Below are 71,155 nucleotides of genomic sequence, written 5' to 3'. Positions count from 1 at the left end.
TTGTCATGAAGTGATGGGACTGAATGCTATGATCTGTTTTTTGAATGTTGAATTTTAAGCCAGTTTTTTCACTCTCCTCTTTCACCTTCATAAAGAGGCTCTTTAGTGCCTGTTTGCTTTCTGCCATTAGAGTGATATCATCTGCTATCTGAGGTTGTTGCTATTTCTCCCAGCAACCTTGATTCCAGCTTGTGATTCATCTAGCCCTGCATTTTGCATGGTGTACTTTGCATATAAGTTCAATAAGCAGGGTGACAATATACAGCCTTGATGTACTCTTTTCCCAAATTTGAACCAGTCTGTTGTTCCGTGTCTGGTTCTAACTGTTGCTTTTTGACTGGCATACAGGTTTCTCAGGAGGCAGGTAGGGGTATAGTGCATAAATATATATATTTACAAATACTTACAAATTAGTATATTTAGTACATAAAAGCTTTAAATATGCTATCTGTAAGATCCATGTGCGGGTCAAGAAGCAACAGTTAGAACCCTGTGTGGAACAACTGATTGGTTCAAGACCGAGAAAGTAGTACGACAGGGCTGTCTGCTGTCACCCTGTATGTTTAACCTATACGCTGAGCACACCATGAGAAATGCTGGGCTGAATGAGTTATAAGATGGAATCAAGATAGGTGGGAGAAACATCAACAACCTCAGATATGTGGATGATTCCACTCTAATGGCAGAAAGCAAAGAGGAACTAAAGAGCCTCTTGATGAGGGTGAAGGAGAAGAGTGAAAGAGCCAGCTTAGGTCTAAATAGTAAAGCAACTAAGATCATGGCATCTGGCCCCATTACTGCATGGCAAATAGAAGGGGAAAAGGTGGAAGCAGTGACAGATTTCCACTTCTTGGACTCCAAAATCACTGTGGAAGGTGACTGCAACCATGAAATCAGAAGGCTTTGTTTCTTGGCAGGAAAGCGATGACAAACCTAGACAGTGTGTTGAAAAGCAGAGACATTACTCTGCTGACAAAGATCCATATAGTCAAGGCTATGGTCTTCCCAGTGGTTACGTATGGTTATAAGAGCTGGACTGTAAAGAAGGCTGAACGCCAAAGAATTGATGCCTTCAAACTGTGGTGCTGGAGAAGACTCCTGAAAGTTCCTTGGACAGCAAGGAGATTAAACCAGTCAATCTTAAGGGAGGTCAACCCTGAATATTCACTGGAAGGACTGATGGTGATGCTGAAGCTGAAGCTCCAGTATGTCGTTCATCTGATTTGAACAGACAACTCATTGGAAAAGTCCCTGTTGCTGGGAAAGATTGAGGGCAGAAGGATAAGAGGGTGTCAGAGGATAAGATGGCTGGACAGCATTACTGATGCAATAAACTTGAACTTGGGCAGACTCTGGGAGATGATGAGGGACAGGGAGGCCTGGCATGCTGCAGTCCAAGGGGTTGCAGAGAGTTGGACACGACTGGGTGACTAAACAACAGCAAAGGTCCATAACTAAAAATATAGAAAAAAATTCAAATGTTAGTAAAAGTGGTTTTCTTTAGGTAGATAAGACTATGGCAATTTTTTTCTCATGCTATTGCTTTTATTTCACAATTTAAAAAATGCTATTTTTCTTTGCATCCAGGAGTTCAAATTTTTAAATCTCTGAAATTGGGACACATCCTATAATTATAACTGGAAGTGTTTTTCTTCTTAATGGTACATAAAATGATGTGCTTAATCATTGATGGCATTTCTAGACTTGGTGAAACACAGTAAATAGAAAAAAAAATAAGAAAATTTGTTAAATCTGTATACCCCAGCTATCCTGTCTTTTCCACTTCACCACTTTGTTGAATCTTAAAGACACATTTAGCCCAAAATACATAATAATTGTGTGTGGTATTTGGGCTAACCAGTATTACCACACTAACTGGTATGGTATTTGGGTAACCAGTTTCCATTAAATTAACAAGAACGCAGAATCAGTAAGACTTGATTTCCTTTGCTCAGTGCACTAGCATCTGCAAAACAGACTGTGATGTGGACTAAAGGCTGGGGAGATGGAAGAGCACAGTTCTTATCTGTGACCATCTCACAGCAGGCGAGAAAGCAGAAGAGAGGGGACACAAGACCAGATCTATTGCTTCTGGGACATCAGATCTCGAGAGGCCAACTTGTGGAAAGAGAAAAAAGCCTCAGAGGTGGGCAGGATGAGAGCACAACCCCTGCTTGCCCTGTTCAGGTGGCTCTGCTATGGGCACCTTAAGTACTTCCTCTAAGAGAGTTAGGGACAGCCCCCTGTGGCCAAGGCCCACGGGTGTCACCTTCGTCTCTAGCACATTCCGGAGGCATTCAGAATATAAATGAGGATGAGATGATGACAAGTAGATACTGAAACAAAGGACTGGAAGGAGATGATGGTATATACCAGGAGGGAAGGGGGACACAGGCTAGGGAGTGCAGAGGTTGTCTCTGCAAAGTGTGATTGGAATTTTCTCCCTCCTCTTTTACTTCCTGGTGTGGTCAGACCTGCCAGACAGGTTCTGCACAGTCAAGAGGAAGAAGCAGAGGGTGGAGAGAGGAGAGGCACCCCAACTTTTGGTGATAACCAAAAGTTATCACACTGGGTGTGGCAACACAAACTTGAGTTCTAATCCTAGCTTTGCCCCTCATAACTGTTAAATCAGTCTTCTCTGGGCTTGTTTTCTTAGTGATCAAATGGAGCCAATCTTATTTTCCTCTGTGTTTGTCTTAATAAGGGTTGAACCAAGAAAAATCTTTATGCTAATGTTATAGATAAGAGTAGCCTTGTGGAGAGAATGAACTAAACTATGGTGGCTGGAGTCATGGCAGGACAGGCATTTAGGAAGTTTCTTTCCTTCTTTGTCCAAGTATTAGTTAAAAAGAGTGCAGCAGAAACTAACCAGTGGCAGCATCATGCTTCCAAAAAAAAATTGCAAGGAAAAGTATTGCAAGCAACAGTAGTAGTTGCTGGACTGGGTTCTAAGGGAAGGGGTAGAGAGATTCAATCAGTTACCAAGAAAGTTGGAGATAAATTTCTTCTCCCAGAATATGGAGGCACCAAAGTAGTTCTAGTCGACAAAGATTATTTTTCATTTAGACATGGTGACATTCTTTAAAAGTACATGCTAAGTCACGTCTGACTCTCTTCGACCCTTCGGACCGCAGTCCACCAGGTTCCTCTGTCCATAGGATTCTCCAGGAATTCTCCCTGACCCGGGGATTGAACCCATGTCTCTTGTGCCTACTGCATTGGTAGGTGGGTTCTTTATCACTAGTGCCACCTGGGAAGCCTGTAGACCGAAATAAATCACTATTGAAATGGCATCTGCCCATTCCACTGAAATATTTCATCATGTAAGTAACTTCCACGTCTCTCTTTTATAATAAACTAATGATATCACCCCGATGTGAAGAGCATCTCCAAGACCACCCCAGGTTCAATGACTTGTGTGGGGGCTCACAGGATTCAGCACATAGCTGTGCTCAAGGCTGTAATTTATTATTGCTGGAGGATCCAAGCCAGACAGCTAAGGGGAAAGGCACAGGGTGGAGGACCTGGAGGAGACCAGGTCCAGGCTTCTAAGAATCATCTCCTAGTGGAGTCACATAGGATGCACTTGGCTTCTCCAGTGACACGCAGTGACAGCACATGTGAAATGTTGTCCATCGGGGAAGCTCATTAGAGACGCAAGGCTTTTATTGAGGGCTGGTCACAGAGGCACTTCCTGCCCAACGCATACCAAAATTCCAGCCTCTCACAAGGAAAACAGGTGTTCAATGTGAACCCCACTTCGTGTATGAATAGTTCAGGCACAGTCACTCATCAATTCTGGGAATGGCAGGAGCAACCCCCAAGTCCGACTTCCCAGACAGCAGCCCGGGCCTAAGCTTCTCAGCAGACGTCTCTACGGATGGCGGTCTCTGGCCTGCTATGGCTGGTTTGCACAGCCTGCTTGTTCCTTGCTCCCCAGGAAAAGAGTAAGAAATCATTGGCATTGATACAGGTTTGGAAAATGCCCAAACCCTCCGAGCACGTGGATAAGGGACCCAGTGTTTCCCACAAATGTTCCAGTGCCCGCGTCCCTGTGCGCCAAGTGTGGCACTTCTTTTCATCTGTTTCAATAATTGGATTTAAGCAGAGATTAGGCACCGTGTCAGCCAAGAACTTCTTTGGCGGGGTGGGTGGCAGCTCTTTTGAGGGATTCCAGGCCTGCCTGGGGACTGGAAAGTCACCTCTGGAAGGGGGTTCAGTCAGCTACCCTGACACTGTCTTGATGGTTAACTGGCTTCCAGCCTATTCGAGGCTTCCAGAATATTGCCAAGAGGAGGTCGTTCTTCTTGTATTCTTCAAGGTTTCAGGATGCTTATATTGGAACCTATGCCCCAAGAAGTCCAGCTTTGGAGCTGTGTCGCATTAAAAGAAACAGTTCAGTAAGGAAAATGCAGTTAAAATGAATTCTGATCTTTATTTGCATTTTATGAAGAACATTAAAGACCATAGATTTATTGCCTACAGTGATAATGTCTTAAAATTAATTTCTGCTCATATTTTTTAAACATTTCACTTTATAATTTTTAATTAAAATTTTTTTTTGGTGCTGAAACCTGGGATAAACATTTTGTTTTAGATCAGTTTTCGGTTTACAGAAAAGTTGTACCGATAATACTGAGATTAATATATGTGTGCATGGCAGTGTGTGCGCACTCAGTCTTGCCTGACTCGTCAGGACATCATGGACGGACATAATGGACTGCAGCCTGCCAGGCTCCTCTGTCCCTGGGATTCTCCAGGCAAGAGTGCTGGAGTGGGTTGCCTTGCCCTCCTCCAGGGGATCTTCCTGACCCGGAGATTGAACCCAGGTCTCTTGCATTTACAGGTGGCTTCTTTTCCACTGAGCCACCGGGGAAGCCCCAGATTACTGTATATTCCTCGCCCAATTTCTCCTATTAATAACATCTTATATCACAATAGTAAACTTGTCATTAAAAAGGAACTAAAAAGGAACCAATGTTGATATATTAGTAACTGAAGTCCGTATTTAATTCAGATTTCCATAATTTTTACCGAATTCTTTTTGTTTCAGGTTTCTGGTGAGGATAACCTATTTGGTCAACATGTGTCCTTAGGGTCCTCTTGGCTCTACTTTCCATGATTTTGATCACCTTAACAGTTTTGAGGAGTGGTGGCCAGGTATTCTAGAAACTGCCCTTCGGTTAGGGCTTGTCTGATGTTTTTCTCATGATAAGACTGGGTTATGCATTTAGGGGGAGGAAGACCACAGAGGTCAAGTGCAGTTCTCATCACATCTTATGAAACCTTGCCCACCTGGCTGAGGTTGTGTTTGTTGTAAAGACACCCCCCACCCCCTTTTCTGTACTGTTCTCTTTGGATAGAAGTCACGATGCACAGCCCACGCCTAAAGAGTGGAGGGTTATGCTCCACTCTCTTGATGGCAAAGTATCTATATGAATTATGGAGAATTCTCCTTGGGAAATCTATTTACTCGCATCTATTTAGTTATTCAACCATGTATTTATATTGTCACTGACTCCCTCGTATTTTGGGAAACTATGTCTCTCATTCATCTGGCACAGGTTCTCATATCTCTTTCTACTCTTCCTTACAAATAACTTTTTGCATTATTTTCATTTTCTCTCTTCTTTCCTTTTCACTCCCATTAACCTGTTTTCCCACCCCCTAAATCTCCCTCTGTCTCTCATCTCATCCCTTTCCTTGAATCTCCTACCCAATTTCTCCAGTTGTCCTCCGGATTGGTCAATTGGTTACTCTGCATACCAAATAAAGTATCTGGAAAATAAAGTATAAATAAAATAAAATATCTAGAAAACAGGGGGAAGGGAAGCGGGGAATGCTCATTAGTCAACATCAGAATAGTTTAGCAGTCGAGGGGGCAGAAAGAGGCTATGAATATTTCAAGCACTGATTATTTTATCCATCTCGTATGCATATATGTGGAAATGTTTTCTAGAGAGCTTGTGTCAGGGGTGGTGCTGAGAACCATACATGTAGTATCTCACTCAACCTCACAACAACCTCATCATGCTTATTTCAGAGCTGATACGTCTAAGCCTCAGAGAAATTACCTGCTCAATGTCAAGTCAAATGGCAAAGCTGGGGTTTTAAGCCACAGTTGACTCCAAGTCTGATGTGCTCATAGGAAGAACTGAGATGTATTTATAATCCTGGTCCCCTAGGAAATGAAACATACTTCTACTTCTAAAAACACCAATGTGGAGTACATGTTCACAGTCTCAGAGAGTCTCAGCTCAGAGCTCTTTGGCTCTGTCTGAATTTGTAGGTACAACCTTAATCACAGTCTCGCTCTTTTCCTCCATTGAGCTGGTACCTCGGTTTTCACCTCCTGCAAAGCAGACTCCAGAGCGTTTTAGTCTTTTTTCTTCTGTGAGTTACTGTGGAGAAAACTGTTAAGGTCTCTGGAGTCGTTTTCTCTTGCTGTGTCACCGGTGACCACAAACAGCAGCTTAAAGCAATACCCACTGCTTAGCTCCCGGTTCTGTAGATTTGGGTGACAGCTCTCTGTTCAGGGACTTGATGGCCAGGCTGCCTTCCTTTCTGGAGGCTTCGGGGAAGAATTGGCTTCCAAGCTCATCTAAGTTGTTGACAGAATTCAGTTCCTCGCAGACTGAGGCCTCTGTTCACTGGAGGACTTTGGCCTGGGAGATGCTCTCAGCTTCTAGACCACCCTCCACCCCCGCCACAGTTTTTCTTCGTGTAGCTCCCTCCAGATACTCTATGCTTTGAATCTCTTCCCTCCTCTGCCTCTGACTTTGAGACCCAGATTTAAAGACCTCATGTGATTGGTTAGGCCCACCCAAATAATGTACCTGCCCCCCTTTTTCTTCGGCCACATCATGTAGCATGCAGAATATTTCACTGACCAGGGATCAAGTCTGGGCCCCCTGCAGTGGAAGCACGGAGTCCCTCCTATCCACTGGGCCACCAGGGAAGTCCCAATCTCCCCTTCTTAAAGTCAATTGTGACACATAATATAACCTAAAAAAAAGTGAAAACGTTAGTCGCTCAGTCTGACTCTTTACGAACCCATGGACTGTAGCCCACCAGGCTCCTTCATCCATGGGATTCTCCAGGCCAGAATACTGGAGTGGGTTGCCATTCCCTTCTCCAGGAGACCTTCCCCACCCAGGGATCAAACTGGGGTCTCTTATATTGCAGGCAGATTCCTTACCCTCTGAGTAACCAGGGGAGCACAGCAGTAATACCCCATCACAGTCACAGTCTCAGGCATTAAACAGGCTGTGCAAACCGTACCTTACAAGTCTGTCTACCACAGCCTCCATCCTTTCATTCATTCACACATCTCATATTTGTGGAATGCCTGCCCTGTGCCAGGCATAGCTCTAGGAGTTGGAGATACAATGGTGAACAAGACAAACTCACCTCTTAAAGCTTACTCTGTAGCGCAGTAAGACAGATAGTAACAAAGGTAACAAAGAAAACTCCCTGTTAGTGCCGACTGCTCTGCGGAGAATTAAAATGGGCTGGTCTTTAGGAAAGGGCCCTCTGTGGAGGGATTCTTTTAGCTGCTCCGTGAGAAGATAACACAATGAAAAGGTCCATGTGAAGATAATCTAACATCCACAAACCCAAGATAAAAGTCTACATGTTCCAGGGTTCCTTCTAATCATGTTTAACATGCTTCACAGAGAAGCCTTGTTTTAAACCACACCCAAAACCACTATGCACAGTGTCTCACTCATTCTGCTTTCTTGGCTGCAGTCGGTTTGTGTAGCTTTGAGCAAAATCTCCCAAGTTCCCCAGCAGTAGCTGGGCTCCATGGCATGCCAACCTTGGCCTGTGTGAGCATGTATTCCATGTCCTGTAAACAAGCCCGTTTCTCCCTTCAGTTTTCTTCTATAGGTGAGCAGAATATTTTTTAATTCTTTAAAAATTAATTAATTTAAAATTTTTGGCTGTGCTGGGTCTTTGTGGCTGTAAGGGCTTTTCTCTAGTCGTGGAGAGCGGGGGCTACTCTTCGTTTCTGCGTGTGGGTTTCTCACTGTGCTGGCTTCTCTTGTTGTGGAGCACGAGCTCGAGGGCACACAGGCTCTAGGTCATATGGGCTCCCAGGCTCCAGTGCACAGGCTTAATAGATGTGGAGCACGGACTTAGTTGCTCCTTGGCCTGTGGGATCTTCCTGGACCAGGGATCGAACTCGTGTCTCCAGCATTGACTGGCAGGCGAGTTCTTTACCACTGAGCCACCAGGGAAGCCCCAAGGCAAGGAGAATGTTAACTGAAGACTCCTGAGTGTAAGATGCATGTTTCCCAATCAATAATAATATATCACCAGGACATGTTTCTGCTAAAAAATATACTCGACTGAATCTGAAGTTCAAGTTCCTGCTTTAAATTTGCAGAAATTGAACTTTCAGGGAGGTGAGAACTGCCTGGCATAAGCGCAGGGCACTCCACATGTGCCCTGGGCACACCACTGTTTAAAAGCTTCCCAACCCCAGCTGGACATTTTCAAGGTGAGGAAGGCCAGGCTGTGAGGTTTTGGACCTAGTTTGTTATCATAAAGCATTGGTGCCACTGATTTGCTCTGAAACCCACACCAAACACTTTCTGGATGTGACCATGAGACAGGCACTGTTCAGATACAAAGATGAACAGTCCCAGTCACTACCTTCAAGGGACTTCCAGGGTGACACAGCAGAAATGTGCAGATGGGCAATTATAATATAGAAGGCTTGCTTTAACCAACTGTCATATATTCAAATGACTTTGACTTACTGAGTATTTACTCTGAGTGAGGTACTGTTACTGGTGCAACTGATACAGCAGTTGGACAAAACAGACATAAATCCCTGCCCTCATCAAGCTTATATTCTAGGAAATTCCCTGATGGTCCAGTGGTTAAGACTCCTTGCTCTCACTGCTGAAGGCCTGGAATTGATCCCTCGTCAGGGAACTAAAGTCCCACAGGCCACATGGAACAGTCAAACAAGCAAACAAACAAAAACCTTACCTTTTAGAGGGGCAGACAGTAAAGAAATAAACTCATAAAATATATCAGGGGTCAAATGGTAATACATAAATGTTATGGAGGACATGAAAGACTAGAAGGGTGCTAAGAAGTATAGAAAGAAGGGAGGTGATTATTGCTTTAAAGAGGTGAGAGAAGCCATCGCTGGAAAGGTGACATTGGCATGACGTAAGAGCGACGAGGGAAGAGAAGGGGCTGTGTTGGGTCTTGCAGGTCATTATAAGGACTGACTTTCACAGAGTGATCTGGGGGCCTCGAGAGGGTCTTGATTAGGAGACTGACACGATCACCTCACTTTTGTTTTGAAAAGGATCCCCCTCCTTGCTTTGTGGAGAAAAACAGGGAGGGGGCCAGATGGAAAGAGAAAGACAAGCCTGCTGGTTATCATACACTCCAGCTCAGAAGTGATGGTGACTCAGACCAAAATTGGAGAGCCGTGGAAGTGGTGTATGTGGGATTTGTTGATGGGCTGATTGGACATGGGGCTATGACAGAGAAAAGTGGAGTCAAGGATGTCTTTAATGTTTTTGTGGCTTAAGCAACCAGAAAAACAGGGTAATTATTCTCTGGGGGATGGTGAGAAGAAGAGCAGGATGGAGCCAGAGAGACCTGGCGTCTGGTTTGGGGAAGGCTGGTGTACATTGCGTGTCAGACATTTAATGGATGTTTCAAATAGACATCTGGGTGTGAGCTGGGCTTTCAGGAAAAGAGGTCAAGTACTGGTGATACAGTTTTGTAACTTGACAGCACAGATGTGATTTGTAAAGCTATGAGCTAGTATCTTGGGTGCCTTTGCTGTCAGCATCTTTGCTGCAAGCATTTTTGCTGCAAATTGGCCATAAGACAATTTTGCCATGAAGGATATAATAACCAGTTGACAGTTTGGGGTTTGACAGTTTGGTTTCAATGAGTTGAAATGCATTAGCTGGACTGACTGTCCAGTCAGTGACATTACTGATGTCTTTATCGAGCTACCAGGTGATGTCTCTCCTTTACTTTTTGTTCTTTTAGTTTTTTTGCCCCCCCCCCCTGACTGTTTTTATCTTTTATAGCAAAATTGCCTATGGCCAATTAGTTATGAGGCAAAAATATTCGGGGCAAAATTGCTTGCGACAAAGATGCTTACAGCAAAAGCATCTAGAACCATGAGCTAGAACCAAGAGATAAAGGCAGTTAGAGGAGGGACAAGGTCCAGGAACTGACCCCCGGGACTTTTCAACCTTAGAGGTCAGAGGGACACGGAACAGACAGAGAGGTGAGAAGTAAATCAGGAAAGGAGGATCCTGGAAGTCAAGTGGAGAAAGTCTTTCAGAGAGGATATGGCGGTCATTTCCGTATGTGAGAGGAGATGGAATCCAACGCATTGGTAGGTAAGGGCTGACCCTAGATAGGAGCACCGATGAATGGTAATAGGAGGGAAGGAGTCTGAGCACAGATGAAGGTGGGCAGCAGATGGCAGAGTGCCAAAGTCCTCTAACTTCTCTATTTTCTCTCAGCCATCGGTGGAGAGTAGAGAAAGGAGGGCCTGGAGGTTAGAGAGAGGAAAATGTATGAACTGATCATCTAGGAGAGTGAGTATGGCCAAGAGAAGTGCAGTAGGATGGGTGAGCAGCAGCATTGGCGCTCGTTGAGGCTTGTGGTCATGAATTTGAAGTGAGACTTCTCGACGTGGCTGTGCCTTCGTCTCCAATCATATGAGGCTGCAGGCAGGAGTAGGTGGAGGGTTGGATTGGCCAGGGTTTGGGGTAAAATAGAGAACTGAGCAGACAATAACTAAATGATGGAGTTCATCTTGGGCCTGGAGGAACTTCCATGGTGGGGGGGAAACTCTGTGCTCAATGCAGGGGGCCTGGGTTTGATCAGGGCACTGGATCCCACATGCTGCAACTAGGGATCCTGCATGCCGTGTCAAAGATTGAGGATCCCACGTGCTGTACCTGTAGCTGAGACCAGGTGCAGCCAAAATAAATTAATAAATAAGAAGGAAAAAGTTGGGTCTGGAGGAAACAGAGGACATGGGGGATGAAAGCACAGAAAAGAGGTACAATGGATGAATGGATTGCAAATAAATCCCAGTCAAGCAGCAAGGTTGTTCCAGTTGGGGTCTGATAGCATTAACCAAACAGCAGGGGCTGGTCAGAAAGTAATATGCTTGAAATCTAGATTTGGAAACTGAGATAGTTAGTGTGACAGGATCTGGATAGAGGTTAGCATACTATGGCCTTGCAGGTTAAATCTGGGCCTGCAGCCTGTTTTTATACAGCCTTGAGATAAGAATGGTTTTTCAAATTAAAAAAAGAAAAAAGACTATTATCCTTTTAGTAAGAACAGTTGCTCCAAGAATTGAAGGTATTTCATGGCCCACAAAACCTAAAATAATTACTACCTGGCCCTTTATAGAAATAGTGCTGACTCTTGGTCTAGACTCTAGGGTATCAACGGGTGTGTGAGTGGCTGAGGTCAGGTAGAGGACACAATGGTGAAGGCCAGGTGGCCAGGATATTGGCCAGGATCAATTACTTGGGTATAGAGCCCACCAATCATTACAATGGTGGTGTTGGAGAGAGTGACAGGGAACCAGAGCTAACAGCCAAGGGATGAGGGAGTATGACCTGGGATTGGTAGATGACTGAGGAGAAAGGACCAGAGCATGGAGGAATCACACATGGCCTAGACTGATGTGTGAGCATCCGAAGTGAGAATTTAAGGGAAGAGGGAGAGAGAGAAGGAGATACAGAAAGCGTGCTCTGGAATGGAGTTAGTGGGTTGAGCTAGTTGGTCATGGATCCACCTCCAGTCGCCAGTGGTTTGATGGAGAAATGCAGCCGTCCCTTGCCAGGGTTGCAGAAGCAGCAGGGTGCTCACGACTGGCCTGGGTGATGGAGCTAACGGTGACCTGAGCAAAGACCATGGCAAAGGGACAGTCCCGGCTGGCAGAAGAGGCTTTGCAGAGAAAGACTTTGGGTTGAGGCTTGAAGTATTAGCAGGAGTTAGGTAATGATGGTGGTGAGGGGAAAGGGATATATATTGCAGGAAAGCACGGTATCTTTGAACACTGACCTCAGAAAATCATGAATGATCTTGGGCACAGTTGGAGGTCTGGAATCAGTGTAATTAGGAGCTTTGGGTGAAGAATATTATTGTTTCTCCTTTAATATTTGTGTGTGAAGCTTAGGGATAGTGAACGCTCTGTGTAGATGGGTAGATGCTCTATGAGTGAAACATGACACACACTGGCCTTTAAACGTGTTACTGCCCCGTGAGTATTATAGGAAAATGCATTCTATGTGTTTACATAAGGATTTATTCATTTCTCTCTCCAGCATCTCTTGAGAGAATCTTGTCTGCCTGATGCTCTGCCAGGCATTGGGGATACAGTGGTGAACAACATGTATATGGTCCTTCCCCTCTCAGAGCTTACAGTCTGCAAGCAATTACACTGAAGTATGGTCAGCGCTAAGAGAGGATGTTATTGGTGCTCAGTGCCTTGGCATCTAAATTAATCTGGAAGCCAGGGAAGAATCCTGGCAGAAGTGACATTTAATGTGAAGGAGAAATAGGTTCTTGTTGCCAGAGTAAGGAATGGGTGGTGGTGAATTTCCAAGTGAAATGATGGCATGCACTGGGTTGGAGGTGGGAGAGGGCTGTTTCAGGCACTGATAGACATTGAGAGTGGTGAGAGATGGGTCTAGAGAGACCATGGTGGCCTGGGCTGGAGTGGATTCTCTGTCTCCACATGGCTTTTTTTTTTTTTTGGCTACCTGGTACATTTTATAGGATCTTGGTTCCCTGATCAGGGATTGAACCTGGGCCCTGGGCACTGAAAGCATGGTGTCCTAACCACTGGGTCGCCAGGGAATTCCCTCCATGGAGCTTCTGATGAGTGTTCAGAGTTTTCCTCTTTCTTGACTGCAAAGTCTGAGAAGGCAGGAATCAAATCTGTCCTGCTTAGCACTGCATACCTACCTATAGAGTGCCTACCTTTCAAGTCTGACACATAGTAATGATTTGTTGAATGAATGTATAAATGTGAACCTTGGTTTAACTCTGAAATTTATTATGTTCATCAGTACAAATATCTTCATTATAGCATTCTTGTAAACAATGAATGTGAAAGCATTTCAGTAAATTGTGAAGCATGATACTTGTTTTAAAGCTGTGAGGTATTATGTTGCAAATATGTATAATGTAGTACTTCAGTTGTACCCTTAACAACTTTTTTTTTGGAGAACCTTATTTACTCAAGTCAGAAAAATCCTACAAAACACTGTATTAGAGAAATTATCCAGTCATATACAGTATAAACTAGCTTGATTAGGGGGGAAAAAAACCTTCATCAGCCTGATTACTTCCTTTTGCCACTTCCTGAGTGGCTTTTTGCATTATTCAGTTTGCTTGTTTTCCACTAAGTGAGCATTAATCAACAGCAAGTAATTATGCTCTTCTCCAGGCCCAGAATAGATCCCATCTTGTCCTTTGTGTACTAGTCTATTTTCACTAGTGAATCATCATCTCTGTGAAAGGAGGCATCGTGCTTGTCTTTATCCCCAGCATCTAACGTTATGGCTGTTAGCTGGTACTGAAAGCCTGATAGTTGAGTTTAATAGGTAAAGTTATCCCGGAAATTGACACTATACCTTTACTCATTCAAAAACATGGTAACAGACTCTAAATACTTTTCAGGCACTTAAATCGTCCTTTGCTATTGCTGCTGCTACTTAGTTGCTTCAGTCATATTCGACTCTGTGTGACCCTATGGACTGAAGTCCACCAGGTCCATGGGATTCTCCAGGCAAGAGAACTGGAGTGGGTTGCCATGCCCCCCTCCAGGGAATCTTCCAGACCCAGGGATTGAACCAAGGTCTCCAGCATTGCAGGCAGATTCTTTACCACTGAGCCACCAGGGAAGCCCCATTTGGTGCTGACATATTACCAAATGCTTCAAATGCAGTCTTCCCTTGCTATCTACAAGGAATTGGTTCCAGTTCCCACCACATATCAAAATATGCAATACTCAAGTCTTATGGCATAGGACTTGCAGGTAACCCTATCACATCCTCCTATATAGTTCAAATAATCTCTAGATTACGTATAACTCTCAATGCAGTGTGAATGTTAAGTTGCTTCAGTCGTGTCTAACTCTTTTCAACTCTATGGACTGCAGCCCATCAGGCTCCTCTGTCCATGGGATTCTCCAGGCAAGAACACTGGAGTGGACTGCCATGCCCTCCTCCAGGGGACCTTCCCAACCCAGATATTGAACCCATGTCTCTTATGTCTACCTGCACTGGCAGGCAGATTCTTTACTAGCGCCACCTGGGAAAAAGCCCTAATGTGGTGTAAACCTATATAAATAGCTGCCAGTAACAAATTCAAATTAGGCTTTTTGAAATTTCTGGAATGTTTTTCCCAAATATTTTCTTTCTTTCTATCGGTTGCTCTCTCTTTTAAGGCATTTTATTTTTTTGGCCATGCCACGTGACATGTGGGATCTTAGTTCCCCAGCCAGCGACTGAATCTGGACTCTCAGCACTGAAAGTGCAGAGTTCTACCCACTGGACCTTCAAGCAATTCCCTTCTGAATATTTCTGATGCATGTCTGGTTGAATCTGAGGATGCAAAACTCCACAGCTGTGGGTGCAGAGGGTTGACTGTACTTTTAAAATAACTTCAAAGAGAAAAGGATGAAGATGTAGAAACATTGGATTTCATTTTACCTTCCAATTTTCTAGTATTTTGTTTCAGGTCTACCAAATAATGAGTAATAATCAATAATCATTTTACCATTTTCTTTGAGATTTGAAAATGGAAAGTTAAGAATGTTGGAAAGCTTTTTTGATACTTAGGCCAGGTTTCTTTTTTTTTATTCTGTTATGTACCTCTCTGCTCTACTGAAAAAGTTTTCTATATACAGCATTTCAAAGCTATATTTGCTTTATGTTTAGCTCTTTAATTTTGACTTAATTACTGAATACACAAATAAGTCTCTTGATCTCGTCCTATAAAACAGTTCCCATGGCTTTTTAATACTTACCGCTCAACTTTGCTCTTATTTTTTGAGGAGTAAGCTCAGGGTGATCTAATCATTTGGAGGAAGAACTCTGAAATGAATTTTAAAGTAAAAAATTTTTTTTTTAGAATTTGTGAATTATCTTTTGTCTATGTCTGCATTTCTCAAATACTCTTTCTAGTGATAAATAGAAAATCCTCTTTGCTGAGGCAGAAGGAATGAGGGGGAAATGCTTTTTGTGTGTATATACTATAGTTTTCTCATTCATTAATGTGGTACTCTCATTAATTTACACATCCCATCTATTATTGCGGTGGTGAGTTTAGCCACTAATTCCGTGTCCGACTCTTGTGAACCCATGGACTGTAGCCTGCCAGGTTCCTCTGTCCATGGGATTTCTCAGGCAATAATACTGGAATGATTTGCTATTCCCTTCTCCAGGTGGTCTTCTCCACCCAGGAATCAAATCCACATCTCCTGCATTACAGGTGGTCTCCTCTATTGTAGGCAGGTTCTTTACCACTCATTATTACAAAATGTGTAATAAATTTGTAACAATTTATTCCACTGCTGCTTTCTGAATTTTTCTTCTGAACTTATTTTAATTTTTTTAGTATATGTGCTGCCGAAGCGAGCACGAACTTAATTTCTTTGGCCAAGCTGCAGGGCATGCAGGATCTTCTGTTTCCCTGACCAGGGATGGAACCCATGCCCCGGCAGTGGAAGTGCATAGTCTTAACCATTGGACCACTGCCAGGCAAGTCCGAGAACTCATTTTGAGTAATTAGATTAAGTCTAAATGGCTTTCAAGTTCTAGGTATGATGTTTGAACATTAAAGTTGTTCATCAAAAATAGATCTGTAGCAAAGGGTCTATTACAGAATTTTTTCATTAACCTTTCACAAAACTTCTCTTAGGTTTGTATGCAGTATATACTTAACATCAAGGCGACGACACTCCCATGTATTTTCAAATATTTTGAGGGTCTGGTCTGCTGCATGTCTTTTCTCCCCATGCCAGACTGTCTCCAGTATATCCCAACCTTCAGGTCTTGGCTCAAAACGAGCCTTTTCTGAGGGCCAGGGCACTCTCTGTGTCACCAACTTTAGAATTTTACCTAGATGTGAAAAAAGCCTGCTTAGTTGTTTAGTTACTTATTGCAACTCTCCTCCCCATGCTAGTCATCATGTGACAGGTCTCCACTAGAGGTGGACATCCTTGGCCTAATGATATGTGCTCAATGCATTTGTGTTAAGTGAATAAATTTGGTATTTTAACTCAGCCAAGTCAGTATCCTTGCCTGGAGAATTCCAGGGAGAGAAGCCTGGGCCAAGAACTGACTCACTGGAAAATACCCTGATGCTGGGAAAGATTGAAGGCGGGAGAAGGGGATGACAGAAGATAAGAGGGTTGGACGGCACCGCCGACTCGATGAAGATGAGTTTGAGTAAGCTCCGGGGAGTTGGTGATGGACAGGGAGGCCTGGCGTGCTGCAGTCCATGGGGTCGCAAAGAGTCGGACACGACTGAGCTGACTGAACGAAACCGAACTGAGGCGAATGAGACTTGATTCTAATTTTGCAGGACTCCGCACAAATCATATTAGAGGAAGACAGCGCTTTCTCGCCAGGTAGTAGCTCTGACCCAAAATGCATCTTTCTCACCCCTATTCTCACTCGAGGAGCTAGGGGCCTGAGAACCTGGTCGCAAACGTACGTTTCGCAAGAGTGCGGAGGTGGAACCCGAGCGCCCGTCAGCCGAGCACAGCCGCCACGTCAGCCAGCGCGCGTGACGCCAACGCGCTTGCGCGCGGGGGGGGGGGGGCGGGGCGTGCCGGAGGACTGCCCCCTACATCCGGGACCTAAGCGGCGGCGGCGCCGCCGCGCAGGGGGGGTCACGTGGCTTCTTCCTTTCCGTCTTTGGCCGGCTGGGCGCGGGCGACTGCTGGCGAGGCGCGTGGAGCCTCGCGCTGGTTCCCCTTCGTCTCCTCTCCCGGTCCGGGACCCCGAGGATTCGCTGACGCCGGGTGAACTGAGCCTGCCGCCAAGATGCCGGCCTATTTCCAGAGGCCGGAAAATGCCCTCAAGCGCGCCAACGGTGAGGAGGGGATCGGAGCGCGCCGGACTGGGGCGGCCCGAGGCCTCGGAGGTCGAGGGGGCCCGGGCCTGGTGCGCGGTGTGCTACCGCCCGACTGTGGGTGCACGGGAGGCCCCTGCGGCCTGCCCGCCGCCGACCCAGCCTGGGTTTGGGTATGATATCCCTTCTCGCTCCAACCGACATGGGAGGTTGAACGGCGAGGGTGGGAGGCGCGGAGCCGGGAACCGTCTCTCTGCGGGGCTGGCCTTCCTCCCGCCGCCGCCTGGTGAGTCTCGGGGGGCAGGGTGGCGCGTCGCGGCTCCGGAGACAAGCCGACCCGGGCCCGAGCTCCCCTCTCTCTCCCCACCTCTGCTGGGCACCCCCTCACCCGAGACCACGGGGCCTTGTGCGCTTCGGCCCCGCGCCCCCAGCCGCCATCTGGGAGTGCCGGGAGGAGGAAATATGGCTCCCTCCCGGGGACAATGCACGCGAGAACCTCGGCTCCACCTCCCGCGGGCCGGGAGGCCTGGCAGGCCCACCTCCGGGCCCTCCTGCGGACGCCTCCGCGCCCCGGAATTCAGCGCCGTGCTTTGCCGGCTCAGGGTCCACTTCCCCCTCCGACCCCTCTTATCCGCTTCGGGGACTCTGACCCATTTAACTCGTTCCCTATTTTTTTTTTTCTTTTGGCATTGATTATTGGCAGCTGCGAAGCCTACTCCGAGTCACAAGGAAGTTGGGACAGAGTTAATACTATAAGAGAGACTTGAAGTTTCTCTCAAAGATTAGGAAAGTGAGGCCTAGGGAGACTGGTTTGCCCAAGGTCACTCTGGGAGTGAGTTGTTGAGCTAGAAGCCTAACGCCAAGGTCTCTGAACTTCCAGATCTATCGTGGTGTTCCCCCCCCCCCCCCACTGTTGCGCTGCTGCTTGCGATTATTTCCATATGTGTGTCTGAATCGGCGGCACTGTTGGGAAAACTTGTGTGTGTCCTGATCTGTTCAAGAGGCATTTATTACGTTGCCATTACAAGGGGTGCAAATGTATTCTCTGGTCTTTCAATAGATTCTTATTTAGGGTTTATAAGTGTTAGGGCGTCCATTGCTCTTTCATTTTCACGCTTCCTCAAGCCAAACGAGTTTTGGGTCTTACCCCGGTTGTGGATCGATGTACAGTGTCTGTTAACCCTTTTATACTTAGGAAGCTTACTTTGTTAGTTCGTTTGAAAATCCTTTTAGGAAAAAGTCAGTTTCAGTCAATGCGTACAGTTGGTACTACTGATGATCTCTCAGGGCCAGAGGGCTGTTTGTCGCACGCTTGTTGTTTTTACTGTAAATTAACAATTTCGGGGATAAGTAACCGTCTGTGGAATAGGATAATGCCACATTCTGTGGAATAGAGTAACTTCTAAAAAACAGTTGAAAGTACAACTTTGATCGAATCACTCACTCGGATCCTCCATGTTTGAACAGGCAGGAAGTTTACACATGCTGATTAATTTATAGGAAAGAAAATAAGATTGAGATGGAAATTTAACCCTACAAAATAAACTAGCAAATTTAGGGAAAGCATTATTTCTTAAATGTTGTGAAACTTAAGAGAATTATTATATATTGTGGTACACAAATGGCTTGGGTGAAATTACTACTGTAGATCTGTTTTATAGCCCTTTGAATGCTTTACCAACACATTTTTCCCCATGTTAATTGGCTGAAGCACTGTAATCTCCATGGCCTAAATACTACATGTTGGTGTGTTCAAGCCTTGTATCATTCACTCCTCCCTTTTGAATGTATATGAACTTAATATCTGAGTAATTTTAAAATTAGAAGGGATATGTGTTAACATTTAAAATCTTTTCTCACAATTTTTCTAAGGAAATTTGATTCATGAAGAGCAATTTGTGAAGATGTCAGAGATTAAAGTAGGCAAGATGACAAAGACATGGGGATAGGGACTTGAATTTGTTAGTGTAGTTTTTGTAAAAGGCCTTTTAAAAAGCTCTTAGATGAGTGCTGGTATGGTAGAGATACCTTCCCTTTCAAGTAGTATAATTTCTGTACTTTTCATCTTAGATCCTGTTTTAGTATCAAAGAGCAGAATGTGGATGGCATATGACACTGCTGACAAAATTTTATAAATAGGGTAATCAGAGCACATTTTATTTTTAATGGGAATAACCTCATTTATAACATTGGTAATATCAAATCACATTTAGACCCCATCCATTAGAGTATCTTAACAAGATGTGAGTAAATTTAGGTGTAGAATGGTTTGTCAGAGCAGTATTTTTGGAAGCAATTGGAAATAACAGCCTTTTAACTTACACTCTACAACCAGTGTCTTAAAAATAAAGTTGTTATTAAACCCACAAATTATGTAACATAGCTTATCTACTTGGTCTGTTACACAAATAAACTAGTAAAATTGAAGGGCTGACCTAAACTTTACTGTAGGTAGATACATAGATCACTCACTGTTTCTTTAAGAATGCCTACCCTCTTAGGAATAGTTTCTAATTCCAGATTTTATTTTTAAGACAATATCAATCTGGAAATGAACGTTTCTTTAAAGATTGCAATACAGCTTTTAGTGTGTGATAGTTTTCTCCAGCCTCAAAAACTTGTTTTTTCCCCCTAATTAGATGATTGGTTTGGAGTTTGAAAGTATTGAATTTGAATCTTAAATTTTGACTAGGTGTTGAGGAAATGAAAAGTACTTTCAGTTTTATCACTAAACAAGACTTACTTTTTTTTAAAGTGACGTTGTTACCACAGTCATTTAAAAATAAGAGATAGGGAATTATTTTTTGATAGTTTGTTATTTTGTCACCACATCATACTGGGACCAGCTCTTAAATTTAACTCTTGGTGCCTATTTTGCAAAATATTGGTAGTGTTTATATACAGTAGAATGGAATTTGAATCCTCAACGTAAGATTGGGAATTGGATATAAGAAGTTATTTTGGTGGGCTCCTGTGATATCCTTAATGTAAAGGATAAATGTAAAAACATTTATTCCCCAATTTTTGGCTGATAGAAGCTGTTTCTGTTAAATAGTTGTGAAAAAACACTAAAATATTGTTGAATTTTAAAATAACTGTGTGCATGCTCCAGGAAGATGATGAGTAGGTCATTGCCTTAAAACAGAAAAGGCTTACTCCAGCGAAGTATCTAGTTGTATTCAATGTTACATCTTTGATTGGGAGGGGTGTAATGTGAAAATGGTCTTGCTGTCATATTGGCAGATTTGATATTGAGATTATTGAAGTATTGAAGAGGGGTTTATATTAATTTGCGTGTGAGGAGTATGATTTGGTATAATATGGGATGATGTAGGATATTGTGTTAAAAGATACTTATTTCAGTGTGTTTTGTGATGTCTGCTGTATAAGGTTTTAAAAATACATTAGAGTTGAAATATTGTTTATAGTTTTCCTGGAGGAAGGAATGTTCAGAGGCAGCATTCCTGAAAGATACGATTGGAAGAAGAAATAAGAGTTACTCATTAAATCCATAGATCTAGTAAATCCTTCAGATAAGAGACATTTTGGTCTGTGTTTGCCGTAGCATAGTTATAGCTTAGATAATGCTATACATTGTTAGGTTAATGCCAAAAATAATTATTTGTCAAGGATTTTTTTAGAAAAATGAACAATGATTTTAAAAAACAGATGTGTTTTAAGTTTTTTAAAGCATAAACTAGTATTCTACCAAATTACTTGTCAAATTTTCAGTGGAGAAATTTTTGTGTGTGTGAAATTTGGCACGTACTGAGTTTTAAGTTGAACAAAACCAGAAAAGAGCCACCCATAGTCTGTTAAGTGTATTGAGAAAGTTAAAAAAGGAAAAAAAATAAATTTTAACTTTGGTCAGAAATGTGATGGAGGGGTCTTTGCTTTTGATTTTCAAAACAAGGAGTGTACCCAAAATCTGAGGTTGGAACAGATTTTGAAATGTTGCTACATACAGAATGCCATCAGGTTTAGGCAGTGAATTTTAAAGAGTATACATTTGTTTACTCTACATTCTAAAATTTTTTTCTCAATTAAAAAATAAACTTAATTTTGGAAGTTTGAGATTTACAGAATTATTGTAAAGATAGTACAGAGGGTCACAGCACACACAGATGCTCCTGTTAATAAATATCTTAGATCTGTGTTGTATGTTTGTTACGACTAATGAATCAATGTTGATATATTATTATTTAGGGAAGTCCATACGTTGTTCATATTTTCTCAGCTTTCTGTAATGTCCCCTGTGTATTCCAGGATCCCACCCAAGATACATTACATTTGGTTGTCTCCTTAGGCTCCTCTTGGTTGTGGCAGTTTTTTAGGTTTGTTGATGGCCTTGACAGTTTGAGGAGTATTGGTTGTCAGGTATTTTATCTCTTAGCTGGGGTTTGTTTCAGTTTGTTTCTCGTGTTTAGATTGGGATAAATAAGTGGAGAGATACTTTGTGCTCATGGATTGGAAGACAAATGCTGTTGTTAGTTCTTCCAAATTTGTTATATAGGTTCAATGAGATCCCAGTGAGCTGTTTTCTAGGTATCTACAAACAATTCTGAAGTTTGTATGAAAAGGCAAAAGGTGTTACATAGTCAGCTAGTATTGAAGAACAGAGTTGGAGTACCCCCACTACCTGACTTCCAAGATTTTCTGTCAGGCTACAGTGATCGAGACAGTGAGATATTGGCCACAGCGTAGGCAGGTCAGTAGAGAAATGATCAAAGTAGAGCCCCTAAATAGACCCACACAGTCAATTGATCTAAAAGGAATGTAGCCAATCTAATTTGTTCTTTCTACCTCAAGTCTTAATACAAGCTAGCAAAAATTACATCCGCCAGATCGTTGTGACTGAAGTTACACTTGCTTGTTCTGCCTTTTATAGGGGGAGATTGTTACTCTCATGACTTGAATTTCTGGAACTTTATAAAGTAACTTAGACGTAATTGGTGCAGAGGAATTGAGTGAAGTCTAGTTTTACCTATAGGGCATATTTGAGATGGTATCAGTTTTTCATTGTTTTACCTTGGCATAGTATTAGAAATCAAAAATAAATTGTGACCTCAAAAGAGATGGTAATAGGTTGGTAAATTAAAACAGCTGAGTTAAAAAGCAAGACTTAGGTTTTTATATAGCATACATAACTAATTTTAATTCTCCTGAATTAACTTTTCCAGAATTTCTTGAAGTTGGCAAAAAGCAACCTGCTTTGGACGTTCTTTATGATGTTATGAAAAGTAAGAAACATAGAACATGGCAAAAGATACACGAGCCGATTATGTTGAAATACTTGGAACTTTGTGTGGATCTCCGCAAGAGCCATTTGGCTAAAGAAGGCTTATATCAGTATAAGAACATTTGTCAACAGGTATGAACAGCTGGGGTTTATATTTTAGTAAGTGCTTTTAGTCATTTGAGGAGGCATTTACCTTTCAGATTTACCGTTTCATACCATGAAGTTTGCTTTTAAAATATTTTTTGGTTTGTTGGGAAACGAATTTTATTTATTTATTTATTGGCTAGGTGAACATCAAATCTCTAGAGGATGTTGTTAGGGCATATTTGAAATTGGCAGAGGAGAAAACGGAAGCTGCTAAAGAAGAGTCCCAGCAGATGGTCTTAGACATAGAAGATCTGGATAATATTCAAACTCCTGAGAGGTATGTGGGCTAAATTGCTAAATATATCTTTCATTGTTTTTCTTCACATGTGTCTCCATTGTCCCCATTTGAAGTAAATGTTTATTAGAAAGAATGCTTGTCTTTGGAATTTTAAATGTACAGTAACTTCAAGTCATATACTATTCAACGTTCATGAAAGTGAAAAATTACAACCATCCGATAGGGTGTATACTAGTTTAAATGGCTTTAATACAGATTGAGAATTCAAATACTTGGACTAAGTGATAGCTTTACAGTATGTTCAAAGTTGTAGGTAGGATTTGAACTATTTTATAATGATCATTGTTGGTTTTGGTTTTATAATCATATGGCAAAGTAGGAAACCATGTCTAAAATTGTTTTCAACGTTTTTAAATATTTTTGTAGTGTTCTCCTAAGTGCTGTAAGTGGTGAAGACACTCAGGATCGTACTGACAGATTACTTTTAACTCCATGGGTTAAATTCCTGTGGGAATCATACAGACAGTGTCTGGACCTTCTTCGAAACAATTCTAGAGTAGAGCGTCTCTACCATGATATTGCCCAACAAGGTAAAACAAGAACTGATTTGAAAAGTTGACTTAAGGATAGGTTTTGCAAAAGATTAACTGTTAAAGTTGACCTCCTTTTCTCTGTAGTACTTATTTTACATAGTTTTAATTCTTTCTTTAGATGATTGGCATTCATTTGAATATTAAATAAGAAATTTGTTTCATTAGTCAAGGTAATTCTTTGTTATCCGTCGATGTCTAAAGCACCTTTTAAAGTCATTTTGGAATTTTCTAAGTGACTGAAAAGATAAACTTTTCTGTTGCTTTCTGGCAGGCTTGATTCTATCAATTCTTTTGACGCTATAGCATACTCTTCAGCAAGCTACTTAACCATATGCTGGGTTTCTGAGGTCTTTTTGAGTTCCAGAGTGTTAATGAGTATAGAACTAAACCTTACTGAAGACTCAAGATCATCATAAAAAGTATCCAATAGTTAACACTCCATGCACTTTTAATCTGAAGAACTGTTTTAAGTTCGTTTTCCTAATCTTGTCTTTTTGCCTTACTGTTGCAGCTTATCTTCCTATCAGTGCAGCCTTTTAACTATATATGACATGAGTGGCTCTTGGCTTTTTCTTACTTTTAGCCTTAGGCACAAGCTTGTCACCATTCTTTTTAACATGGAATTTGTTTTTGTTTATTCAAAAGTTTTAAGTGATTATGTGACCAAGAATAACTTACTGTAAAGGAGTATTAGAATCTGTTTTGCTAGCATCTAACACAAGTAAACTAGGACCTTTTGATAACAGTTGAGATAAATATTAACTTGTAGTTAAACTGCATCCTTTTGTTTCAGGCCTATTGAAATAGAAATACTCTATTTTAAGGGATTGACAAAGGACATTGGAAGAAGTTATTTTAGTATTGCATGTATGATAGTAGAAAATTACGTGTTTTAATGATAGAGCAAGTATTTCATTTATACATCTCTGCACAATTGAAATTAGGTTACCATAAACCACCAATTTGTATTATTCAGTTTCAGTTAGTGCAGAAGCTTTGTTTTCTAGTAAATTAGGTAAGAGAGTTAATTATATTTCAGACCAGAATTTTTTTTGCTCTTTTAGGGTTTGAAGTGATAAGTGTTTGAAAGGTGAGTCCCTCTTAGACTTAAATAGCTTCCTTAGTTCTCAGAACCATTTCAGTCCTAGACCAGGACTGATGACTGTGTCTAAAAGGTGCTCAGGGCACATGAAGTGAGTTATGACTCTGATCATTTCTCAAGACTGATGGTGAGTTTGGGAAATCTTGTTAAGATAACTGACTTTAATACATGAAATAGAACCTATTTAAATACTAAGTTTATGGTGGAAAGTACCTAACGTATTTTACAATTATGCTTATAGCTTTCAAATTCTGCCTTCAATATACCCGGAAGGCTGAATTCCGTAAGTTGTGTGACAACTTGAGAATGCACTTGTCTCAGATTCAACGCCACCATAACCAAAGTACAGCAATCAACCTTAATAATCCAGAGAGCCAGTCTATGCATTTGGAAACCAGGCTTGTTCAGTTGGACAGTGCTATCAGCATGGAATTGTGGCAGGTATGTTGTGAACTATTTTGGCTTTTCTTTGTAGTAATAGTAACCCATATTACCTTTTTTTCCTCTTAATGAGTATCTGCATCTTGGTATCTCTTGGTTAATTTCAATAGCTAGGTAACAGATTTGAGGTTGTCTAATGGAGAAGTAAGAGTTTGGGACAAGAAATCTCAGTTATTTTGGTTCCAAATGCCTGTTGTCAATTCCAAGCCAAATCATGTAATCTTTTTCAGACCTCAGTGCTCAAATTGTGGTTCAATGCCTGGAGAGTATGCATTTACAAAATTTTGTAAATAATTTCATGGTAGTTTTCTGTCTGTTTACCCTGATTTAAAAAAAATCAGTTTGTCTTTCCATCTTATTTTAATAGTAATTTATTGTGCTTTATAGAAGTATTGATGGCAACAGTTTAGAAATTATAAAGACAAACTTGTCCTTTACCGCAGAGAGTTGGAGAAATGCAGCACCAGACTGTCCCCTAGATTTCTCAGTGCTGCCTAGACTTAGTAAGCCCGTACAGTGAATATCCTACATCAGAGATCTTGGAAGGGCTCATTTTGTTGTCAACATGGACTTTTTTACTCTAAGGATTCTGTAGACATTTTCTCATGAGTTATTTTTATATATTTGATTCCCCCACCAAATTTTATTGAAATTGCAGAGGAAGAAACTAAAAATTGGTAGTTTTCAGCCAATGAAAATGTGATTTCCTGCTTTCCCATATTTTCCTTTTATGCAGGTACACCCTTAAGATACCTGAACAAAAGAAAAAAAGTTTAATAGAAGACAAGTAAACATGCCTAGTATAGAAAAAATGAATAAGTTAAAGGAAGAGAATATTTATCCATTATCTTAACACTGAGAAGTAGCCTTTATATTGTGTTTTATGTCCTTCCAGATTCTTTAAAAATATATTCTGCCAAGTGGTATGATACTCTTTTAAAGACTTGGGTAGTCTAGGAAATTGTGTTTTCTGAGATATATCAGATAGTTAAATTATGAATAAAAAGAACCACACATGAAGGCATTTTATTTGCCATTTTTATTCTTAAGTGTAATGTATTTTCAGTTTCATAAAGAGATTTTTTTGTTTTTGTTTGTTTGTTTGGACTGTCATGACTATAATTTATACCACTAATTTTAGGAAGCATTCAAAGCTGTGGAAGATATTCATGGGCTATTCTCCTTATCTAAAAAACCGCCCAAGCCTCAGTTGATGGCAAATTACTATAACAAAGTCTCAACTGTATTTTGGAAATCTGGAAATGCTCTTTTTCATGCGTCTACACTCCATCGTCTTTACCATTTATCTAGAGAAATGAGAAAGAATCTTACACAAGAAGAGATGCAAAGGTAAGAGTCTTATTGTTGGATAGTATTGAAATATAAAAGAAATATCTTGTAAATGGCATGAGGTTAGATTAGGGTTTCTTGGCTGCACTGTTGACATTTAGGGCTGGTTATTTCTTTGTCAGGGGACTGTGTTTAGGATCTTTGGCAGCATCCCTGGTTTACCCACTGGTTGCCAGTTGCACCCCTTATAACTGTTAACTACCAAAAAACCTCAATGGTATTCTTGGGAAGTATTCTTTGGTAGCTGTCTTTTATCTGATAACCAACCCTCCAACTGAGAAAATGGAATATTAGGAAAGGCAGTGTTAAGGTATTAGCTTCCTTAACTGAGTGTAGGTATTCAGAATCTAGGAACAAATTAGACCCCCTCCCCCCAAAATGAATACTTTCGTCAAGTAACTTTTTCCCCCCAGCTATAAAACATTAACTCTGTAAATAATTGGCATGTGTATTTTTATGTAGATAGCCTGTAACCTAACAATCTAAAGACTTATTTTTTTAGCATTACATATATACTTTCAGTCATGTTTGGTTTTTATTAAACATTTTAGTTGGGTTTAGGCAACTCACATACCACTTCTTACTGGCAGACATGTTATTTTGGTCTCTAGTAGAAGTACATACACCAAATTGTTTTTCTTGGCTTGTAAGCAGTGCATGGAACCAACTAAGTTTTTTCTAGTGTATATGGCAACCCACTCCAGTCTTCTTGCCTAGAGAATCTTGGACTGAGGAACCTGGTGGGCTGCAGTCCATGGGGGTTGCAAAGAGTTGGGACACGACTGAGTGACTAAAAATTTGCGCTTCCATATATATGTATACATATATATGTGTATGTACATGTATATTTTGCCACACAGAGCATCATGTGGGATCTTAGTTCCCCAAGTAGGGAATCTGTGCCTCCTATTTTGGGAGCTCAGAGTCTTAACCACTGGGCCACCAGGAGAGTCCCTTAAAAAACTATTGAGGACAGTGTTCATTATGTCATTCACTATCTGTTATATAATCCTTGTCTATTGAAATAAGGAAAAAAACTTGATTTTATCAAGTTATTTCTATATTCTTCCGTTAGAAAATACTGTAAGAGTCCTGTCATAATCATTAGGCTATCTGGCTCTATGTACATTATTTCCCTTAATCCTCCCAACACCTTGTGACTTAGAAAATTCAGTATCTTGCCTGAGGTTCCAGTCTTGGAAATGGTGAAGCTGAGATTCTAATTGGGCTACAGAGCCTGCAATCCTTAGTGTCCTATGGTGCTTTAAATTCAACCTGAGTTTTGTGTTTTAAGGAAGCTAACACTTAACTTTTGCCCTCAACTCACATAATATGTTTTTGTGGTCCTTGTAACTGTAACTTTTCCCTCTTTTCTTAAGTGTCAATTTTTTTCTTAGTTTTAAAATCTTCCCTAATAGTTTTTATAAGGGAGTAGGGGTATATGCAGATGTGTCTGTGCTGCCATTTAACGCAGTCTTTTCTCTATAGCTAGAAAACACTGATAGTAGTAAGTGGCTGGGGAAAGTTCTGCTTCTCCAAGTGTTCATTTTAGGATAATCCATTTCTTTTTTAATTAATCCCATGCTTTGATGAATACTTACGAGGCCAGTTCATCGTGGTGGTATACATATTCTGTCACTGGCATATTTCACTAGATAATTAAAGAGAAGTGTCTTTCTGCTTATCAAGTGGCATTTGCAAATTTAACAGATTGTAACTTTGTTCTCCAGAATGTCTACCAGAGTCCTTTTGGCCACTCTTTCCATCCCTATTACCCCTGAGCGTACTGATATTGCTCGACTTCTGGATATGGACGGCATCATAGTTGAGAAACAGCGTCGCCTTGCAACTCTGCTAGGCCTGCAAGCCCCACCAACGCGAATTGGCCTTATTAACGATATGGTTGGTATAAGTTTTAGCACTCTTAACAGCTTTGGACAGAACGCTCTATGGCCAGGTTTTATAATTTATGATCACATGCTGGGAATTCTGATGCATGGACAAGTTTGAGAACCATTGGTGTAAGTCAGCCCTGTGTTGAGGTGAGATGTTTTGTCTTGAATGAGCTGGAGTTAAATTGGATGCAGCAGACAAGACTCAGACTAGCTTTGAGGAATAGCATGGGCCCCTTGATAAGGGAAGTATGACGGGCAAGAATGATCATGGCTTATTTCAAGGGCTGTAGGAAAAAATTAAGCTGATAGGTGTTAGAAATATGATGATGAGTCCAGGAAAGTGTGGAATTAGATTAGGCCCAGTTCTGGATAACTCAAGTGTTCCCAACTTTGTTTTCTTTAACTTTCATTGTATGTTACTAAGGCAGTGGTTCTTTCTTTTTTGGCAGTGGTTCTTAATTAGGGCTATGCACTGTAATTGTGTGTGAAGTACTTTTTAAAATGCAGATTTCTAGGTCTCACCCACTGCATATATTAAATTGATTTCAGAATATAGAGCCCAAGGTTTTGTATCTCACAGTGTTTTACATTGGACTCTTTAATTCAGTGGGAATTTATCATGTTAGTGTCTGTTACCTGCCAGGCAGGTGATAGTTAAATGGAATTTGTACTCCAGAGGAGTTTGGTTCACAGTAGTTTGACTTAGTGGTTACTGTGGTACCCCTCTAGCAAATTACTTCAGGGTAAGAGAAAAAAGAGGGACAGGTATTAGAGAATAGGCCTTATTCCTTCACTGGCAGAGTCAATCAGTTTGGATAAAAGTTAATACATTTTGTATATGGCAACAGTTTTCACTTGTAATAGTTCTCTGTTATAGTAGCAAGGCAAGTTCCCTTTGTGGTCAATTTTTAAAAAGAACTAACTTAACCTCTGAAATAGTATTTCTGTCTGAATGCCTTCATGTTTTATTCTGCTGCCATTTATAAAAACCGGCTTTGTGTGTTGGCATGTTTTTATGGGACTGAATTAGGATTAAATGTAATTAAATAAGAGCATTGTGTTTAGGAAGAGGTCTTAACTAGCAGATAAGTATTTAAAAATTTTTTTTGAATACTGAAGTGTGCCTGATTGAAAGTATTATCCATATCTCTTGAGCTCATGGAGCACACCTCGATGTTAAAGTTGATCAGTTATGATACTGATGCAGGAATCTGTTGGTGGGGTTAGGGTCAGTAGGCAGGACATCCACTTTTGGGTCCTCATTGGACCCATAAATAAGTGCCTATAAGAAGGCTTTTAGTTGGTGCCAGATGAATGGCTTAACTAGATGTCAGGAGGCATTTTATAAATTTTGAATTCACTGTATGTACAAGGTTGAGACCTGAGTATTAGGTTTATGTAGGTAAATTCATAATTACCTGGAGAATGATTCTAGTATCTCAGGAACAGACTCAAATTAATCAAGTTCATAAAAGATTGTTAAGCTTGGGAAGCAAGTATACTTAAGTAGATTATGATAGCCTGTCTCAGCACATTCCTTGTTTGGAGGAGGTGCTCAGTGGAAAATCCAGAATATTCATTTATTAAGTACAGTTGATTCATAATGTGTTAATTTTCACTGTATAGCAAAGTGGTTTGATTTTTATGTACATTCATTTTTATATTCTCTTCCATTATGGCTTGTCTTGGGATACTGAATATAGTTGTGCTATTCAGTAGGAAACCTTGTTTATCTATTCTGTATGTAACAGTTTGCATCTGCTAAACCCCAACATCCCAGTCCATCCCCCTGCAAGCCCAAGTCTGTTGGTCTGTTTCTGTTTCATAGATAGGTTCATTTGTGTCATAGTTTAGATTTCACATGAAAGTGATCATATGGTATTTTTTTCTCTTTCTGACTTCACTTGATATGATAATCTCTAGTTATATCTGTGTTGCAGCAGATGGTATTATTCCATTCTTTTTGTTAATGACTAAATAGTGTTCCACTGTGTATGTGTGTTCTTTATCAGTTCATCTGTTGATGAACATTTAGGGTGTTTCTGTGCCCTGGCTGTTGAGAATAGTGCTGCTATTCACAATAGTAGGGGTGCATGTATCTTTTTTGAATTATTTTTTTTGGATCTATGCTCAGGAGTAGGATTGCTCAGTCATGATAATTTTAATTTTCTGAGGAACCTCCATACTGCTTTCGTTAGTAGCTGCCCCAGTTTCCATTCCCATCAGCAGTGTAAGAGGGTTCCCTTTTCTCCATACCTTGTCCAGGATTTATTATTTATAGATTTTTTTTTTTGCTAATGGCCATAGAATAATTTCTTGATAGGTATATGACTGATGTCCCAAACCTGAGGGCAGGTTATACAAGCTACATCCTTATTGTGCAAGGAAGTTCTATTCACATACTAACTTTGATTAAATTGTAACATACATATTTAAAGTACATGTCCTAAGTATAATTGTGTAAATTCTCAAAAAGATTTTTCCATTCACCACTTTTTCCTGTTTCTCCCAAGAATAGCCACAGTCCTGATTTATAACACCACAGATTAATTTTGCCTGTTTGTGTATTTTATATGAAATTTAAATCTCACATAAATATATGAAATTCTTCTCATTGGTGAGATATATTTATGTATTGAATATAGTTGTTCTTTCTTTGACTGTTTTTTTGTGTATTATGTGAATCAGGGCCTGTTTTGTCCTGAGTTGGTTGTTTTTTTTTTTTTGTTTGAATTTGTGGCTTTCTGAGCAGGGTTGCTGTAATAACTTTTCTCTGATACAGCTATTTGTAAACTGGTGTTTACTTTTTATTGATAATAAACTGATTTGTGTTGGCCACATGAATGGTCTTGGTAAATATTTTGACTGTGTTGATGAGTTTTTATTTCCTTGTAAACTCCTGTGGGGTCTCCCTGTAGAGAGCTGCATAATTGGGGCAAGAGACTCAGCATAGTGGCCCTGGATTTCTCCTGGTAAGTTTAGAGGTGGTTGAAGCTAGATAAATACCAGTTATTTCCCAGCTCTCCAGTCTGATATTTTTATTTAATTTATAATCAATTCAGAATCCCAGTTACAAAATACCTTCAGCAGTTAATCCTTTTGTTTTGCTTACTGTAGGTCAGATTCAATGTGCTACAATATGTTGTCCCAGAAGTAAAAGACCTTTACAATTGGCTGGAAGTCGAATTTAACCCACTAAAACTCTGTGAGAGAGTCACAAAGGTAAGCTTTGGTTATATTACCATGTAGCCATCCCTGTTACAGTTTTATGTTGTAGTATTTTCTTTTTATTGGAATGTAATTGCTTTCCAGTGTGTTAGTTTTCTGATGTACAATGAAATAAAGTGGCCATATGCATGCATATGTCTTCCTCTTGTCTTGGGCTTCCCTTCATCCCTGGCCATCACAGAGCACCTGCTGAGCTTTCTGTGTAGTGGCTTCCCACTAGCTGTTTTCCACCTGGCAGTGTATACGTGTCAGTCAGAACCTCCCAGATAGTCCCATATTTGTTAACAGAAAAGTGTTATCCTATGTGTTTGAATTTGGTGCACATTTCATTGTCTTTTTTCTTTATGTCAGGAGAAAAGATATTTCTGATGTGCTAAATAAACCTTTGGAGGTAAATTAGCAGCATGGCTTAATTTAGCCATTGCTGTCAGTCACCTTCATACAAGAGTCAATAGCTTCCTGTTACATTTTGTATTTCTTTGCATTATGTGATGATTTGTCTGTGAAGAAAATGAAAAAGTATCACCAGTGTTTTAATATTTATTGTAGAGAAAATATAACTCTTTTAATGGGTTTTATAGGTTCTCAATTGGGTTAGGGAACAGCCTGAAAAGGAACCAGAGTTACAACAGTATGTTCCACAGCTGCAGAACAATACCATACTCCGGCTTCTCCAGCAGGTAAAGATGAAAAAATGGATGTGTTATGGAACAGCTGGGAATTTTCCATTGATTGTTTTGAACATAAAACTAAAAAATTTAGAAATAGCCCAGGAAAAAGCTTCCTCAAATTCTAAACCTCACCAAAAGTAGTTTTATGTGTTTGATTTGAAAAATCACTATTTTACATAGTTCATAACTGTTTTTGTCTCTTTTTGTTAACCATTGTCTTCATACATTTTTCCTTGTTAGACATGTACATCTTATTCCTTTTAATACCTATGTAGTTTTTCATTGTCTAGAAGTACCCTGGTTTATTTATTCAGACTATTGGTGGAAATTCTTTAGTTTTTTTGGCCATAATAAAAAGTTGAAATAGTGAACATTTTCCATACAGGTATCTTTACATACTTCTGTAACTTTTGTAGCTTCTAAGAAGTGGAATTAGCCATAGTCTACACATTTAAAACTTTTAGCAGATCCTCAGAGATTGAATTCATTGACCCTCCCACCAGTAGTGAAGAAAGCTTTTTTTCCTGCTAACACTAAGTATTATCAGTCTTTTAGTTTTTTTGGCAATCCTGTGGTATGGGGGATCTGTTTCCCGACCAGGGATGGAACCCATATGCCTTGCATTGGATGCATGGATTCTTAACCACTTGACCACCAGGGAAGTCCCAGTATTGTCAGCCTTTCAACTGTTGTAGTTTAACTTTGTACTTAAGTTTGAATATTATGGTTTACAGTATGACTTAAATGATCCTCTTGTGTCTTCCATTTGTTTCATTGGTGGTGGTGGAGAGCGTTTACTGTATGTTAACCTCCATGTTGGTGCACATGTCATTGACCTGCTTTCTCTCCTGTGTGTGAGCAGTGTTATTTCTTCTGTGCTATACAAATAATTGAAGGTTAATTAGCAGTATAACTAAATAGTAATACTGCCAGTCTCCTTCAGACAAAGTTTTATTAAATGTTCAGATGAATTAGGTAAGTAGCAGGTCTCTGTACAAATATGTGACCATTTAGGGATTTTTTGGTTTGTTTTTATGGAACTAGGATTTGAAAGGATTATGTGATGGTTTGAAATATAGCGTAATCTTTTCATTAGCCTTGGATTTTAATTCTAGCTCCAGCAGTGCATTGTTTACATACTCTGAGCTTCAGTTTCTTTTCTTTGAAAAATAGGCTAACTTTCTACTGTTCCATGAGACTCCACGTAACAATTGCTAAATAAATGATAGCTATTATTATTATTAACCTTGTGTTTCTTATGCAGGTGGCACAAATTTATCAGAGCATTGAGTTTTCTCGTTTGACTTCTCTGGTTCCTTTTGTTGATGCTTTCCAACTGGAACGGGCCATAGTAGATGCAGCCAGGCACTGTGACCTGCAGGTAGGCGCTCCCAGGGCACACCGAGGGGATGGCGAGCCTGCGGGGACTGAAACACACACAGTTTCTCTGAGTTTGGTAGAGTGGCACTGTTTCAAAGCTTTCATGAATGGAGGCTTCTAGCTTTGATATTCAGCATTGTTCAGTTGATCTTTTTTCTTAAATTCAGTTGAAATTTTAATCAAAGTTACTCATTTGTATAATGACTTTATATTTGCATGTAGATTTAACTATTTATAATACTCTTCAAATTTTCATAGGTTCGTATTGACCACACTTCTCGGACCCTTAGTTTTGGATCTGACTTGAATTATGCTACTAGAGAAGATGCTCCAATTGGTCCTCATCTGCAAAGCATGCCTTCAGAACAGATAAGAAACCAGCTGACCGCCATGTCCTCAGTCCTTGCGAAAGCACTCGAAGTGATTAAGCCAGCTCACATTCTGGTACGCCCCTGGGGGGGATGGACGGCAGGGTTATGGGGGCCCTTTAGGCCTTGCACAAGAAGGTCTGAAACGATGTCTCAGAGAAGGGATCTATTATAGATTTCGCCCTTAGTTCGTGTTTGACACTTTTGATATTTTGTTAAATACACAGATCATTGAGCTACCTTCTTTGGGTCAGAAAACGGGTAAGGTGATCATAGGAGTACTGTGATGAGTGATTACAGACCACAGGTGATGACCCTCCACATGGGGAGTACTGTGATCACGCTTTTCCTTTCTGTTTAAGTTGTTTGTGAGCTCTGTTAGTATTTTCTCCTTGGCTTGAACTCTATAGTATATGTGGTTCAGATAATAGTTGGCCTAGCAGATAAAGGTTCTTCAGCTATATCATTGCTGTTAAAGACTTTGAATAGTTGTAGCATCATAGTATTTGGTGCTAGAAACCAGTAGTTGAATAATGTCATCATCTCTTTTTAAATGCAAATACATGTTAGGAAAATACATTAGGAGAATGTAGCAATACTTTTGGTGTTGAATACTGTGGTATGTCACTTAAAATTATTTTTATTTTATTTATTTATTTTAATATTTTTAATGCATTTGTTTTTGAAGCAAGAGAAAGAAGAACAGCATCAGTTGGCTGTTACTGCGTATCTTAAAAATTCACGGAAAGAGCATCAGCGTATCCTGGCTCGCCGTCAGACAATTGAGGAAAGAAAAGAGCGGCTTGAGAGTCTGAATATTCAGCGTGAGAAAGAAGAACTGGAGCAGAGGGAAGCTGAACTCCAGAAAGTGCGGAAGGCTGAGGAAGAGAGGCTGAGACAGGAGGCAAAGGAGAGAGAGAAGGAGCGGATCTTACAGGAACATGAACAGATCAAGAAGAAAACTGTTCGTGAGCGTTTGGAGCAAATCAAGAAGACGGAACTGGGTGCCAAAGCATTCAAAGATATTGACATTGAAGTATGTAGCATATTAATGCATTAAAATTCTAGTTTTATTCAGGTCCCTTTGAAGCACAGTTCTTTACCATTTATTGGTTTACTTTGGGTTATTTGGTTATTTTGCTCAGTTTGATACAGCTATTAATGGTTAGTCTATGAAATAAGCATTTGATTTGGTGACTCCACAGTTTTTAGTCACTGTTGAAATGGAGTTTGGATACAGTAGAATACAGGAATAAGAAGTAGATGTTATGGTTACATTGTTTTTCCTCACAAGCAAATAAGCCTCTTTTAAAAACATTTTTCTGTTGCTTGAATTTACCCATTATAAGCATTTGCTCTTTTGAAATAATCTAGGATCCATTTCTGGAAAGAAGTGGTGCTCCATATTGACTGGTATGCACTTTTATACTCTTATTAATTGTGGTACATTTCTGTTACTTTTCAGGACCTTGAAGAATTGGATCCTGATTTCATCATGGCTAAACAGGTTGAACAGCTGGAGAAGGAAAAGAAGGAACTTCAGGAACGCCTAAAGAATCAAGAAAAGAAGGTAATGAAAGAACTGATGAACTTTAATGTGCCAAGTTAAAAGAATTTTTTTTAACAACATTTGGTTTCATGATTCTCAGATTGACTACTTTGAAAGAGCTAAGCGTTTGGAAGAAATCCCCTTGATAAAGAGTGCCTATGAAGAACAGAGAATTAAAGACATGGATCTGTGGGAACAACAAGAAGAAGAAAGAGTAAGGCTTTAATTTAATTGTAATATTTTTAGACTGTAAGCAAGCTATAATAAAGCCAGTAATGGGAACAGGGTTTCAAATTGATTTTTGTATTATTTTGCCAGAAATTGTGCTCTAATGGCTGTATACAAACAGGGCAATAGACATTTACAAAATAGGGATTAAAAAATAAAACTTGTAAAGTCCAAAGGATAGCTGAACTTTTATTTTTTTTTGAAAACTGCTTTATGGAGATACAATCCACGAATTTAAAGTGTGCAATTGACGTTTTTAGTGTATTTATGGAATTGGGCAACAATCTGATTTTAGAACATACGCGAAAGGAAACTTCATACCCATTTGCAGTCACTCCATTTTCTCTCCACTCCTTCAGCAGCCACTTAATTCCTTTCCGTCTCTAGACATGTCTGTTTTGGGTATTTCTTAGAGATGGAATCATATAGTCTGTGTGTGTGTGTGAGACTAAACAGCTCCTTCTGTAGTTTTATTTGCTTATATGTACTTAACAGTACAAAAGCAACATTTGCAAATGCTTATAGTGGCCAAATTTGTAGTAAAAATGAGTGACCTCATTTTGGTTAAAAAAAGTAACCACAGGCAGGAGACAACATACATCTGTGGTGGCTGCGTGCTCTTGGCTTCATTGGATTGTTGTCATTCTGGGCCTAGTATTAACCATCTTTTCCCGTTTTCTTAAAGTTGGAATTTGTGTGATAATTCTTTTAACATGAAATTAGAGAAAGTGCTACAGACCAGCTAAAAGCTTGAGAAGATTTGCTGCTTTTTTAAGTTAATTTATTGAAACAAAATTTTTAAAAGTTTTTTTTGCTTGTGCCTCATGGCATTTGGGATTTTAGTTTCCTGATCAGGGATCAAACCCACACTCCCTGGAGGGGCCAGAGAAGTCCCTCCAGTTGCTTTTTAAAGAAGAAAATATAGTAAATAATGAAGCCATGGAGTATTTGTTGTTTTGTTTTATCATACACATTTTAGTTTTTCCTCCTTAAATTTTGTGGTTGTCGTTGTTCAGTCCTGTCCAACTCTTTGTGACCCCACGAACTGCAGCCCTCCAGCCTTCTCTGTCTTTAACTATCTCCCAAGAGTTTGCTCAGACTTATGTTCATTGAGTCAGTGATGTTCTGGTACCGTGGGGTTAAAGCTGTTTCTTACAGATGCCCCAAGTCTTTTTTATTCATCTTCTGTTCCTCATTGTCGTCCAAGGGAGCTGTTGGTATGGCAGAATGGAGGGGGCAGAGGAGATGCTTACACTTCTTCAAGAATATCTGTCAGAAATTTGGGATAAATTCATAATCAGATAATGAGCACTTTGAAATTTAACTTTGTATCATGTGTTTGCAGATTACTACGATGCAGCTAGAACGGGAAAAGGCTCTAGAACATAAGAATAGGATGTCACGAATGCTTGAAGACAGAGATTTGTTTGTAATGCGGCTCAAGGCAGCACGACAGTCTGTTTATGAGGTGAATTTCCTGGTTTCAGGGAAACCTTTATTCATGAGCTTTTGCCTTAATGAATCTTCAGTGTGGTGGTACATTCTCTTGTCTTGAGCTAACATAATCATCATTCAAATAATACTTTATAATAGAGATATCTTGAATTATTTCCTAGACTTACGTAGCCATCACTATAAACGGATTTTTTCTGAAGGTGAAAATAGACTGCATTAAACTTGGTTTTGATATAAACTTTTGTTCTTTGATTCAGAAAGAGAAAAAAACTAGATCGAAAAGTTCTGCTCTTAGACTCTGATTTAATCATTTATTTTGTATAAATAAATCCACTGTGTATAGATAATACTGTCGATTCAAAGTTTTAACCATTTGAGAACTTGTCATTTGGAAATTTGATTTTTAGGTTTGTGGGTTGCTTTTTATGGTTCCACCAAAGTTAACAGTACTTTTGTAACTTACTGCCATCTTGTAGCCCTTGATAATTTGATTCCTTGCTTTTGGTGATCATTCAATTACAGGAAAAACTTAAACAGTTTGAAGAGCGATTAGCAGAAGAACGGCATAATCGCTTGGAAGAACGTAAAAGGCAGCGTAAAGAAGAACGAAGGATAACCTACTATAGAGAAAAAGAAGAGGAAGAGCAGAGGAGGGCAGAAGAAAAGATGCTAAAAGGTAACGTTTTAGACCGAGAATGGGGCTGTACGGCAAGGTTGATAACAGGTCTCCTCTGTACAGCCTTACTTAGGAAAGGAATGTGAAACCAAGGTGATTGGTTTCTTCACTGCAGCCAGCTAGTTCTCCGGTTCTGACAGCCTGACTTAGCTCTCTGCAGTGTGTTACCTGTGAGGGTGTTAATGATCTCTGCCGGCCTATTTCAACAATTTTAGCATCGTTCTATCACAAACTCTGCCCTCGTATTTTTTTATCATTGTAGTCTGTATAGTATTAACATTTATTGAGCAAAACGTGCCACGTTGAGGTCTCTAAAAGGATCCTTTTTGTGTCATTGCAGATGCTCAGGTGTTGGGGAGGGATTCTAATATATTCTTTAATTGTGTTGAGTGGGATAATACTTGTTTTCTTGAATATTTTCTGATATTCAAGTTTAGCTGATAGTAAACTATTTTAAAATTCTTAAAAATAGTTCTCTTCTACACTGCGCTGCCTCTAATAGCAGAAAAGCAGATGTGCGGCACTGGTGGAAATGCGCGGGTGGGAGGCATGCGTTTTAACCTGGTGTGTTCTGCAGAGCGAGAAGAGCGGGAGCGGGCTGAGCGCGCGAAGCGTGAGGAGGAGCTTCGGGAATATCAGGAGCGGGTCAAGAAGTTAGAAGAAGTTGAAAGAAAAAAACGTCAGAGGGAGTTGGAAATTGAAGAAAGGGAGCGTCGAAGAGAGGAGGAGAGGAGACTTGGTGATGACTCACTTTCGAGAAAGGTAAGTATGGCCGTCAGTGTTCTGTGCTGTGTGGGTATCAGCGAGGTCTCTGCATGACAGAGCTGTCCGTGTGTGTGTCAGTGTCTGGGCATGGTGTTCTGAATTACATCGTTCAGATTTAAGTCTGGTATTGCTTATCTTTCCAAAGAGGGTTCCTAAGGAGGATGGGGAGGGGATTAGACTTGTCTTAGCAAGCTGGGATTTTATAGGCTTTAGAGTACTTGTCAGTAAGAACTAATCCCATGAAATTAAGTATTTGATGAAAAGTAACACAGTCATATGGAAGAGGGGCTGTTCGGTTCCTTGAAAGGAGTTGCTGTGATGTGAGGGTCCTCAAAGATAAATTTGGGGGACCAGCCAGTATTCGACATCCCTTGTTAGAAATGCAGTCTCAGGCTCAAAGCCAAATCTTTTGAATCAGAATCTGCATTTTAACAAGATTACCAGGTGCTTCAAATGCTGGTCTAAGTATTTTTAATTTCCATTCATGTCCAAAATGACCAGTGCTTCTGACTTTATCTTGTATAAAGAGGGTGTCCAATACCTTCTCCTGGCAGTAGCTTTGTTACCTGCTTAAACCACATTGCTTCAAACCCACCCCTTCTTTCTGTCCCTCTGCTCCTGCTTTATTTAAATGAGCTGGTTTCTTTTGCCCGTATCACCTGCAGGCCTCACCCGTGGTTGCGATCCTTCCCCAGCCTCAGACCTCTTGTCTTTACTGTGGCTTGCTTGGTGTTTCACGACACGTGCTCAATCGTTGCCACTGCTCTGGGTCTCAGACCTGCCTTTGGGTCGTGCTCATTGCTTACAGCCCAGCTGAGCACAGCTGAGCAGTCAGGGCCTTTTATGCTTACTGCTGTTTTATTAGCTTCATCAGTCATTGTTTTCTTAGCACTTACACTCTAGCTATTCTGAGCTAGTGTTGTCTTCTGTTGTGTCTGTGACATCTGCCTGCATGCTCTTTGTTTTTCCTGCAATGTGTCCATGCTCTCCTTTAAATGAAATACTGCTATTTTTTAAGGTTAAGGATAAGTAGCTGGAGGGTTTCTTGCCTGCCATGTCTCTGATCCTTTATCCGTGCCACACCTGTATCAAATGCTTCCCTTTATTGGAGGATCTGCTCCTAGTTATGTAGCCTTCAATTTGTTTTATAATGTATGAATGGATTTTTAGTTTTGTTAGTCTTTTTGGTAATTATTATGAGTGTTCTTTTCCTGTTGGGCACAGAGTGTTGTGTTAAAGTGTGTGTGTGTGAGAGTGTAAAATAAGTGTTAACTGTTTGATTTGCTACATCCTGTTAATTTAGTTCATCTGAAGCAGATGAGGTAGACCACCCATGGATATGGGTTTCAAAGGTTTTTATCAGTTGTTGCAGTTGTGTGTTAATCCTTTGTTGTTGTTTCTGTTTTGTTACCTTCCCCTTCCCTTTCAGTTGGAGAGTGTTCAGTTCTTTCTGTTCATGTTTAACATGGCAGCTAACTATGGTAACTAGTGCTTGTGGCTTTATTCCTGATGTTTGTTTTGGCCTTTATGCTTTTCTCTGGTCTTCTACCATCCATTCTTTTCAGAGTCTAAACTTACACTCTGTAGATTTTGAGAACTCTTCCCTTTCTTCAGAACAAATAAAATGTACAAAACAAACAAAACAACCACTGCTGTGCTTAGTCGCATCTGACTCTTCGTGACCCCACAGATTGCAGCCCGCCAGGCTCCTCTGTCCATGGGGATTCTCCAGGCAAGAATACTGGAGTGGGTTGCCATGTCATCCTCCATGCCCTCCCAACCCAGGGGTTGAACCCAGGTCTCCTGAGTTGCAGGTGGATTCTTTACTGACGGAGCCACCAGAGGAGCCCAGAGATGATGAGGCTTAGGGCCTCTTTACCTCCTGCGGTAGCGCCTGTGCTGGTCATGCAGTTGCGTCTGACTCTGCAGCCCCGTGGACTGCATATAGCTGGCCAGGCTCCTCTGTTCCTGGAGTTCTCCAGGCACGAATACTGGAGTGAAGAGCCATTCCCTTCTCCAGGGCATCTTCCCAACCCAGGGGTCGAACCCTAGTCTCCTCAATTGCAGGCAGATTCTTTACCATCTGAGCCACATCTATTTAAAGGCTTTACTTAAATTTATTGCCTCCAGTGCATTTAAACAATGTTTTCTATTTAGAAATTGCTTAGCAGTTTTACAACTGCATTGGCAATGTGATTTAGTTTAAAATATGTTTACACTGTATCTTTTCCCCTTTGCATATAGTTTTTTGTTTTGTATATTCTATATTTTATTTTTGTGTATGCCTCAGAAGAGGTTTGTTTTTCTGTCCCAGTTGCATGCTGTTCACTGGTTTGGCCAGTTCAGCATCACCCTCCTCCAGAAGCTGAGAGGCCTGTCTGTGCTCACTGTCCTGGTACTCAGTGGGGAGAGGAGGGTGCTTGACAACAGTCTTGGTCTTTTTACTTCAGTAGCTATTCTGCTCTATTCATAGGAAGCTTTGAGAAAAGAAGTTCTAATGTTTCACCAAGTCTTTGTTTAGTTGCCTAAGCTTAGGTCTTTGCTGTTCACCCTTTCTGGCATGTGTGCCCCATCAGTCAGGATTCAGTTTACTTAGAGCATATTAAATTGTCTTAACTCAGGGAGATTTTTTCTCCTTTTCTCTTCTTCTGGCTTTTCAAAGTCCTATTCTTGATCTCTTTTAATGTTTCATTTATTCTTTTCATCTCTCTGTGCTGTAGCAACTAGCTCTGAGTTTCTATCAGTGGTGTTGCTAATGTGGTGACTCTGACTTTGCTCAATGTAGGACTCTCGTTGGGGAGATAGAGATACAGAAGGCACTTGGAGAAAAGGACCCGAAACAGATTCTGAGTGGAGAAGAGGCCCTCCAGAGAAGTGAGTAGAATTACGGAGAAGAGACTAATCATAGGTCCTGTTTGTATCTTATTAGTATTTTTCTAATTTGGCATATTTTGTGGCGGTGGGGAAAAAAGGGAGTCATGAAGAATTGTATGAATATCTATTACTGAGATGTTTTGCATGGTTTACTTCAATGCTGCTGTAATTACTGACATAGAATAGATATCTTGGAAATTATGTGCTTTAGGTTTTTCTTTTATTTTTAATTTCCTAAACTAATGGTATTGTGGTTAGAGTATAGTGAATGGTTTCATAGTATTTTTCTTGTCGTTTTGAAAGCTGTAGTGATAGATTTAAAAATTGCTCAGGCATTCCTCATAAGGTGCAGATACCTTTTAGAGGCAGTTGTCTGCTTACTCGTTTATTTGTTGACATAAAATTTTGGGTTTTATGGGGTTGTTTTTATTGGAACATACTCTTGTAGGACTAAGATTAGTGACTTTATACTTTGGAAGTGAGTAAAATCATTCCCAAAGAGATCACGTACGTACTTAAGAAAGTATACTCTTAAAGGTATTTGGCTTATTACTCTGTAGGGAGTGGAGACGTGGAGAAGGGCGGGACGAAGAGAGACCTCACAGAAGAGATGAAGACCGACCAAGGCGTCTGGGGGATGATGAAGAGAGAGAGTCCTCTCTTAGACCAGACGATGATCGTATTCCCCGACGTGGCATGGATGATGACAGAGGCCCACGACGTGGTCCTGATGAAGATCGGTTCTCTCGCAGGGGGGCGGATGATGACCGGCCTTCGTGGCGTAGTGCAGATGATGACAGGCCCCCCAGACGAATTGGCGATGAAGACAGGGGTAGCTGGCGTCATGCGGATGATGACAGACCACCTAGACGAGGACTGGATGAGGACAGAGGAAGCTGGCGCACGGCCGATGAGGACAGAGGACCCAGGCGCGGGCTGGATGAGGACCGGGGGCCACGCCGAGGAGGTGCGGACGATGAGCGTTCGTCCTGGCGAAATGCTGACGACGATCGTCCCAGGCGGGGCATGGATGATGACCGGGGTCCCAGGAGGGGCTTGGATGATGATCGAGGACCTTGGCGGAATACCGACGATGATAGATTTTCCAGGCGAGGTGCAGATGACGACAGATTTTCCAGGCGCGGTGCAGATGATGACAGGGGGCCTTGGAGAAACATGGATGACGATCGGCTCTCAAGGCGGGCCGATGACGATCGGATTCCCAGAAGGGGTGATGATTCACGACCTGGCCCCTGGAGACCATTTGTCAAACCAGGTAAAATTGTGGTATTCAAAAAACCAAATTGGATGCTTTATATGTGTTTACAAATGCTACCTAAAATTTTACACCAGCTAATCCCCACTATTCTGTAGAGAATAGCCCGTAATTCCAAAGAAAAAACTCAGGTCTCATGGACAAATTACAGTTTGTTAAATAAGAAGTGTTCCTGCTATTTCAGGGCTTTTTTGAGGTTCTTCTTTCTGTGTTTTTCCCAAAGTATCGGTGTTCTTCAGGTTCCTTCCTGGACTGGACTGCTTGTAGAAGTAATGAAAAATAAAAATATTCTTATTAATCATTTGTCTGTACTCTTGTCATCCATGACATTATGTTCATGAGAGGAGCCCATTTCCTTTCTTGGTCTTGGGCCTGGTTCATCCTTTTTTTTTTTTTTTTTCATTGCAGCACTGTTTTTTTTTTTTTTTTTTTTTCATTTTCATTAGTTGGAGGCTAATTACTTTACAATATATAGTGGTTTTTGTCAAACATTGACATGAATCAGCCATGGATTTACATGTATTCCCCATCCCGATCCCCCCTCCCACCTCCCTCTCTACCCGATCCCTCTGGGTCTTCCGAGCACTTGTCTCATGCATCCAACCTGGGCTGGTGATCTGTTTCACCATAGATAATATTGGTTCATCCTTTCATCCTTTTTTTTTTTTTTAAATTTATTTAGCTGTGGTGAGACTTGGTTGCAGAGCGCAGGATCTTAGGTTGTGGCATGTGAGGTCTAGTTCCCTGACCAAGGATTGAACCCAGGCCTCCTTCACTGGGAGCATGGAGATTTTATAGCCACTGGACTACCAGGGAAATATCCCCCCTTCATAATTTTTTTTATTCTCAAGTAATTGTGTACAGGTCTATGCCTTCATTACTGTCTTGCCCAGATGACTTTTCCCCATACCTTCAGACCTGTGTTTCCTACTTTTATGTAGCACCTGGTCACTGACACTTCAGACTCAACCTATGAAAACAGAATCCTGCACCCCCCCCCAAAAAAAAAAAAGATATACACACATGTTCCTTTTCAAGGGCATCACTGTCCATCTAATTGTATAAGATGGGCATTCTCCTTTACTCTGCTCTTTCATCCTTCTTGTATCTTTTCAATGACCAACGTCTTTTCAGTGATTTGTTTTAAAAGCAGTTTGAGCACCTGCGTGCCCCTTACCATGAGTGGTTTCTGTTGCACACTTGTGTTTCTTCTCACTTCATTCCATTGTGAAACTTTGTGACTTTTTGGGTTAGCTTAACTTTGCTGTGCTTTATGTAACATGGGGATAATAGCATAGTAGATTCTCATTAATTCATGATAATTACATTTTTATAGAGTCAGTGAATACTGAACCATTGCTACTAAGGGAAATACTAGCTCAGGTTCCTGATTTTTCCTGAACCCTCTGGTCACTTTACCTCATTTAATGTATGTTATTGATTCATTAGCATTGAACTCCCTGGCCAACAGCACTGTCACTCATTCATGGAAGAAGCTTGTCTAACACCCATATTTTCTCCCTAAGTCACGTCCATTGCCTTTTTGTCTTTGGGAGAATGCTGGGGGTAGAGTTGATAGTGCACTTAAAAACTGAAGTCACTAACAAAAAGCACGAAAAAAGTGGAAATGTGGCACTAACTAGGCCATTCAAAGGCTACTTGTTTAAAGTAGGAGAGCTGCAGCCAGAAGACAGCATTGCCTTGTTTGAGCTCAGCTGAGAACAGGCCCGTCAGGCGGCTCAAATATTTCACAACTGGGTACGTGCCTGAGAGTGACTTGTGAAAGTGCTGGAGTGCTAATTTTGGAATTACAGATTTTTAGCAGGTAGCAAATTAGCAGGTATGGAATAATCTACTTATCTCAGAGCTGTGGATAGGATTGAAAGAGCTAATAATAGACAGATGGTTTCGACTAGTGCTGTAGTACACTGGAATATAAATGTTCGTGATGATAATTGTTGGCCTTGCAGCTATAAGAGATTTTCATCAAAATAATCTGCTTCATTTCCTTTTGTGTGTGTGCCTGTGCATTTGTGTGCACACATTTTTCCTAGATTTGGACATCCCATGGCTAAGTGAGATATTGAGCAGGGCCAAAGGCTTTGTCCTTACTTCATGACCTTACGGTGCTAAGTGGTAGGGGGCAGGATTGTGAAAGCAAAGAGTCTTTTTAGTTAGGTTTTGAAAATGTTGAAAGATATAAGTGTACTCATAATTGGGGCTCTATCTCTCAGATCTAGATCCTACCCCTCACCCTTGAACCTCTCTGCTTAAATGAGTTGTCTTCACTGTCAGAACAGGTTTACAGATTTTTATACCTGAAATCTCTGCATGTGGAATATAAAGTTCCTATATGTTATACGTTAGAAAAACAGTAATAGGTAGTCAGAAATAGGAGTTGGTTCTGTGAAATGAGGTAAATGCATTTAGTTTTTTAAATTGGGTTAGTGTGTCTTATTAGCCATTACAGTGGTGATGGATTAACATCAAGATTCATGGTTGCCAATCTGTTTCTTGAGTGGAAATTTTCATTTTGTTTTTTAAAAACCTAGGTGGATGGAGAGAGAAAGAAAAAGCCAGAGAAGAGAGTTGGGGTCCACCTCGTGACTCGAGACCATCAGAAGACCGTGAATGGGAGAGGGAAAAAGAGAGAGACCGAGATAATCAAGATAGAGATGAGAACGACAGGGACCCGGAGAGAGAAAGAGACAGAGAGAGAGAGAGAGACCGAGACCGAGATGGTGATCGAGAGGACCGCTTCAGACGGCCAAGGTTCGATACTCTAGTTAAGACTGTCTGTGGCCTTATGGTTAAAATTCCTTTAATGTTGTCCTATGCATTCCCAGCGTTTTGAAAAACATGCTCCCCCTTCTCATATATTTATCTAGTAGAATCGGATTTTAAAAATTTTAGGGGTCATCTAACTGAACCAGATTCCTCCTCTCAAAGAGGGGACAGGCAGGCTGGTGCTGTGTGTAGGTTGTGTGGCTCCTATGGTGGTGGAACCAGTCCAGGTTCTTCACTGTCCGTTAGTTTTCCCCTGTGGTTGAGGTCCATTTGTTGCTTTTAAATTATTAAAAAGTCCCTTTGCTTTTACTAGTTTTAAGAGTTTTGGCTTGCTTCATCTGGTCAAAGTGGCTTTGTACTAATCTAATCTAGATCAGCACAGTTCAGTACAGTTTCCTGCAAGGATGAAAGTGTCCTGTAGATGTAATATCCACATGGTAACCAGCTGTCATGTTTGACTGTTGAGTGTTTGGAATGGGTAATGACTATTCTGTTGGACAGTGCAGAGCCAGATGTTCTCATTTGACTTCATGCCTGAAGCATCAGTTGGAGGTCAACTCATGAGTTTAAAGTTTATTCCTGTTATTTGCTGACCTGGGTATTATATATCCCCTTACATTTACCCCTGTTGTCTAACAGCAGAACTTAACATGTCATTTGAATTGGCTTGCAGGGATGAAGGTGGCTGGAGAAGAGGACCAGCTGAGGAATCTTCAAGCTGGAGAGATGCAGGTCGTCGTGACGATAGGGACCGCGATGACCGGCGTCGTGAGAGAGATGATCGTCGTGATCTAAGGGACAGACGAGATGACAGGGACCGAAGAGGACCGCCTCTCAGATCAGAGCGCGAGGAAGGTAGAGATGTTTTCTGTGTGACTGCTGAACACCGGGGAGCCATAGTTGATGAGGGGATTTACTGTCTAACTTGTGTGAACACCAAAAATAAGATGGCCAAGTAGATCATTTATTCCCTTTAAAGTTCATGGTTTTCACAAACTTACTGGAGAAGGAAATGGCAACCCACTCCAGTACTGTCGCCTGGAAAATTCCATGGAATGAGGAGCCTGGTAGGCTACAGTCCATGGGGTTGCAAAAAGTCGGACACGACTGAGCAACTTCACTTTGACTTTCTTTTTTTTTTTAAATGACCATGGCACTTTTGCCTCAAAAGCTTTGACTATTTGGTTTTACATTGAGGGTATTTCTTCTTTTATAGTATAATGAAATACATTTCACTTATTTGCTGTTAAGTCTTCAACAGGAGCCAAAAATCCTGTAAAAAATTTTTATCCAGCCAGATTTTTGTCACCTTATCCTAAATTTTTTAAAAATTAGTACACTTCCCAGGCCAGTGATGTCTTGCTTGCAAGTTGGTATTTTAAGTCTATTTTAAAGGTTTTTCAGAAATTGTATCAAAATGATTAAAATGTATTTAGTTTTTTTTTTTAATGAAGATTCTTTATCATCTTCAGTAGTGGATTTCTGAGTAATTTGAGGCAATCCTTTTGCTTCAGTTCTATTCAATCTGAGCTGATAGAATACAGTACGAATTTATTCTCTCTCCTTTTCTTTTAATTAAAGTAAGTTCTTGGAGACGTGCTGATGACAGGAAGGATGACCGGGCAGAAGAGAGGGATGCCCCTCGTCGTGTTCCTCCTGCAGCTCTTTCGAGAGATCGAGACCGAGAAAGGGAAGGTGAGAAAGAGAAGACCTCCTGGAGAGCTGAGAAAGATAGGGAATCTCTTCGTCGTACTAAAAATGAGACTGATGAAGATGGATGGACCACAGTACGACGCTAAGACTCGAGATAATGGATTCAAACTCACGTCTCTGCATAGGTTTGATCACATTCAAGGATTATTATACTTGTGCTTCAACCAATCTAAATTGGATTCTTTAATGTCTCACCATAACACAAAAAGCATGAACTTGTATTAATCCTATATAATAGATTGATCAGGCACCGCATCCACAGACGGTTGGAAAACCACACCATGTTTTTGAATTTAAGGTGTTGCATTATTTCATCAATCATTTGTTTACAAAAAAAGAAAAACTAAAAATAAATTTAAAATGAGAATTCTTCAGGTATTGAGTAACACCTATATCTTGGTATAGAACTGATCTTTTTTCTTTTGATTTTGAAATACCTGGTATTAATTTGGAATGAAGTAAGGTTCTGTTATAGAGAATGTATTTGAAGTCTCTAAAACAGGGAGCTGAAACAGTTCTCACACCATTGAGACATACCTCTAGGTATTTTGAGGTATTTACTATTTACTAAATTCAGAAGGTTTTTAGGTTTACTCTTAAGTGCAGTAAACATTACACATATTGGATACAGTGGTTTTTGGTAGATTTTACTTGAAAGAAGGTGAGTATAAACCAACTTGCAGTCATTATTATAATGACGAGAATACTCCTGGAGTGTGAATCCAAAACAGATACAGCTTTTAAATTTTAAAGCATTTGGTAAACTGTGGCTGAGTTTTTTCTGTTGCCAATAGCAAACTGCTTTTCCATTTATGGAGAATTCATGCCTTTCAAGCATTTTAAATATGACAATATTTATAAATGTGTGGTTTGGAGGAATTGTTTAAATTCTTTTTCCTAATTTCCTTTCTCTTCAGAATAGATTCTTTCAATAAGTAATTTGTAGTAATGACTGTGTTGACTTCAATTTTGGAGTGTAGTAGCTATGTTAAAGATTAACTATTTGGTCTTATTGAAGCCAACACAGAACTTGCTGCTGTGTTTTTTCTTCAATGATAAATAAAACACTTACAGAATTTGTTTCAGTGTTGATTTGTGGTTAGTGTTTATAATGTTTAGCTTGCATATTCAGTGAGTTTATTTCACTTGAGGTTTTACCAGTGGTATTAACTTTCTCACTGTTGAGTATCAAAGAAAATAACCTAAATATAACAAAGAGCAAATGTGCTGAGGATGGTCCCACTGAAGTGTCCTCCTCTGCTACTGGATGAACGTCTTAGTTTCCCTGTAAAGTTGTCCTCTCTGTGTGGGGTGAGCGTGTGTGTGATGTACATCTTGAGTTTTCCCCTGAAATTAAAAGCATAATTGATTTTACAGAATGTTAATTGCAAATTTATAGTGGCTCTAGGCACTTAGATTCTTTCTGGTGTTGAGTAGTGGTGAGAATTACTCTTGGTGCAGTCATGAAGCCAGAAGAGGGAGTATTGGTGCTTTTTAAAAAAAAAAACAAACTTTACCAAATATAGCCTTTCCTTTTCAATGTTAATGATAGAAATCACTTTAAAAAACATTTTTCTTAATTTATATTTCAAACAAGTGAAAGTTTTGTGAGAAGAGGGCCTTTTGTAACAAGTGAAAACTTGGGACAGTAACCTGCTCTGTCCCAAGTACTAGAGCCGGACATACCTGGCAGTCACATACAGGCCCCAACAGACATTGATTTGAGCTGATTTGTTTAGATGGTGGTCTGATGGTTAGGTTTCCAGGCTAGTCTGCAAATCACCCTTCCAACCCAGAACCTTTCCCAGATGTACTGTTCTCCCAAGTTCAGAGCACAGGGTAAGGGCAGAGGAGTGCAGCTGCTTGTGATCCTGCTCAGGGCCTCACAGTCTTACCCCTCCCTCAGTGTTGATTTACAGGTGTCTTCCACGTACCCAGTGGCTTCTGCATTTTTAGACCGGATATCATTAATATCAGTATGGGTGGATCTGAGGGTGGAGACAGCGGCCGAGAAACGGTTCGACATACCAGTAGTTGTCCAAAGTGGCTACTAGGGGGAGGTTGGCATCTATATATGTGTGACATGATTCGGCTGTACACCGATTTAAAATTTTGTAAGTCTTAAAATATACTGGAAATTAATGGAAGGAATGTTCATGTTGTAGCTAGAATAGAAAATTAGGACTAACACATTTTTCTTTGAAGTACATGTGCATTTGTGGTATGATTTTAAAATATAAGGCAGTCTGTGGCTGGTAAAGCTCTTTTGAGGATTCCATACATCTTTTCCCCAAAATATGCAGTCTTATGAAAATAAGTAATTTTGTCAGTATTTTGTATACTTTCTAGACTTCAGAAAATTGGGTTTCCTTTTATCTTAAATTTAGCTTTTCAAGTACTTAAAACATGTTTCAGATTGAGAGTTGCTTTTAAATGTGTTAGAGCCTGTTCAGTAAACTTTTCATAAGAGATTTCTAGAAAACTACTGACATTCTCCATTATGCTTTAAAATACTAGAAGCTAAAGTTAGCTGGAAAACGGGCAAATGGCAGGGGGTGGGGGGGGTGTGGTGCTGCTGGTACAGTAAGTCACCTGCCTAGTCCTTTCTGCCTGGAGAATGCACCCATCTGTTAATAGTGACTCTTGAAAAGGTAGAACTAAAGCAGTGGCAAGAGGTGACAGGAATTCATGTGACCTGAAAACCCAGAAAGCTAGAAAACTATTTTAAATTGGTTTGTTTTCTAGCAAAACTGAAGAGAAGTTAATGCATGCTTTTGAGTTTAGGTATATTCATGTCTGAAGTTATCTAATTTGGAGCTAGACTAACAGGATTTTTTCTTGACCAAGAAATGAATGATTTGCCTGTGTGCCCCCCTCTTCTCCCACCCTTTGACCAAAAAAGCTCATAGCTATCTCAGTTATTATGGCAGCTTCTTAGATTTTCAAAGAAGTGTTCAAATCAAGCAAATTTGCTGTGGAGGGAGTTAGTTGTTTAATATGAAGGCAGTCTAATTTTTAATAACCTAGCTAAGCTCTCCTGGGACCTCTAAAGACTTAAGTCTTCCTGTTATTTTTCAGATAGTGATTTTGAACAGGTAGATGACTTAATGTTAATTCATTTCCATTTTTACCTTGTGTGTCTGTTCTGATGGTAGATACGGTGTGGTATTCACTATGGTGGACTTGAAAATGAAGACGGGAGGTTAAAGTCGAAGTCAAGCACCTTTGCCCAAGGATTAGATTTAATCTCACTGATGAAAATAACTGGTGGGATTCCAGGAGGGTTGTCTTCCAATGAGAATGGGAACACAATAGAGGGAGGCTGTGTTTCTTGTCTTACCCCCCTTACCCCCAGTCAGTTCCTTTAATTGGTGCTTATACTGGTTGAGAACTTCTATGATGGTTTAAATCTGACATAGTCCAGAGTGGAACCTTCCTCTGAACACCAGTTGTTCCATTAACCTTCCGGAGCTCAAAGGATTCCATCTTACATTTAGTCTGAGAGGCAACAGCTGGAATGAGATTGCCACTCTTTACAGACCCTGAAATCAGCAATTCAGAGTGAATTAATACTGCACCCTTTTGATCTTAAGTATGACATATTTTTGAAGAACTGAATAGGAAGGGGCATAAAGAAAAAGCCAAGTAGTAGAGTTAAAGGCAAGGTTAATGAATTCATATACTGTTACTGTATAAATACACAATTTTTTTAAACAGCACCATTTAAGTGTATACACAATATGATTATAACTTGGCACTATTTTTAAAGGGGGAAAACGGTAGTTGCTCACTCAGTAATAAAAAGATCTGGTACATGAGCTGTATTCTACCTACCTACAAATTGTACATTTTATACATCTCCAGCTAGGACAAAAACAAGCCACAAGGAGGGAACACCCACCCAAACTAACACTGTAAAGTATACCAACTCTTCACTTAATGATGCTACCAGGCAGGGCTTCACCTGGAATTATAACTGGGTAAGGACAACAGAAATATTACTTGTTCCAAACAATAAAATAGTCATTTTGCTGACACTCCATAAAATCGCCTGTTTTAAGTTCAGTTGAGAGGCTTTTAAAAAAATATTCTAGACCTAGTAAAGTGCCTCCATTCATAAAATTAAACATCCAAGATTAGATTGAGACAATTTCATACTGATGCGCATCTAAAATAGGTCGACGTATAAATAAACCACAGCGCCTCTAAGTTGCCACATTTCAGTTAGTGGAATACCCAGCCTTCACCGTCTGGATGTGCACAAACTAGAAACATAATCAAGATTTTAAAGTCTAGTCTCAACCGCTCTTCGACAGGAAAATAGTACCGTCGGCTTCCTCTGGAAAAACCAAGACGAGCTCCACGCTCCCCGGCAGCGAAGGGAGAGATGGTGCGCAGACCAAACACGAGAGTGGGCGGGCGGCTACCCTGGTGGCATCAGGTGGCAGCAGCAGACCGGGGTCCGGGCCCTTAACGCAGCTTCTTGCCGGGCAGGCCGTCCCGGGCGCTGCGCGGCGGCGGCGGCACTTTGGAAAGCGGGCAGTACTTGATGGTGTGCGCGTTGTCGCCGCTGGCACCGCACAGGGGGCACGTGTACCTGCGCAGCACGGGGCACAGCACCCGCCCGTCGGGTCCCTTAAGGATGTGGGTGGTGTAGAGCGCCACCGCCTCCTTGTTGTTCCGGCAAAACACGCACACCTGCAGCTCGGGCTTGAGCAGCCGGGCGGCGGCCGCCCCGGAGGCGGCGTGCAGCCTGGGCTCGGCCGCCCACGCCGGGGCCCGCTCCTCTCGCGGCGCCGGTTCGGCGGTGGTGGCGGCGGCGGCGGCGGGTGCACAGCCCAGAAGCACGGCGGCGGCGCGACCGGCAAATGGGCTCAGCTCAGCGAAACGCTCCTCCAGGAGCCCGGCCTCGGCAGGGTCCGCACAGAGCTCCAGCGCGCGCAGCTCCAGCGCGCCCCCCAGGTAGCGGCTGCGGGATCCCGGATCGTCGCTGTCGTCGTCGTCGTCGTCCTCGTCGTAGTCGGGAGGCCCCAGAGCGGGCCCCAGCGCCCCGGGCCCGGCCCCCGCGTGGGGGGAGCAGCACGACGAGGAGGAAGAAGAGGGCGGGGAGCCGTCGCCGCCGCCGTCCCCGCCGCGGGCGCAGCCGAAGCGCGGCTCGCTGTCCACCGCCTTGGTGATGAGCGTGGCGAGTCCCAGATAGTCGTTCCACGAGCTGAAGGGCTGCGGGTGCGCCGGGCCCTGGGTGCTCACGTAGCGGGAGCTGGGCACGAGCGCCATGGGCGGGGGGGCGCGGCCGCGGCGGGGCGAGCGGGGCGCCCAAGGGAAAGCCTCCATGGGCGGGTTGCGGGCCGCGCGCGCCGCCTCCCCGCCGCCGGCGCGGGCCGGACGGAAGAGAAGAGCCGAGCCTGCCCGCCGGCCTGCCTCGGGGTGGGGCTGCCTCGCCGCCTTTTATCGGGCCCCGCTCCTCCCCGCCCCGCGGCCTCTCCGCCGCGGCCCTGCCCCCTGCTCTCCCCCGCCCGGGCCACCTCGCCCGCGCCCGGGACGGAGGCGGAGCGGAGGCGGACGCGCGGGGGGCGGGCGGGCAGGCAGTGAGCGCGCGCTGCTCCGGCCCGCGAGGATCCTGCACCCCACGCGCTGCGCCCGCCTCGCCAGCTGCGGGGCAGCTTTCATTCTGGGAGGGGGCGGACAGGCGCCGCCTCGGGCCGCTGCGCTAATTGGCTGCTGACCAGAGCCCCCTGCGCCATGGGCGCCGCTCCAGACGCTGATTGGTGAATCCGGGGGAGGGGGCGTGCCCTACCGCGCAGCTAGGAGGGGAAGGGGATGTAGGGGAGGGGCGGATGCTGGGGCACGCCTTCGCCTGAGCTCTGTTCCCCGGGTTTGGAACAGGTGACCAGTCCTGGATCTCTCTCGGCTTGGGGGTGAAACCCACCTCCCAAGCTTTTAGTACCCTGAGCCAGTCTTCTGCCTTCTGAGAAACCCCTTCTTTCCTCTCTCCTTCTTATCAGCATCAGCAAGGAAAGATGGGGAGGCAAGACTTGGTGCGAGCTAACGGTGCAGTTTTTAAGTGGGAGCCGCCCAGCAATCAAGTAACTTCCTTTTGCACAGCGTTCTGGAGAGCTTTCAACTGGGTGGAATCCTCGCACAAACCTCAGAGAGCTTCAGAGAGGTTTTGGTTCTTACCTCGTAAGTAGTGGAAGGACACATAACTTTCCCACAGCAGCACTGTAGCGCCTCCCAACAGGTGTTCCGAGACCAGCTGGTGGCCAATAGCTGGTGACAGACAGGTAGGGGTGAGGGCCTTAGGAGAGTGATCAGTGTGTGTGTGTTTCTAAGTGTGTGTAGCTCTTCACTCCTCCTGCCCCTGGGGTGGGGGGGACCGTATTGAAATATGAGGTGTTTGTGCAATTGAAATAACAAAGCGTATTCAGAGGCCACTTCAGCGCCACCATTTAATACTTTGAAATGAATACAGTACTTTTGTAAAAACGGTGGAAAATAAATCCGAAGACTTTAGGCGGCTACGAGATGGCCATACCCTTCCCAGGAGAAGGAGCAACACGGTTTTTTAAAATATGAAAAGTAGGAAAAGGATTAGGTAGGAGGCGGGTTCCTGTAGGGTGCTGAGGGGCGGGGACAATGCCTTCTCGTCTAAGCTGGCAGGCAGGGTTGGCTTCATTGGGCGGGGCAGGGTTTTCCTTCCTCTCTCTGGAGGAGCTCTGTCTGTTGAAACAAGGGCTGGGAGACTGGTGTTGCAGCTGTCATTAGTGGGTGGGTCTGGATATGTCCCAGCAGGTTTAGAGTGGTCCCGGAGGGATGCCCAGAACCTAGTGCTGGCTCGGGTTAACAGTAGAATGAAGGAGTCCGAATGTTTGCAATGAAGGGGATCTTTGAGATCATTCCATCCGATCTTACTTTACAGATGAAGAAAATGAGACCCAGAGAAGAGAAGGCTTCTTTAGATCATACAGTGAATTTGTCACTGCCAGAGTGAGGACTCAGGCCTCTTCATGACTGGCTTGATGGCCTTTCCTCTACACCGTGAATTTGGAATCTATTTCAAACTTTGAGTCTGTCTGTCCGTGCATCAGCAGAAATCTAAGTGTAGCATACAGGGGTATGGAGGAAGAGAAGTGAGATGGGGCCTTGTGCCGTTGGCATGGGCCCCTGCCCTCAGGCGTGATCCAGGGGCCACGCAGCAGGGACAGGCAAGGTCTTGAGGCAGTAACGTGATGCCTGTCCTGGCCACCTGTCTACATGCTGGGGTGGAAAGTATGTTTTTCAGCCTCTTCCTCACCTCCTACTCCCTGACGGTTGATTTAAGTCCTCAAACCAGGCAGTGATATTCAGCACTTGCCAAGCCAATTCCTTTTCCAAGTTTGTGTTGGCACTCAAGTTGAAAAGCTATTCCTTTATTTCCTCTTGTCTCCCACCAAAAATAAATATAAGGGCCTGGCGTGGGGCTCCTGCAGAAGCGTGGTGGGTTTGCTGACACTGAACTCGGAGTTCTTACCGCGAGAACGCTGGCCCCCAGAGTGGTATGAAGAGTATTATTCTATAAATGGAAAATTCCACTCTGTTCTTGCAGCCCTGCAGCCTGTGTACGTTCAAGGTATGTGGACTTTTCAAGCTCTGAAGACTGCGAGCTACTATTCCTAGAAAAACCTCTGCGAGCAAAGTTTAAAGCCACTAGCGGCTGGGGCCAGCTCCCTTTGGTCAGACCAGAGAGAATGGCAACTAGGAGAGGCTTTCTTTCCTTTCTCATGTGGATTTTTTAGCCCTTGTGAATTTGCAGGGAAATAAACGCTTTTAGTGAACATGAATGGGAACAAGTGCCTCAATCAATCGGGAGCTGCGGCCTGGGTGGGTGGATGGGTGGTGGTAATTGTGAGGCAGATGTCCTGGGGAGAGCTGGAGGGCTGCGTCCTTGGGCCCTGCCTCAGTGCTCTTACCCCAGGCTACTCACCTCATCTGCTGTCAGCCTTGCCCATAGTAGGTGTTTTGCCCTGAAAGAGTGTCTGGAAGTGAAGGTCAGGGGCATGAAGGCTTCTTTTTTTTTTTGGCAGGGGAGGAGTTACATGCTGCACCTCAGTATACTGTCAGTGACCCCAGAGAGGCTAGAGTGCATGCCTGCCCCAGCTCTTGGCTCAATCAGCAATTACTTCTGTCACCAAGTGCAGACCTCAGATGAGCTCTCTAGCACTCTGTGAGGTTCTTTAGCTGACTTCTGAGATATGCTCAGTACCTCTGTTGGATGAAGTCTGACTGCCTTTGGTTCCCCTTCCAGAAGGCCAGACTGAAACAGACAGAAAAGCCCGCGTGTGAAAGTTTCCTAGAGGGACACCTTCAGGTGGTTGGGGCAGGAAGACAGAGCAGGAGAGGCCTCATCTCAGAGGTTAGACAGTGTTTCTTCCGTTTCTCCTGGGCCGGGGCCTGCGTGCCACAGGCGGGGTAGGGGTGAGCAGTGAGACGCTTGGGCTCCGGGTGTCTACCTCTCCACGTGGCCCCCAGCCCCCATCCTGGGCCGTTGCCTTTGCTGGCAGCAGAACTGAGCCAGGAGAGGCAACGCGCAGACCTCGGCGGCTTGAGGCGCTTCAGAAACATGAGGTCAGCCCCAGGGAATGAGGCAGCTTGGCGGGGGTCCAGCGGCTACAGAGATGCTGTTTGTCAGGCTCTGGGTTCCCAAGGCCCGCCTGCCAAGCTCCTGTGAGGGGCAGGAAGTGCTCTGACGGCCCCAACCCCCACATGGCCCTGGGGCCTGGAGGTGCATTTGGGCGCATTTGGCTCACTTCTGTTAATGGTCTTGACATTGTCCGCGTCATGCCTCTGGCCAAGCTCAGAGTGCCCTTTGGGGCTTAGGGTCAGCCACAGTGTGGTGAGAGGCCCCGTGGTGACATGGCAGGAACTGGCTGGGCCAGTGATTGTGTTTTTACCTTGGTACTTCTGTAGTCTTCAGTGGCCTTGGATGAGGGACTTTACCACTCTGGGCTCCAGTTCCGATCCTCTGTCAATGAAGGGGCTCTATGTAGAGGGAAGGCCACGCTCTCCTTCCTGCTTTCTTACTTTTATGAAGTCTCTCTCCTGACCTGGTGAGGTGAGCTGTGATAGGTGTAAGCCAGCAGAAACAGCCCCTGTTCCTTGATATTTTTAGGAGAGGGCTGGTAACCCACATCTGGGTCCTGAAATGTAAGGGGGGTGTTACATTTAGGGTATTAGGGAGGCTCTGGAAGAGTTTGCTCCTTTCTTCAGAAAAGTACAAAACAAAACCAGTAACCTCACCTTCTTCCAGTCACTGGCAGGTTGAAAATCTGAGGCAGCCCAGAGGTGACCAAGCTAAGTCTTCGGGACAAAAAGCTGGTATACTGATGACTGCCTGGAAAAGTTATTTAGAAAAATGAAGCCTCGGTGACATTTCTGTTGCTGTCCTGTGACTTGTTACACAAGATACTTAAGCATCTTTATTGTTTCAGCCACGGCAAGTCAGGTATTGCTTGCAGCTGAGTTCAGTCTAATTGAGATGTGCTGTGCTCAGACGTGTCCGACTCTCTGTGACTCCATGGTCTGAAGCCCACCAAGCTCTTCTGTCCATGGGATTTCCCAGACCTGAACACTGCAGTGGGTAGCCATTTCCTCTTCCAGGGGATCTTCCTGACCCAGGGATCAAACCTGCATCTCTTGCGTTGGCAGAGCAGATTCTTTACCACTAGCACCACCTGGGAAGCCCAACTGAGATATAGTAATATAAAAAAAAGCATTGGCAATTCTGTCAAGAAGGTGAGACACCCCATTCTGGCCAGATGGAGGTGACAACCATGTCAGCATTGTGTGTGTGTATACGTGCACGGGAAACGGAGGAAATCCAGAGGACTGAGAACAGGAGCTTTGTGGGGCTCTTCTCTTACCCAGCCTGCCTTGCGCTGAAGCCTCCCAGCTGATGTTAGTATTGATAACACCATGACCATCAGACCAGGTGCTTCGTAGCATTGTCTCGGTACCTCCTATATAACTGCTGCACGAGGGCCAGCTGGGATTGCCCTTGTGTTATCCATGAGTGGAGGCTGAGCTCACATGTAAACCCGTGTCCCTCTCCAAAGCTGGGCTGTGCTTCCTTGGGTTCACCTGGTCATCCTCTGGCCCTGGGGCTTCTGGGTACAGCTGGGGGAGGCTGGCCAGGAGCCAGGCGGGGGCTGAGAGAGGCAGAAGGGGACATTCAAGGCCAAACTGGGTCCATCTATCATGTCAGAGATTGTTCCCCAACAAAATCAATTTCGTTCAAAAGCAGTGTGGACTTTTCTATATTATTCTATAGTGGGTACTTTAGTACAGCCAGTAGTCCTTTCTGTTTGTAACACGCCCTCCACCTCCCGGCCAGTATGGTTCCAATTTTGTTTAAAGCAAGTTATGCCTGGAAGCTGAGGGCCTGAAGGGCAGATGTCCCTGGGCTGATGGTGCTGATAATAACAGCAATAACAACAGATGGCACATCCAGAGCCCTCACAGGCTCATAGTTTTTTTTTTTTTTTTTTTTGCCACGCCACGCAGCAGGCAGGATTCCCCAACCAGGGATCGAAACTATGCTCCCTGCACTGGGAACTCGGAGTCTGAACAACTGGACCACCAGGGAAGTCCCAAGCTCGTAGTTTCTTAAACTCTTCCAACAGTCCTATAATCATACCCTTTTCACAGAAAGGAAAACAAGGTTTGGGGAGGCTTAAAAAGTGTGCCCAGGGCTTCCCTGGTGCCTTGATGGTAAAGAATCCGCCTGCCAATTCAGGAGACATGGGTTTGATCCCAGGTCTGGGAAGATCCCACATGCCGTGGAGCAGCTAAGCCCTTGCACCTCAACTGTTGAGCCTGTGCTCTAAAGCCCTGGAGCCGCAATTACTGAAGCTTCGTGTCCTCTGGAGCCTGTGCTCTACAACAAGAGAAACCACTCCAATGAGAAGCCTGTGCATGGCAACCAGAGAAAGTTCGCACACAGCAACAAAGATCCAGCACAGCCCCCTCCTTCCCCACCCCCGCAAAAAGTGTGTCCAGCATCTCCCGGTGGGTAGTGGGTGGCTTTCTCCAAGGCCTGATCTGGGAGATACCCTACTTCCTCGACCATCTCCTGGCCTGTGGATACTGAGTAAGAATTCCCCACTTCCTGTTTTCCTACCTCCTCACCTTCTTTCTAACTGGGACCGTCAGCTCTCTTTGCTCATCTTCAGTCCCTGCTGTCTGCAAGGGGAGAGGCGCAAAGACTGGGGCCCCAAGTGGAAGAGTTAGACATAAAATGGTATACTATGAGGGTAAGGTTGTTCCCCAATGGGCCTGAGGGATGGAGTGGGGGCAGACGAGGTCAGGGAAGGGGATGAGACCCAGCAGGGCTGCTCTGTATGGTTCTGCAGGTTGTGCACTGTGCAAGGGCTTCCCATCTCAGGTAGTGTCTTGTGCTTCCTAGACGTGGTTGTATTGATACATGTATGAGTGCATCTATGATAGTTTTCTGGTACATTGGGAGTAAAGTCTTTTTCTAATGAAATCAGTATATGATGACAATATTCTGACAGAGGAAAAGCCCTGTGGAAGAAATGCCTTTTCCTAATTTGCCCAAAGCTTTCACTCTGACCAGAAGTGTGAAATGCTAAGATTCTTGAAAGCAGGCCTTCAGTTTGCCATTAGCTATGTGCCTGTGGGCCTTGTTTAAGCTTCAGGTAGAAGTGTCTAATTGAGCTGATCAGGTGGGTGCTGGGTGCAGTTCTGCCCTAGTAGTGGGGGTGGATCAGAAACTCCATTGGGGTTAGCATTTTTAAGATTTCTCATTTTAGACGTCTTCTCTCCATCATACCTGCCTTACGCTAGCATTTTTCCAGCTGTCTCGAGTTCCCTAGGTCTTCTTGTGCCCTGACAGTGTCTGCCCTTGATGATGAGGTGGCAGTTGTGCCTGTCCTGGGGCTTCTATGGCTTAGGAACCAGAAGGCAGGATGGTGGTCCAGGCTGGTACAAACTGAGTGCCTTTAAGCAAGTGATTGCCCCTTGCTGGGCCTCAGTTTTCTCTCATTTAAAACAATGAGGTGGCCAAGACTTCCCTGCGGGTCCAGTAGTTAAGACTCCGCAGTTCCAATGCAGGGGGTTCAATCTTTGGTCAGGCAACTAAAATGCTACATGCCATGTGGTGTGGCTAAGAAAACAAACAAACCCTAAATACACCCCAGAAAACAAGCCAACAAAAAACTGGGTACAAATTCTACCTCAATAAAGTTGTTAAAACCAAAACCTAGGGACAGGATATAAACTCAAGATTTAAAAAAAGAAAACAAAAACAAAATTAGGTGGCCTAAGTGATTTCTTAGCCTTTTCCAGCTCTCAGATTTATTTGTTCACCATCAAGGCCTTGGGCTGAATGTGAATAAGACAGACATACTTCTGAGCTCATAGAGCTCATGCTCTGATGGGGTGTAGACAGACAGACAGATGATGATAACTTTGGAAGAAGGCATAATAGTTTCCTATTGCAGCTGTAACAAATGATCACCAACACAGTGGCTTAAAACAGTACAAACTTGTTTTCTTACCATTCTGGCGGTGAGACATCTGAAATGGATCTCAGGGCTAAAGTCAAGTTGTCTGCAGGGCTGTGTTCTTTTCTGGAGAATCTAGGGGAGAAACTGTTGCCTTTTCCAGTTTCTTGAGGCTGCCTGCATCCCTTTGGCTGTCGCCCCTTTCCTTCTTTAAAGCCACCAACAGCAGATTAAATCCCTTCCATGCTGCTGTTGCTCTTTTTTTTTTTTTTTTTTTTTCTGCCTTCCTCTTCCACTTCTCAGGACCCTTGTGATTACATTGGGCCCACGTGATAATCCAGGATCATCTCCCTATTTGAAAAGTTATGACCAACCTAGACAGCATATTAAAAAGCAGAGACATTACTTTGCCAACAAAGGTCTATCTAGTCAAGGCTATGGCTTTTCCAGTAGTCGTGTATGGATGTGAGAGTTGGACTATAAAGAAAGCTGAGTGTTGAAGAATTGATGCTTTTGAACTGTGGTGTTGGAGAAGACTCTTGAGAGTCCCTTGGACTGCAAGGAGATCCAGCCAGTCCATCCTAAAAGAAATCAGTCCTGAATATTCATTGGAAGGACTGATGCTGAAGCTGAAACTCCAATACTTTGGCCACCTGATGTGAAGAGTTGACTCATTGGAAAAGACCCTGATGCTGGGAAAGAGTGAAGGCAGGAGGAGAAGGGGACGGCAGAGGATGAGATGGCTGGGTTGTATCACGGACTCAATGGACATGAGTTTGAGTAAACTCTGGGAGTTGGTGATGGACAGGGAGGCCTGGTGTGCTGCAGTCCATGTGGTCACAAAGAGTCGGACACAACTGAGAGACTGAACTGAACTGAACCGAATTAGCAATCTAAACTAATCTAATGATGATCTAATTAGATCTAAACTCGATCTAATTAGTAATCTTAATTCCACATGGAACCTTAATTCCTTTTGTCATGGAAAGTAGCATAGTCCTTCGGGTCTGAGAATTAGGATGTGGGCATTTTTGGTGAGGGGCATTATTCTGCCTCCCACATGAGGAGTACAGATGACTCTGGGACACCTTGGCAAGGGGCATCCAACCAACACACATGGGTCCCAGGACCTTTGCGTGTCCAGAAGTCAACTGGGCTGGTGAACTGAGGTTTCCTTTGCCAGTCAGGACCTGACAGGGTACAGGGGACGCTATGGGGTGGAGGAGCCTTGTGTGTGTGTGTGCATGCGTGTGCGTGTGTCCCTCAGGCAGATGGGAAATAATTGCTGAGGGTCTGAGTTGCAAGAAGGGATGGTGAGCAAAGGAAGTGGCATATTAAAATCATTAAAAATAATGATTATGATGATGTTATTTAATTTGTGGTCAAAATAAACAGCCAATTTCAATAAAAATACCAAGCCACAGCAGCATGTGCATCACGGGGCAGTGACTGGAGGAAAGCACTCTAAAATCCTGTGCTCTGATTCCAACACCCAGGAGAGTAGAGATACTAACTCTAACAATTTTCACTTATGGAAAATTTTAAGCATCACAAAAGTAAAGGTCCCAGTGTAAAGAATCCTAACTGACCTCTCCCTTAATCCACGACGACTCTTACTTTATCTGTTGCCCCCACACCTGTTTTTCACATCATTCCCACACTGTGGATCAGTTTGAAGTTATGAACATTGATAATAATTTTGATAGGTTAAGTATGTGTGTTAAAATCTGTTGAGCACCACTGTTAAAGGAAAGTAGGGGCTATATATAGTAGATGTAAAGAAGTGGAGTAAAGGAAAAATAAATATTACAAAAGAAAGCATGATCAAGGTGAAAGTCATGAAAATGGTAGAAGAAATTAGAGACTAACACAACATTGCAATTATCCTCTAATTAAAAATAAATTTTAAAAATAATGATAGAAGATAATTTGAAAAGATTGATACAGAAAAGTGAAGGAATGAATGAAATAGAAAACAAAAATATGACAGATGACCCACAGAACCAAAAACCTTGTTCTTAATAAAAAACAAAATTAACTTATTTGGCAGGGTTTATTTCTTCAAAAAAGACATGACACAAAGTGAAAAATTTTGTGACTAGCTGCTTCTTAAATTTGAAAATGTATAGGAAATAGAAAAATTGCTGAAAGCAAAAACTCAAGAAGAATTTAAAAACCACAGTAGTCCTCTAACATTGTATAAACTGAACCAGAGTTACAAGTATCATAATAGGGACTTCTCTGGCAATTCAATGGTTAAAACTCCAAACTTCCATTTGAGGGGGCCCCAGTTCAATCTGTGGTGGGGGAAGTCCTGTATGCCTCCTGCTCTGGCCACCTAAAAAAATTGTCACAAAGAAAATACCAGATCCAGATGACTTTAAAGAAAAGTTCTATCATTCAAGGAACAAATAATTTCAATCCTATGCAAACTGTTCTAGATGTTAGCTAAAGAAAAACCATTTTCTAATTAATTTTATAAGACTAGTATAGCCTGATATAAAAATAACAAGTATAAGAAGGGAAAATTACAAGCTAAGCTCAGTTGTATAGATACATGCAAAAATCTGAAAATATCAGCAAATCAAATTTAGCAATGAAGGGGAAAACAAAAGATAATTTATCAGTTCTAATGCAGATGGACCTGTAGAGTGAAATATTGGTTTAACAAAGAAGTCAGTTAATGTAATTCACCATATTAACATAGTAAAAGAGCAAAAAAAAAAAGATCTCAATAAAAAGCAATTTGATAAAATTCACATAGAGTGATGATAAAAATTTTTGTAAAATTAGAAAAAGATTTCCTTAACTGATAAAGCATGTCTATAAAACCCTATAGTGAACATTATAATTAACACTTCTATTCAATATTTTACTGGAGGTATCAGAGGTCGTAGCTAGTGCAGGTTGGCAAGAAAAGTAGAATTATAAGGATCAGGAAGGAACAAACAAAACTGCCATTATTTACAGGTCACATTTTCTTTGTAGAAAATATAAGAGAAGCTTGCTAGTCTGGTAAGATCCCATATGGCCCGGGGAAACTGGTAAGCCTACGCTCTGCAAAAAGAGAAGCCCCCACAATGAGAAGCCCACATACTGCAACTAGAGGAAGACTGTGAATCCATGAAGACCCAGTGCAGTCAAAAAACTGAAAAATTATATTTGGAGAATTTAGCATATCTTTTCCAGAATCAAGCAAACAAAAATAATCGGAGGTACGGACAATCTGAACCATACAAATAACATACTTGAGCATTAGCTATCTATAGAGCATTATACTCAACAGAGAACACATTCTTTACCCGTGGGACAGTTATCAAAACAGACCAATTACTGACCATGTAGGAAGCCTCAGTAAATTCCCAGGGATCATATCATATTTCTGCCATGTTGTAACAAATACAAATTCTAAAAAAAACCTGTACATTTGGAAATGTAATAATGTATTATATTTAAAATTTACAATGAACTTTTAGAAGAAATAACAGAGTTTAGTAAATTTCCTGAATACAAAATCAATGTATACTGGGAAGATCCCCTGTAGAAAGGAATGGCAACCCACTCCAGTATTCTCCCCTGGAGAATTCCATGAACAGAGGAGTCTGAGAGCCTTCAGTCCATGGGTCACAAAGTGTCGGATATGACCAACCAATTAACACTTTTCTTGCATTTCAATACACCAACAGAAACAAAGTGCTTGCTGTTGGTATATTGCCAACAACATAAATGATAAAATGTCACTTGAGCTAGCACTAAGAAATCTCCCTACAAAGGAAAATACCAGATCCAGATGACTTTATAGATAAGTTCTCCTATTTGAGGAAAAATAATTCTAATAATAAAATATGTACATGATCTCTATGGAAACAATTGTAAATTTTATTTGAAAGACATTAAAGGAAACCTAAATAGGAGAGATATACTGTTTGTGTATCAGAAAACTCACTATTGTAAAGTTGTTAGTTCTTCCAAATTCATCTATAGATTCAATGCACATCCAATCAAAATCCTAACTTTGTATGTGTGCACATGCGTGTCAAACTTCACAAGATGACTTTAAAACTTGTGTGGAAAAGCAAAGATCAAGAAAGATAATGCACTCTTGACGGAGAAAAGGGCTGGATGAGTAGGAGTAGGAGCTTGCATGACCAAAGATCAAAATGATTAAAGATTTAGTTATTCAGACGATGTGCTACTGAGACAGCTGTAGCCTGAGTAGCTTAAAACCAGAATCACACATATAAAGAAACTTGTGGGACTTCCTGATGGTCCAGTGTCTAAGACTCTGCATTCCCAATGCAGGGCGCCTGGGTGAAAAAAAGGAAAGATCCCATGTGCCACAACTGAGACCTACTACAGCCAAATTAAAAAAAAATTAACAAATAAATAGAAATGTAGGAAAAAAAAAGAACATGAACAAATGATTCATAGTTGACATAGTGATTTTTAAATATATAAGAAAAAGTTTCAGTTCCACTGACAACCGAGGAAAAGCAAATTAAAACAGGAGACTATTTTTATCTATCAAACGATTTTTAAAAATCCTTCAGGTTTTCAATAATTTGAAATGTTTTTTTTCCTGTACTTATCATTTTGGACAACGATTGGCAGTATCTGTTAAGAGCCTCAAAATGTTCATACCCATTAGACTGATGATTTGACTTCTAGGAATCTATTCTAAGGAAATAACCCAGCAGTCAGAAACTCAAGCCAAAATGTTTACTGCAGGGTTGTTTGTAATAATAACAGAATGAAAAACAACTTAATGGTCAAATAAAAGGGAACAGTTAAATAATGGTGCATTTATGTAATGAATTATATAATGAATTATGATAAAGTCAATGAAAGTTGGATATTCTATTCATTTTTAATGACATAGGAGAATGCTCATGATGTAATTTGTAACCATAGTATTATTCTGGAATATTAAGAGTGGTTCTCCCTGGGCTGTGGGGTTATCGAAGTTTCCCCACCCTTCCTTTTTTTTCCAGTGTAGTGTCAAGAGCTCTGCTTTAGAGCGAAACAGACTTTCTATGTCAAAGCCAGCAATGGCCAGTTGAGTCTCTCTGATACTGACTCTCCTGCCTCCCTTCCACTTTTCAGGACCCCTGTGATTATGCTGGGCCCACCAGGGTGATCCAGGCTACTCTATTTTAAGATCCAAGGATCAGCAATCTTATTTCCATTTCCAGCTTCAGTTCCCCTTTGCCACCTATTGTGCTTGTGCTCAGCTGTGGCTGAGTCTTCGTGGCCCCGTGGACTGCAGCCTGCCAGGCTTCTCTGTTCATGGGATTCCCCAGGCAAGAATGCTGGAGTGGGTTATCATTTCCTCCTCGTCCACAGGTCTGGGGGGTCATCTTCTGCCCGCCACAGTAGCCACATGACCTTGGGCACGCAATTCCCTTAAACCTCAATTTCTTCATCTGTAACAGGGCTTCTTCACTTCAGCACCACTGACAATTTTGGATGGATAATTCCTTTGCTGGAATCCTACTTTGCAGGATGTTCAGCAGCAGCCCTGGCCTCTATCCATTAGATGCCAGTAGCAACCGCCCCTTTCCCTACAACCTGACAAGCAAAAACATCTCCAGACTTTGCCACACGTCTCTCGGGGGCAAAATCTCCCCTGGTTGAAAACTGATCTATAAAACAGGCATAGGGGCTTCCCTGGTGGTCTAGTGGTTAAGAATTTGCCTGTCAATGCAGTAGGGAAGATTCCACACTCTATGTAGTAGCTAAGCCCGTGGGCCTCAACTTCTGAAGCCCATGTGCCTACAGCCTGTGCTCTACAAGAGAGGTGACCAGTGAGAAGCCTGTGCACATCAACGAAGAGCCAGTGCGGCCATAAGTAAATAAATAAAGCTTTGAGCAAAACAAAACAAGAGAACTGGTGTAGTTCTTACCTCGTGGTATGGTTGTAAGGATCAGACAAAATGATGTGTGCATAAGCTTTAGCATAGTGGCTGCTGTGTAGAGAAGTTCCCCTTTCTCTCCATTTCCCTCTCCTCCCCACTCTGCTGCTGCAGGTAGTTATGTATCTATGTTTTACTTTTCTGAATGCAGTGTGTGTGTGTGTGTGTGTGTGTGTGCTGTCATCAGTTGTGTCTGACTCTTGCTGACTCCCTGGACTGTAGCCTGCCAGGCTCTGCTGTCCATGGAATTTTTCAGACAAGAATACAGGAGTAATAAAAATAAATGGAAAAAAAAAAAAAAAGAATACAGGAGTAGGTTGCCATTTCCTACTCCAGGCACTCACTTTACTCTTATGCTAATTAAAACAAGTTATCAGAAATTCTTAGCCGTTGTGCAGTAGGCTTGAAAATTAAATACCCTCCAAGGCAAAGGTACATTTTCAATGAAAACATTACAAATAAATTTAGATTATTCAAATAGTGGGTAAATTCCAACTATGAAAAATTCAAATGGTATACACAAAGCTAATATTTTCTTTCATTTTCCCAACCCCACCCTCCATCATTATCTTCCCAGAGGTGTTCCCTGCCTATAAGTGCCATGAGGATGGGGATTTCACTTGTACTGTTCATCATTTTACCTCCAGCGGTTGAAGTAGAGCCAGGCACACAACAGATAGTCAGTTCAGGTTTGTTGAATGAATGAATGAGTTTAGTGTGTAGCATTTCAGCTCTTTGAAAAAAAATTGCTATATAAATCTTACTGGTGGTTATTATTATATTCTAGCTCAACAGTTTATTAGCCCTATGATCAAATTACCTAACCACACAGAAATTTAATAATTTCATTGCCTGAAAGTGGTTAGTACTCCTACTGCATGGGGTTGTTGTAAGATATCCGAAGTGTTTGACTATACATTTAAATAGACACAAAAACACACACACATATTCTTTTAAATTTAATGTATCTGAGATCCTATGTATTGTTATGCAATTTAAAACAAGTTAAAAAATTTATTTGGCTGTGCTGAGTCTTAGTTGTGGCACACAATCTTTTGTTGTGGCATGTGGGATCTAGTTCCCTGACCAGGGATTGAACCCAGGCCTTCCAACCTTGTATTGGGAGCTCAGAGTTTTAGCCACTGGACCACTAAGGAAGTCTCTTGTTCTGCAATTTGCTTTTTCATTTAATATGTCAGAGGAGCTTTCCAGGTCAGTATATATAGAGCTGCTTCATTCTTCTCAGCTGCTCTAAAGATGAACCATGGTTTATTTCAGGGATGGTGTCAAACTCCCAGCCCTCCTCCTCCTGGTGTCTGGCAGGTGCTCACTGAACAAATATCTCTTGCTGAATCACCGCCTGGGCAAAGTGCTCCTCAAGCTGGAGGAGCCTGTTGATATTTTAGTTTTCATCAACTGTGCAAATCTTTGAATCTTTTTGGTTTGAATGCGTCAGAGTCTGGTCTGGAAATCTACCCGAGATTATTTTTAGCCTGTTTGGCCAGGGGATCAGCTGCTCTATGGAGATGCTCACTCAGGGCCAGGGGTCAGCTTGCACGTACTACCTCCAGCAGGCAGTCACAAGCGCTTGAAGATACTCCTGGGCCAGGGTTGGAAGCGGCTGTGGGACCCTGAGTCCCTGAATCTGAAAGCAGGACTGGGGGGCTCTCCTGAGATTGGCCCCGGCCAGTGTGTAAGGACCTCAGGGGATTCATTCCTTCTCTGCTCCTGCTCTGACTCTGTCTATGATGGTGGTTGCCCACTGTTGGAACACTTACACTCTGGGCTTAGTCTCTGTCCAGCCCTCCCTTGGCTCCAGACAAGCTGTGGATGTTCACACCTTTGTACAAACTTTCTTCTGCCAGGAATATTCTTCTTTTCTCTTTTTTTGCATTCAAGGCTAAGCTCAAATGGCCCTTCTTGGGTATAGCTTCCCCCCTCCCACTGAGATGACCTGGTCACCCTCTTCTCTAAGTGCCCAGAAGCTCTGTACCTGCTATACCCTGGTCACAAGGAAGGAAGGACTAACTGCTCCTACCTGTCTGCTCTCCTCACCTGATGGGGGCTTCTGGAGGCAAGGACCCCTGGCGCCCACCCCAGTGCCTGGCACATCAAGGGACTTTGCACATGGCTGCTGGGTGAGGGATGCTCCGTGGCAGCAGGATGGAGGTGCTGGGAACAAGCAGGTGAGTGGAAACAAGTGCTCCATGGAGAAGGAGCTGGGACATCATGAGGTTAGGAGCCACGGGCTCTCCTCAGGATGCCTTCTTCATCGCCATCACAAAGTGGTTCCTTCAGGCTGGAACAAGACACGCAGTGCATCAGAGACTTGAGTTCGACTCAGACAAAATCTTGTCTAACTTCTAAAACAGAATACCAAAAGAAGATGGCAGTTGTTTCTGTGATTCTGATTCTACATGTACCTGAAAGACAAAGAATTTGAAGCACCCCCACGTTGGAAGTCACATCAGCTGAGCATGGGGATGGTCACTTTTCTAGAGGGCTGACCCCCTCAAACCTTAGCCATCTAGGATGAGGCCAAGAAGTGGGAAGTGAGTAGGCCTTAGGTAACTATCTCAGAGAATTCTATGAGAGCAGTTTAGCTGTGCACAAGAGTCAGGTCCTCACTGGGATCCTATTAACTCTTACTTTACATACATTTGTAACAGGTACCTTTCTTTATCTGGTTTCTCAGCTCAGACTATAAGGTGGTGGTGATAGAGGACATGTGGATGGGTTGGGTGGTACCTGTTGAAAGCAGTGAAAATCAGTAACAGAACCTGACAGTGAGAGAAGGGACCAGTCAACTATCAAAACTGATGTAGGCACGATTAGAACAGAGTCACCTTGGCTTGGACCATCTAGCATCTGGACAAACAGTCCACTTGCATCCAGTGACCTCTAAAGATATTATAGACATTACCATATGATGACAGGATATAATTATTTGGTAATGTTGATTCTGAGGGCTTCCCTTGTGGCTCAGGTGGTAAAGAATCTGCCCTCAATGCTGGAGACCTGGGTTCGATCCCTGGGTTGGGAAGATTCCCTGGAGAAGGGAAAGGCTACCCACTCCAATATTCTGGCCTGGAGAATTCCATGGACTGTATAGTCTATGGGGTCACAAAGAGTTGGACACAACGGAGGAACTATGAATTATAAGAAAAGTATTAAATTTCAATTACTCTGTTTAAGAAGGCAGGAAACATATAGTACAGTTTAGAAAATGATTAACACAGTTTGGAGTATCAATCATGTAGGCACATATACTTATGTGGCTTCTCTCCCTTCTAAGAACCACCAGCTAATAATCACTGTGGAACAAACAGGTAATAATCACTGTGGTTCAACATGTCCAACTATGAGCTCTATCCTGTTACCTCATTTAATCTCCAACAACCTTGGGGGGAGGGGTTATGGGTAATCCCATTTTAAAGATGTGAAGGGTGAGGATCAGAGAGGGAAGGCAATGCATCCAGTGTCACACAGCCAGCAAATGCTGGAAGGGACTTTGATCCCAGGTTAATAGACTCCAAAGCTGCTGCTCTTAACCCATGGGTCCTGACTCTGCTGTGACTTTCCTCCCTTGCCTCAGCAGACTGAAGCCCTGCTGGGTGTGTCTTCTGCTGTCCATTAATTGCTCCACTTGCCCCAGCTCCCAGAGAAATGTTCAGGGTGATGGAGTTGTGTCCCAGGATGCTGGATGCATTGTCAGGGTCCCTGATGTCCACTGCTGTGACATTTGCTAATGAATAGCTCCCTTCCTGGAGCCAAATGAAATTCACTGTCTAGCCACCAGAAAAAACACTTCATGTGACCCCTGACAGCTCAAAGATGAATGCTGACTGCCTGGACATGCTTAGGGTGTACCTTTGACCTTTGGTTGAACTGACCACGCCTGTCTCTGGGCTAGAGGTGAAATCTAGGGCCATCCCTCTGCCAAATGACAGGGCTCAGCTGGATGGTGGAAGGGAAGCAAGGTCCAGGGTCCCAGCCATGAAGCCACAGCAGCTGCCCTATGAGATGCTGTGAGGTTATAAGAGCCCCAGAATCTCCTGGGGGAGTCCAAGGTAGGATGGCACCGCCTTCCCCTAGCTGCTGCCTGCAATGAGGCCATAGCTCCCTCCTTGCCCCCGTGGTGAATACAAGTGTCACTTTCAGACAGGAACTCACCACGCAGCATCACCTGCTAGACCAGGTCCCGAGTACGCAGGAACTGGGGCTGCTTTCTGACTCCCTGGGAACTCGCAACTTCTTTCTTCCTCTGGATTTCAAATTCCTCACCATTAAATAAGAAGACAGACAAGGGAATGGAATGCTGTTCATACTTATCACTGTTAAACAGTGATAAGTTTATCTCAAAACCATGTGAACTACCCCCTGTTATCTTGTTAAATGAAACACTTCATAGGCATATTTCCCCCTATATACTTTGTGTGAAAAATACAGAAATATATGTACAAATATAGAAGGATATATATATATATACACACACACATATATATATATACATACATACATATATATATATATATATATATATATATATATATATATATGTAATCCTAGAGTGGTCATCTGGAATTTCCCTGGCTACCCATAGTGGTTAGGACTCTGCATTCTCATTGCTCACAGCATGGGTTCAATCCCTGGTCAGAGAATTAAGATTCCACAAGGCACATGGTATAGCCAAAAAAAGAATGTTCATCTTCAGGCAGTGGAATTATGGGTGCATAGTCTATACTTAATTTTTTTAAATACAGAAAATTAAAACCCAGGATGTTAGATTCCAAATTCTGTGCTCTTGGCTTATTGATGCTGCTGCCTCTGCTATTAAAGTCCAACAGTGGCTGTCCTCTTTGTTCCTGGAGGCTACTGCCAGCTCATCATGGGTACCGGGTCCACCTGCCAGAAAAAGTCTTGGTGGTCACACCTGCCCATTCTGCCTCCTGCCCCTCTGGGTTCCCTGTGTCGCACCCCTGAGCATGCTTTCAGCTGGGATTTTGGTGATGCCAAATTCTATGTTCAGAACAGTCCAGGTGGAAGTCTGGGTCCTGGATGCTTCTTACCGCTCACTACTGTAGTCTTTCCTCCCACTGCTAGGTTCAAACATCCTGGAGAGGTAAGAATGAGAGCAGAGTGAGATAGATGAGTGGAGTTCTGGCAGGGGTGTCTTCCCTGCTTTCCTGTCTTAGCTCAGGATACCATAGATTGGGTGGCGTATATATAGCAGGAATTTGTTTCTCATGGTCTGGAGGCTGGAAGTCCAAGATCAAGTCACCAGCAGATTTGCTGTCTGGTGGGGGGACTTCTTCCTGGCCCTTAGATGGCCCTCTTCTCACTGTGTCCTCATTAGTGTCCTCTTTTATAAGGGCACTAATCTTATTCATGAGGGCTGCACCCTCATGATCTAATCACCTCCCAAAGGTCCTACCTCCACATACCTTCCCAACGGGGATTAGGTTTCAATATATGCATTTGGTGGAAGGGGGACAAATTCAGTTTATAGCTCTCTCCTCAGTCATTCTCTAGAGTCACACTTGTCCACGCTTGTTCCCTCTGCCCTCCTGGCTTTCCCCTAGTAAAATCTTGCCCAGCCTTCAGAACCAGCTCATATGTGGCTTCTCAGTGAAGCCTTTGGCAGTAGACTGGGGAAGTGAGTGCT

At 42.4% G+C, this 71,155-nt stretch overlaps 2 protein-coding genes, 2 non-coding genes and 1 pseudogene across 4 annotated transcripts; 4 read left to right on the top strand and 1 right to left on the bottom strand.

Annotated features, from left to right (window-relative positions):
• Positions 1 to 2,791: 2,791 nt before the first annotated feature.
• LOC110138564 (10 kDa heat shock protein, mitochondrial pseudogene) lies at positions 2,792 to 3,085 on the top strand (annotated as a pseudogene).
• A 13,853-nt stretch (positions 3,086 to 16,938) lies between these two features.
• Positions 16,939 to 48,457, top strand: EIF3A (eukaryotic translation initiation factor 3 subunit A). Its single transcript, XM_020895686.2, has 22 exons — positions 16,939 to 17,124; positions 22,284 to 22,474; positions 22,630 to 22,766; positions 23,154 to 23,317; positions 24,664 to 24,863; positions 26,005 to 26,213; positions 27,944 to 28,115; positions 31,226 to 31,330; positions 31,918 to 32,016; positions 33,272 to 33,388; positions 33,646 to 33,831; positions 34,444 to 34,791; positions 35,221 to 35,325; positions 35,405 to 35,518; positions 36,878 to 37,000; positions 37,510 to 37,663; positions 38,241 to 38,425; positions 41,214 to 41,302; positions 41,863 to 42,578; positions 45,131 to 45,350; positions 46,039 to 46,220; positions 46,947 to 48,457. Exons 1-22 carry the CDS (start codon positions 17,076 to 17,078, stop codon positions 47,162 to 47,164), a joined length of 4,083 nt encoding a protein of 1,360 aa, XP_020751345.2. The 5' UTR covers positions 16,939 to 17,075; the 3' UTR covers positions 47,165 to 48,457.
• On the top strand, positions 31,654 to 31,783 carry LOC139036122 (small nucleolar RNA SNORA19). Its single transcript, XR_011488860.1, has one exon. It is a non-coding gene; the product is annotated as a small nucleolar RNA SNORA19 (small nucleolar RNA).
• LOC139036121 (small nucleolar RNA SNORA19) lies at positions 32,827 to 32,956 on the top strand. Its single transcript, XR_011488859.1, has one exon. It is a non-coding gene; the product is annotated as a small nucleolar RNA SNORA19 (small nucleolar RNA).
• A 1,836-nt stretch (positions 48,458 to 50,293) lies between the features above and the next one.
• On the bottom strand, positions 50,294 to 52,835 carry NANOS1 (nanos C2HC-type zinc finger 1). The gene has a single exon (XM_070470268.1). It carries the CDS (start codon positions 52,410 to 52,412, stop codon positions 51,549 to 51,551), a length of 864 nt encoding a protein of 287 aa, XP_070326369.1. The 5' UTR covers positions 52,413 to 52,835; the 3' UTR covers positions 50,294 to 51,548.
• Between the last annotated feature and the right edge of the window lie 18,320 nt (positions 52,836 to 71,155).

This window comes from Odocoileus virginianus, chromosome 7, assembly GCF_023699985.2.
Source record: "Odocoileus virginianus isolate 20LAN1187 ecotype Illinois chromosome 7, Ovbor_1.2, whole genome shotgun sequence".
Classification (NCBI taxonomy): domain Eukaryota; kingdom Metazoa; phylum Chordata; class Mammalia; order Artiodactyla; family Cervidae; genus Odocoileus; species Odocoileus virginianus.
This window is presented reverse-complemented; position numbering and strand designations above follow the sequence as displayed.

What these genes read in the sequence shown, in the direction of transcription:
- EIF3A (XM_020895686.2), top strand. Translation starts at nt 17,076, where the DNA reads ATGCCGGCCTATTTCCAGAGGCCGGAAAATGCCCTCAAGCGCGCCAAC. An exon ending in CCATGATATTGCCCAACAAG is followed by an intron (nt 23,318 to 24,663) that starts GTAAAACAAGAA and finishes TTATGCTTATAG; the next exon opens with CTTTCAAATTCTGCCTTCAA. An exon ending in TCTGTGAGAGAGTCACAAAG is followed by an intron (nt 31,331 to 31,917) that starts GTAAGCTTTGGT and finishes TGGGTTTTATAG; the next exon opens with GTTCTCAATTGGGTTAGGGA.
- NANOS1 (XM_070470268.1), bottom strand. Translation starts at nt 52,412, where the DNA reads ATGGAGGCTTTCCCTTGGGCGCCCCGCTCGCCCCGCCGCGGCCGCGCC.